The sequence below is a fragment of the Chelon labrosus genome (genome assembly GCF_963514085.1).
Source record: "Chelon labrosus genome assembly, chromosome: 17".
Classification (NCBI taxonomy): domain Eukaryota; kingdom Metazoa; phylum Chordata; class Actinopteri; order Mugiliformes; family Mugilidae; genus Chelon; species Chelon labrosus.
In genome coordinates, this window is record NC_140350.1 from 9,553,801 (window position 1) to 9,625,199 (window position 71,399).

General features: G+C 40.6%; 7 protein-coding genes across 7 annotated transcripts in view; 2 read left to right on the forward strand and 5 right to left on the reverse strand.

Moving 5' to 3' along the window:
* The window catches only part of LOC311501967 (spectrin beta chain, erythrocytic-like), a 2,132-nt gene extending 1,888 nt beyond the window's left edge, over nt 1–244 (forward strand). The window contains exon 3 of the mRNA XM_084564042.1: nt 1–244. This exon is cut by the window's left edge and continues 182 nt beyond it. The gene's annotated coding sequence lies outside the window, so the exon portion shown is untranslated.
* Nucleotides 245–10,453: 10,209 nt separating this feature from the next.
* micu2 (mitochondrial calcium uptake 2) lies at nt 10,454–17,901 on the forward strand. Its single transcript, XM_084564791.1, has 12 exons — nt 10,454–10,826; nt 11,100–11,229; nt 12,741–12,772; nt 12,860–12,935; nt 13,070–13,117; nt 13,320–13,402; nt 14,256–14,309; nt 14,397–14,494; nt 15,325–15,496; nt 15,582–15,690; nt 15,787–15,944; nt 17,016–17,901. Exons 1-12 carry the CDS (start codon nt 10,629–10,631, stop codon nt 17,115–17,117), a joined length of 1,260 nt encoding a protein of 419 aa, XP_084420917.1. The 5' UTR covers nt 10,454–10,628; the 3' UTR covers nt 17,118–17,901.
* Nucleotides 17,902–18,083: 182 nt separating this feature from the next.
* LOC311502524 (interferon regulatory factor 2-binding protein 1-like) lies at nt 18,084–21,740 on the reverse strand. The gene is made up of 2 exons (XM_084564790.1): nt 19,699–21,740; nt 18,084–18,848 (listed from the first exon to the last, which is right to left on the reverse strand). The coding sequence occupies exon 1, from the start codon at nt 21,500–21,502 to the stop codon at nt 19,721–19,723; it is 1,782 nt and encodes a 593-aa protein (XP_084420916.1). The 5' UTR covers nt 21,503–21,740; the 3' UTR covers nt 18,084–18,848; nt 19,699–19,720.
* A 1,511-nt stretch (nt 21,741–23,251) lies between these two features.
* On the reverse strand, nt 23,252–33,719 carry LOC311502654 (heterogeneous nuclear ribonucleoprotein L-like). Its single transcript, XM_084564981.1, has 14 exons — nt 33,600–33,719; nt 33,055–33,173; nt 31,637–31,874; nt 30,988–31,075; nt 30,746–30,840; nt 30,571–30,643; nt 26,461–26,496; nt 26,115–26,183; nt 25,771–26,021; nt 25,423–25,544; nt 25,118–25,319; nt 24,974–25,031; nt 24,573–24,668; nt 23,252–24,356 (listed from the first exon to the last, which is right to left on the reverse strand). The coding sequence occupies exons 1-14, from the start codon at nt 33,681–33,683 to the stop codon at nt 24,298–24,300; spliced, it is 1,590 nt and encodes a 529-aa protein (XP_084421107.1). The 5' UTR covers nt 33,684–33,719; the 3' UTR covers nt 23,252–24,297.
* A 1,799-nt stretch (nt 33,720–35,518) lies between these two features.
* slc8a2a (solute carrier family 8 member 2a) lies at nt 35,519–44,609 on the reverse strand (the record flags this gene model as incomplete). Its single annotated transcript, XM_084565210.1, has 11 exons — nt 35,519–36,105; nt 36,285–36,557; nt 37,402–37,501; nt 38,303–38,415; nt 39,461–39,564; nt 40,825–41,186; nt 41,317–41,751; nt 42,406–42,684; nt 42,949–43,176; nt 43,499–43,636; nt 44,262–44,609. The coding sequence occupies 11 exons, from the start codon at nt 44,607–44,609 to the stop codon at nt 35,729–35,731; spliced, it is 2,757 nt and encodes a 918-aa protein (XP_084421336.1). The 3' UTR covers nt 35,519–35,728.
* Nucleotides 44,610–54,712: 10,103 nt separating this feature from the next.
* LOC311501968 (F-box only protein 50-like) lies at nt 54,713–59,566 on the reverse strand. The gene is made up of 6 exons (XM_084564043.1): nt 59,213–59,566; nt 58,015–58,095; nt 57,845–57,941; nt 57,559–57,654; nt 56,525–56,663; nt 54,713–56,442 (listed from the first exon to the last, which is right to left on the reverse strand). The coding sequence occupies exons 1-6, from the start codon at nt 59,352–59,354 to the stop codon at nt 56,296–56,298; spliced, it is 702 nt and encodes a 233-aa protein (XP_084420169.1). The 5' UTR covers nt 59,355–59,566; the 3' UTR covers nt 54,713–56,295.
* A 7,247-nt stretch (nt 59,567–66,813) lies between these two features.
* The window catches only part of LOC311502987 (F-box only protein 50-like), a 6,853-nt gene continuing 2,267 nt past the window's right edge, over nt 66,814–71,399 (reverse strand). The window contains exons 5-6 of the mRNA XM_084565470.1: nt 67,338–67,476; nt 66,814–67,255 (exon numbers count right to left, since the gene is read on the reverse strand). Coding sequence (XP_084421596.1) covers nt 67,109–67,255; nt 67,338–67,476 — 286 coding nt within the window. The 3' untranslated portion in view covers nt 66,814–67,108. The remainder of the gene's footprint in view (nt 67,256–67,337; nt 67,477–71,399) is intronic.

Genomic DNA, 71,399 nt, shown 5'->3' on the forward strand with positions numbered 1-71,399 from the left:
TTCCACTTCGTCCTGTTACGTGCAGTTGATGTATCATGAATCATGTATGAATCGTACTGTTCTTGTTTGAGTTAACATTACACATCCACTCTGAGCAGGGTATAAAACATCCCACATAATGCACACACAAACATGTAAATGACTGATTTTGACTGGAGCATACATATGGGCTGAGATGGCAATCATGCTGTTGGTGTGCTGTCACCTCCAGAGCAGGAAAAGTTCCAGTTTGCCCAAGAGACGGTAAAGGCGGAAGCCTGGCTGAAGGCCAAGGAACCGCTGATTGCCTCCAAGCAGCAAGAGGGAGGAGAGGCCCAAGCCCAAACCGACGAGGTCGAACAGCTCATCCTACGCCATGAGGCGTTCCGGAAGGCTGCTGTAACCTGGAAAGAGCGCTTCAGCTCCCTTCGCCAGCTTTCCGCAGTAAGCTTGACTGTAGATAAATGTTTAATCAGTTTTGTTAGAGTTACAAATTAATGCTGCTACAGGAAAAAAAATTTAACTTGGGATGCTGCGTTTGTTTATGGGCCCATGTCATGAGTTTGCATCATTATGGCATGACATTTACTGCACCCCATGTGCCTTTCGTGCTACATTATTTAGTAAAAGAGTTGTAATGAATGCATCTTTTCATATTATTTGTATTACCTGTATTTTATTGGATGGTCAGTTCATTTGGGTTTTATGTAGTACAAGAAGTCATTTAGCTAACTCTCTCTTCAGGCCGAGAAGAAAAAAGAGGAGGAGAAAAAGTCAACCCCACTCTCCAGTCGAAGGATGTTCCCATTATCTTGTCTGACACCCTGTGTTCCATCAACCAGCGCTACCTCTCCCTTCTTGAGGCAAACGGTACAGGCTCATCTAGAACCCAAACCCTTACAGAGCAGTTTTGATCTGGGTGCCACCCCTATAACCCAGAGATTGTCTTCAACGCTAGCCAGCTATAACCCAGTTATCAATGGATCAGGCTACCACGGACTGGAGCAACAGTGCAGTGGAAAGTTGGCAAGCTCCTCATACCTTGGGATGAACCACCAGGCAGCTGGAAGTGGAAGTGACTCTATTTTCTCAGCGATAACCTCCCAGAGTGGTGGAGGAGACACCTCTACTTACCTTGGAATAAACCATCAAACTACTGGTAGCGCAGAGAGTTCCGGGTACTATGGACTCAATACTGGGTGTGTAGGTGGTATGCAGAACCATTTAGGCACTGGCAGGTTAGGAAGTTCAGGAAACCTAGCTCAGCAGCCAAGCAGTGTAGGTATGGGAAGCACTGGCTTTCAGCCTCAACAGAATATGGGTAGTTCTGGGTATTTGGCGCAATCACAAAATATGGGAAGTTCTGGATATTTGGGACAGCAGACTAATTTAGGGAGTTCAGGATATTTGGCTCAACAGCCTAATATGGGGAGCTCTGGGTATTTGGCACAACAGCTCAATATGGGGAGTTCTGGGTATTTGGCACAACAGCCTAATATGGGGAGCTCTGGGTATTTGGCACAACAGCCTAATATGGGGAGCTCTGGGTATTTGGCACAACAGCCTAATTTGGGGAGTTCGGGGTATTTGGCACAACAGCCTAATTTGGGGAGTTCTGGATACCTGGCTCAGAACTATCAGGGCAGCGGCGGAATGGGTAGCTCAAGCTATCTGGCACAAAATCATTACAGCAGTGGAAGTCTGGGAAGTTCTGGTTTCCTGGCGCAGAGTGGTGGCATCATGGACCCTAAAATGGCGTACGCATGGCAGCACCTGAAAGCCGACTTCATGCAGCCCAGGATCAACCATATCCACAAGGCTGTAAACCCCCTCCTAGAAGCCAGCAGAGTACAGCGGGAACAATTTGGAGACATCCCAATGGCAGACACGGTGGGACCCGAGTCGGGGCTTGAGCTCCTCCACGGCCGTCTCCAGAGGGATCCACGTGGCAGCCGCTCTGACCCTCAGATGGACCATCTGAGGCGAGAGAGGGAGTACAAGCTGGGTAGACAAACCTCCAGCGAACAGGAAATCCAAGCCAGGCTGAACGAGCTGCCACTGATTGTGCGGCAGGAGCGCTACCGGAGGCGCCTGGAGAGGCAATCATCTAGTGAACAGGAGGGGAATGGCAAGCCAAGGATCCAGAGACAGGACTCGAGTGACCTGGAGGGCTCCGTTAAGGAGGGCTCTGACAAACGCTCAGGGTATGTCAATGTGTGGGGTTTGTGAAAGTGACATTCAAAATGTAAAGCTTTAAAGTGTGCCTAAATAGCACTGTCCATCATGTTCTTAATGATTTTTAAGGTTACATAATGGTTATGTTTGCTGTTTGGGTGACTCATGTGTGTCGCCCCTGCAGGGAGAAGAGATCCACCATGGCAGAGATTGTAGAACAGGTCCAGGAGAGAGAGGCAGCACAGGTGAGTTAGCTTACATGCGGCCAATCACAGTGGCGTCTTGTTTTTCATTATGTCTTGGTGTCACACTATCTTTTTTTACCGTCCCTCTCAGGCACGAGGAGAGCCTTATCGACCTCCTAGCAGCCTCTCAGCACCTGTGACCCGCTTTGACGGCCGGCCTCGCGCACGAGACCGCCCCAAGCCGAGGAGGAGGCCCCGTCCAAAGGAGCCTGAAGAAACTCGACGTTCTCGCTCAGCCCCTGCAACTGGGGCCCCAACAACACCCCAGCCGCCTTCACACACTGCCCATAACGAAGGCTTCCTCTACCGCAAAAAGGCCACCAGCTCTGACCTTGAAGCTCAGCAGAGGAGCCCCAACAGGTACGACCGTTGCTGACGAAACATGCAAAAGACACACCGTTAGGCAACAGCATGTGTAATTGACTAGCCCACAACCCTACAAACAGGCCAAGGAGCACATCGTGAACAACCCAGCGATATGTAGTGTTGCTTCTTGTTAAAAAACATGACCCACTCAGAAACCAGCAGATCCGGTGCAGTGTCTGTCCACAGTCTGCTCTGGAATTTAGGCTAGTGTTAGCAGCTCTGTCACATTCTAGAAATTCCATTGCAGGAAGCTGTCAGCCTAAAAATCTCCTCTTTGGTCATGTTAAAAGTGAATAGTGATGTTGCTAGTCCTCAAATTTCCTACCTCTATACCACAATACACAAACACTTCTACGTGGGTTATAAACTTGGTTGCTGGCTTTTCAGTCATCAAATGAGGCTTTGATGACTTGACATACTGACCTACTGAAAGCTCGGAATGCAGACCACCGCTAAATAAGAGTGTTTAAGGTCATCAGGTTAAGGTCGGTCAACTTAAATACATTTCTAAATGTAATATCTTTGTAATGACAGTTGTAGATAATACTTAGGTGTGAGGCTCATATTAAAACATGTACTGACAAGAGCAAAGAAACTAAATTTGAGAAAAAGGTACATTAAAGTGGCCCATGTTACCGACACATACAGTACATATATTCCATTTTCAGTCTGTTAACATTTATGTGTCTTTTTGATTTTACAGCAAGTCCTGGGTGAACGTATATTGTGTGCTGAAAGAGGGAACATTGACCTTCTATAAAGATGCTAGGAACCTGAGCACAACGTACAATGGAGAGCCTCCTGTTGACCTTAGTACCTGCTCATTTGACCCTTCATTGGGATACAAGAAGAAGAAAAACGTCTTCATTCTTAAGTAAGACCCGTTATATGTGTCAGAAATAATGATATGTATTGTTATTTTATACTTTAAACTGAAACTTTAAACTGATAATCCTAATTAGTTTCCTCTGCACCAGAGTCAACGATGGAAACAACTTCGTGTTCCATGCAAAAGATGAGGTAAGATCATTTAATATACACTTACACATATGTATTTATGTATCATATGTTCAAGAGGCTCAGAAAATGGGACAGAAACTAATGTCTCTGTGAACTAATAGTAACTATTTTGCATATTAAGCAATTTATCTTAAATTTAGATCTTTAGATCTGCCTGAGGAACATGTGTTGAGAGATGATGATGTCTGGGGATAGACACTACTTTGCTTGATGCCAACAAGTACTACTCAGTATATGTCCTCCGTCTGTGCCATAGAGCTGACAGTGAGCCACACTGTGTCACTGTGTTCATCTTGACCCAGTCCTGCATCACAGTTCGGTTTCCAGAAAGACTTATTAATTCACCAAATGTACAGAAAACAGTTCCCTGCAACAATTTTTCAAAATATATTTTACTGGAAATACATGTCAGAGATTACATTATACATCATTGTGTCTATTTTTCTATTTTCAATTTTGTGTATTTTTGTAATCCTCCATTTGCTTACTAAAATAACACAAGATAGCAGGAAATATACCACCTGCATGGCACACCAAGATAAACTTAACACTAACCCTTTACCCCAGGGAACTTAAGGTCAGTCCATACATGGACTCATCTCATTGTGTTGAGGTGTTAAAGAGGCTAAATAGCCTTCATTGGAGGGACCTTGTGCTTTTGTTTTTAAAGATTCAACAAGCCACTTCACATATTTTTACATTTTAAATTTCACGCACTGGCAGGAAATCATGTAATATTCCAAGATACAAAGTATCTGAGCAGATGTGTGTAAGAAGTTTAATGGTAAGGTACAAACTGATTTGAGAACATACCTACACATTTATGTGTCACTTTATTATTTTATTCCATAGTGAATCAATTCCAGAGTGAATCAATTGTTTATTTTTTATTGAAGCTATATATATTTGACATACTGTATATAGTTCATAAAATGATGTTATAAATTCTGTCCCAACCATTTGGGCAGGTCACGCCCTGCAAAGCATTAATGTGTGGTGGTAATTAATGTGAGCCCCACTTTAGTTCACCAAAGAGACATTTCTTATTTGAACTCTGACAATTTGATGTAATAAAATAATGTTATGGATAAATATGCCTATTCCGAAAAAATCTAAAAATTGTAAAAGTCCCCAATGAATACAGATTTGTTTATTATAATCTCTAGAGATTTCTTTGTTCCTGCCACATTATTGTTTATCTAGAAAGCTTCAGTATTCACAATCGAATGTTACATATAATAAAAAAGAACACATATAATGAATTCACAGATAATATGGATTACAAAGCTGTCAGTTTACATACAATGGAGTATTTTTACACTGTTGTAAAGGGACTTTGACTTATGTAAAGAACCTGAATAATTCCAGACATGTGGTAGAGGTTCAGCCTGATATAATAAAGGTAATAGAGGCACAATGCAAATTCAGTTAAATTATTGCTTTGTGTGGAAGACACTTCCCAGTAGTTTCCACCTACCACTTTGTACTGATACCAGAAGTGAGTTTGTTTAAATGAAGGAAACACAGGCTCAGATTGTGAAACGATAGAGATCTGTAATCCCAAACCACAATATGAAAAACATTCAAAAAAGGTAATACATTATAAGGAGGCTTCTTATAAAAGCTGCTCGTCTTATGCTGGTCTCTGCAGGAGGACCTGAAGGCTTGGACTTCAACTATCATCACCTGTATAGATGAGCATGAGGCCATGGCCAAGTGGGACAAACCAGGCACCTCGTCCATGGACCCCGACCGCTCGGAGAGGAAGGAGAAGTCGGAGGGGGACGCAGATGCCAGGTCAGAGAGGTCCGAGCTCGCAGAGGGGGAGGAGAGATCTGAGAAGGAGAGGTCAGAGAAAGGCGACGGCTCTGAGAAGTTAGACACGTCTGAAATTGCCGACAAGCTGGAGGGCGGGGCGGGGGGCTCCAGCACGTCTGGAAAGAGCAAATGAGGAGCCCTTTTGTGTTTTAATTTACTCACTGACAAAAAAAAAAAATCATAGGAGGCAGTGGGTGGGAGGGATGGATGGAGAGCATGTGCAGTTAAGTTTGCAGATCCTCAGTCACAGAGCTGGAACACACTGAGGCCACAGTCCTTGGACTGACTATTGTAACTGTGACAGACTGATCTCTCAGCCCCTCCCCTTCACCCAGGCAATACATCAGTGCTTGCATTGTGCCACCTGCTGGTAGATCGGAGGTTGGCCGAGACAGACAGACAAGACAGACAGACTCCAACAAATGGTCCCAGGAATTAGTCACTGTCACGTCCCATCGTTGATCGTTTAATCTCTTGGATTCACAGCATCTTTCTGTATGTATCTTTGACTGATAATGTAATGCTCTGTCTCTCTAGACAAACCAGAGAAGTGGTGAATGAAATGTTTCACAATATTAAAAAAACAAAACAAAAAAAAAAACAGTTTTTTGAAGCAATATACTTTTTTATTTTTTCTCTTTGTTAGAGAGAGAACGGGGGGCAAGGAAACAAGAAATAATGTAAGAAACAAATGTAAACTCTATGATTTGTCACATCCATGTGAGCTTACTCCAGGCAGTTGTGCACCTTAGACACTTGACACATCTGTATACTAATCATAACGACATTTAATCCAATCACATGGCTAGCTTTGAATCATGTTAATATATGGAATGCTGGTGTTTCCACCTGACCTCATTCTCGTCAACAAATACACATTTCTACAGTTTATTTTCAGTTACTGTTATTATTATTATTATTACTATTATTTGTCCACAATGATCCACGTCAAGAAAAAATCTAATCCATTGACCCAAGGTGTGTTCAAAGTGGCGATGCTCAAAGTAACACTAAAACTATGTGACACAATGCCTTTGTATACATGACAAAAATCAGAACATTGCATGAAATAGTCTATTAGTGCGCCTGTTAAACTTGCCTTTATTTTATGTTCTTGACATACGTTGGGCAGGATTGGAAATGCAATAATTTAATGTGTGAATGTGTGTGTGTGGTGGTGGTGGTGGTGGGGGTGTTTTGCTCCCATGGTCCACTTCTGAAAATGCAGAGGTAAGTCTGACAAAGGGAAGTTGTCTTGTCCCCACAGTAAGCATGAGAAGAAGGGAGGGTTTGTACCAGATAAACGACTACTCCTTCATCTGTAACATGAGCTAAGAAGCCAAGTGGCCCCTCTGCTGTCCGTGCTGTATTACTGCAATTTACTTTCCACAGAATGTACTGATTTCAGCTGTGAAATGTTCAAACGCCACCAGGCTCGTGGTGCCCTAAATTGTAAAACCTTGGAGCGGTTCTCCGAGAGTTAAACCCCTCCGTCTAAACCCGTTGTCTTTCATTTGAAGCTCAAGCCAATTGGAATCTCTCTATCAAAGGCAAGTTAAATGTAAAACCGTCATGAGTCAAATCATGAACTGTAAATACCTATCTTTGTATGTATACCAATAAATCCTGTGCTCTAATAAAACAATACTGAAAATGGGTAAAATTAAAACATTTGTATTAATCCACAAATAAAAAACAATCATCACTCAGATATATAAATGTCTATCACATTTAAATGAAAAATATGCAAATTAGGAATCACTATCAATTATCATAGTGTATATATAAGTACACGGTATCTAGTTGTATTAAACACCTTTTACCAGGGAAGAGCAGCAGGACATACTGTAGGTATGCTTGTTGTATTTTTATATGCCTATATTTATTCATATAAGATCCAGGAGTTGCCCCGCAGCCCCATAAGAACTTGTAATAATAGCTGATTGAGTAGTCAGTGTGTCTGTGGGAGGTGTGCTAAATTTATGTATTACACACATAACAAAATAAACTAGCCTGGGCAGTTCAGTACATACTGCAGTGGATAATCAAATTATTGGTGACTAAAGTAAAGTTCATTATGCTGTGATCACAACGTTGAACAGGCACTGGTCCACTTATTTATTTTTATTTTTTTTCCTGTATGTCAGTTATTTTCCCATGTGTCAGAGGAACTAAAATATCCGTAATGTCACGAAAGTGGAGGAAATAACAGTGAATCACATGCAGCAGCTGAGGCTGTCTTCAAATCTGGGTGTTACAGTGTATTTTTCCATTTTCAACCCTGTTGAATTGCACCTCAAATGTGTAAAAATGACTTCTTTACAGTCTTCCTTTCTAAAAAAAAAAACAAAACAAAACACCAAAAGTCTATCTCAGATGCAGCAGCACCATTTGAATTTACTGACTTGAGGATTGTAGTGACAGTGTGCTGTATCTGTCTGCATTGCTCCAGCCTTCGGATTAGTGTAACAAGAACAGATAAGCTGTGTTATGATGTGAATGTTTTTATTTATTTTATTTACTTATCTGTCAGTCACTTTGTTTTTACATAAGTGCCATGTCATGCGGTTTGCTGGAACAGTTGTTCAGAAAAGAAAAAGATTGGTTCTTTGAACGCGAACAGCGGTTCATTTGACTCGTCTGACAGTACGCCTGTCATTGCAATACATATTTTTATCATCGAAATAGGAGCTATAGTATTTTCATGTGGCTGTAATTGTTCTGATTCATGGCAGATATTTAGCCCGCACCACCATGTGCATTTTAAGTGTTTGCTTCCCATCACTTTTATGAAACACACAGGGGATATTTTCCACTATGTTATAACAGTAACAGTCGAAATTAAATAGGCAGCATAAACCGTGACTGAAGACAAAAATATTGTGCAAACTTTGTTTCCTTGGTCTTACAAGTGTGTATGTCTTTGTTACTTTACATTACAACTTGCTGCTATGACATTAAATAAACCTCCAAACTTGCTGACGCAAACTTGACTTGGAGTGGATGTGGACACACACGCTGGTCACACACACACACACACAAGAGTTTGTTTCTCACATTGATTCCCACTACAAGATAAATGGTTTTCTGTTCAGTTGCACATTCTTGAAACTAGCAGTCAGTTGTGACAACAACATTTGATTATGAGATAGCAGCACGGGTCATGATCAGCTCCAAAATTGGGGAATTGCACAATTAGATACAATAGAAACTAACACTGAAGGATGTATGATGTTGATATGCAGACACACTAAGATGAAACACCAATTAAAAATGTTAAAATATATTTCCTAGAACAATCAGAGTGTGTGCATGTGCACCCCTTGGAGAGAGAGCTGAAATAGGTTTCACACTAACATGTTGCTGCAGGACTGAATCACTGCTGGAGCTCGACTGAAGGGCTGATATTCTGCAAAATGTGTCCAAGTCGGAGGGGTTATCAAAACGCTTCAGATCTGTCCCATTTGCTTCTGTACATACGATAATACAGTGGTGAAACACAAACATTTTTGTGGTGTATTTGTGGCTTTTTGCCTAGCAACCAATGAAAATGCTCTCATCCAGGCTATGTATGTGCAGTTTAAAGAAAAAAAAAAATTGCAAAGCACATGTGAATAATTTATATGAGAAAATAAATAAATAAATAAATAAAGGTTCATGAAACTTTTGTTTTGCACTAGCACAGCCCCATGCACAGTGTGAAAGAGTAGTGGTGATGCTGGGTCTGTTCTGAACATAATCATGTATACGGCATTGCACAAATAAATTCTGCACAACTCGATGTATGTTTTGAGAATGTACATTTAAATTATGACTTGTTTTTTGAATTAAATAACATCTTCCAACGTCTGTCCGTGGAAATATGAAACAGAACTGTCTCATAAAATCTGTCCATCATTTTTGTCTGCTGTTGTCTTTTTTCCCCTCTAGTTCTGCAGCATGTGCCGGTGACAGCGTGTTCTGAGGTGCTAAATAAATATCGACTCCTTTTTCTAGCAGTACTCCCACAGAAACACGGTGTTCTGTAAATGTGGTGGTATCCTGATCTTTTCACTTTGTCCTCCACCAGATACTACAAATATCCATCAGGTCAGAACAAGACCACCTTGACCTTTGCCGCTCTCCTTCACAGCCTGTCTGCAGGAGAGCCTGCAGGTCCTGTGTGACATTCACTTTGTTGCAGGAGGAGTCGAGTTCACAGAGATCAGCCTGCATCTGGCAGCCCTCGGCCCTCGGACGCTACACTGATGAAGTTGCTGTGATATATGAGAGAGTGGGGTGACCCAGGAAGAAAAACACCGGTGGATGGTGTCTGAGGAATACTGGAAAGCTTGATGTGTGATGCAGTTCTGAGGAGCTGCTTCTCTGTGCCTACCTGTGTATTACTTACCTCTCAGTGTCGCCATTTGTGCACAGGCTAGGCTCGTTGCACGTAGTGTTTCCTTCACAGCCTCTCTTATTTTTTTATATGGTATTTTTTGACTTGTTTGGAAAGTTATGTTTGATGAGGCCCTCTAGCTAATTAGACTTGCACTGATGAGTGCCGCATGAGCCACAGATGTAAAATGTATGTTTAACTCACCGCTCTGCTCCATCACTTGAATGTTGTGCAGAATGATGTATTTTACAAATTCATCTGTTAAAGTCATGGTCCAATATGTAGTTTATACAGGTGGGATTTGAATTTCTGACGTATTAACCTGAAACGGAGCAGTTTAAGTTCTGAACTAGCTAATTTAAATGATTTTGTAATGACGTTATCACAAATTAAATAAAAAATAATACATACAATAGAGTTTTTAATGTCTGCATGGGATTTCTGAACGATGTGAGAACAGAAAGAAAAATATATCATAATCCCATCTCAAATTAATTTTTGTTTTAATGGACATCCACTGGACTCTCCGAGTGAGGGCGTCACGTGACCTGCATTCCAGCCTGTTTAAGGGGGCGTGTCTCTGCTGAGGTACGGAAACTACGGAAGCCGTGCGGACGTCACACAACTGGCGAGCTAGCTTCCTGAAAATGGCCAGCTGGGGAAAGGTCGCCGCTGTCTTGAGGAATGTTTTGAGGAGCCCTCGGCCCCTGAAAAGTCTCGCACTGCGCCGTGCGGTCGGCCCCGGCGTTTTGGGCTCTGTAATTGGAACTGGGCTTATATGTTATTATCAGTATCATGCAAAAAACAGGACTCTGCCCTTCGCCGTTCATGCTGAGGAACAAAAAGTAAGTAAATACCTCACAAAGTTTCTGTCAGCAACACGGACTCGACTACAATATATTTATATGCCTCTGTCAGTTTCCATTTATATTATATTTGTTGCTAAATGCAAGTAACAGCGACACACTAATGTTATTTTAATATTTACCAAAACGGGCGTAGATACTCAACCAAGTGTTTGTATCAACTAACGCCCCCTAGCGGTCACTCGCAGCACCCAAAGTTTTATCTCTTGATAGATAGATGATAGGTGATTATATTATATCCTGATGTTGCAGGAAGCTGCAGCTCCTCATCGGTCTGCCAGAAAGAACCGTTTCATCCTTTTCGCCTCTGTGATCTACGACGAGGAGCCCTACATGACCCCGAGAGACTTCCTGTACTCTGTGATGCTGGAGAACGTAGATCGTAAGCTGCACGACTGTACCATACACTTTTAATTTCCACTGTATGCAGTCATAGCTTCCTAGGTTGCTCTACATATGATTTTATACAGGGCTATACAAGGGCTTAGTGAATGCCTCGATGACAGTGATGTGAATCATATATTCTACACCTAGCTAAGAGCCTTCACAGTGGAGGAATATTCTGTAAGTTTTAAAAGACATACCATCTGTGTCAAAGAACAATGCCGCTGTTTTAGAGTCGTGTAAGGGTCCACCACCAGTCAGATTACTTTAATCTGTCACGCATTTGTACACACACAGGACAGGACACACCTCTTCTAGGCATTTGAGATAAGTGAAGTAGCCCAACAACGCCCAAGAAATGCAGAAACGTGATAAAAAGAGATGCATGAATGAGGAAGACAGAGTACGGTCAGGTTTGTTATAACCTCGATCGAATAAATGAGATAAACGTCCATTCTTACTTCATACTGGGAAACAAAGTAGTCAGTAGTCTTTGGCCTCCAATGAAGCTGGAGCTGTGTGTGTAGCTGCCATACTACACACAAGGCGAGAGTAGTTCATTGGTTAACAAGCATGTGCTGTGGAAGCTTTTAATAATAATAACAAGCACAGATAACCTGACCAGCTGGTCCTCTATAGCCTTGATCATTTGTATATACTTAATATATAAAATGAATTTAGTTACTTGCTTTACTGATTTAGATTCGTACTACAAAATTAATAAAAGTGTATCTTAATGCATTACTCTTGGTTGTGGTCATGAAGTGACAGTGACTCCTAAAAATGTTTCCAACTGCCATGTAAAAACAAAATACTATATTGTACATACACTGATCAAGCATAACATTATGAACACCTTGCTAATATTGCGTTGGTCTCCCTTGTGCCTTCAAAACAGTTGTGACTCCTCAGAGAATAGACATGTCTGGCAACAGGATGTTGTTAGTGGGGGCCTTTGGGTCCTGTGGGTTGAGGGGAGGGGCCTCTGTGGATCATCCCACAGATACTTGATCAGTTTGGGATCTAGGGAATTTGGAGGCCAGGTCAACACCTTGTGCTGTTCTTCATGTTTTTTTTTGAGTTGTTCCAAAACCATTTTTGTGTGTGTGCCTGCCTGTCTAAGTAACATCCACATGAATGCCAGGTCCAAAAGAACACTGTCACAAGATGGTCAATGTTGTTTACTTCCCCTGTCAGTGGTTTTAATGTTGTGGCTGAAAATGTAATTTTGCATTTTAACTACATTTTGAGCTACGTTTCCAATCAGGCTTTTATTGTGTCTCATCACTGTGAAAGTATTCATTTTGCTTGAGTAAATGATCTTGGTACATAGTACCACCCCTCTAGAGCAGTTTCCACTGAGTGTACATTCATTATGTTAGGAACACATTGTGTTGTTTGTCATTTTTCTGCTACAGATGAACGCTCTGCATCAGTGCTCTAATTTAGCGTTTCCTGTTTTAATCTCGTCGCGTTATTAACATATATTTTCTGTTTCCTCTCATGTAGGAAAGCTACAGAAGAGAAATTTGACACCACAGGTACGTTAACGTCCTCAAGAAGTGTAACCTGCACACGTAGGGTACAGTTGTTAGTTTGAGCTAATGATGCTGTTTTTATCCTGGCAGGAAGTGAACGATATGTTGATGGCTGCCTCTAAAGCTCGGCCCGGTAATGATCTGTTCAGAACCTTAGGAGACAACGGTGAGTCCTTGTGTCCGTTCAGAGGACCTTCAGACCTGATATCCAGATCCAGTTATGTGACATAAACAGTAAAAATCCTGTGTGGCTCAGTATATTTATTTCTAAATCACAATGTATTCCTTTGTGTCATGCAGGTTTGATATCCTACACAGAGTATCTGTTCCTTCTGACCATCCTGACCAGTAAGTCGCTGCTAGATTCCCAACATTGCATGAGCTGCATACTGAGGTCTCCCTGACTCTGTGACATCCTGCTGAGTGGATATGCTTGTGATTATGTGACTTTTTATCAAAACATAATTAGTTTGACTCGGTTTCCCGACACTAACCAAGTTTGCAGACTCAGCTGAAATTCCAGGTAACTGACGATGTGTTGCTATTGCAGAGCCGCGCACAGGATTTCATATTGCCTTCAAAATGCTCGACGTTGACGGGAACGAACATGTCGACAAAAAGGAGTTTCTCAAGGTAAGACGAGCATAGCTAAAACAGAAACAATAGATTATCATAACACAGATTGTTTCTCATGTGAGCACACATTGTGGGATGACACTTAAGAGAGATTTGTTGTGTTTGTTCAAATATCTGCGTGCACTTAATTTGAAAATATTGCCACCTTTTAATGCTGCCTCAAGCGCTGATGCGGCCGCAGCTGTAAGTATGAACACAGACGCCATGTGAAGGTGAGGAAGAGCTGCACTGTAGCTGCCCGAGTCTGCTTTTCATCTGTCGTTTGTTTGCCTGAGTAAGCCCTGGACTTAGGTTGGTTTGACATTTTTGTGTCCGTTCCAGCGAGGCTTGTCCTCTCTGAGAACAAGACGAGACTTCTGTGTGCTCAGTCGGGCTCAAGCAGAGGCTAGTTTTCTTTCCGGTAGACTGCATGTTGGCACGTTCTGCACCTTGTGTCAGATTTTCATGTTGGGACTTGGTGCACAAACCTAAAGCATACAGTTAAAAAAAAAAAAAAAAAAAAAAAAGGTGAAGGTGCATGGATTCTCATCTGCTCTCGTTTGAGTCATGTCTGATGATAAGATGACGATCACATCTCTGGTGTGATCAGGGGACTGTTATAGCTCAACAAAGGAGGAGACAGTTGTAGGTAGCTGTGCAAAATAGCACATTTTGTTGATTTTTTTTAATTTAAATTAAGTAAATACAGCCTATTTTTTCAGTTTTTTTTACAGTTTGAGATAAAAAGTAAACAAGTGAATTGTCAGTGGCTATTTGCTGCAGGGGTTGTTGTTTACACTTCATTCTTTCACTGGTTAAATATTAACAGTGTGACATTTTCTCTTTTTTTTTTTTTTGAAAACTGCTGAAGCTCAAGAAGATCATTGGGAAAAGTAAAATGAGACTTCCTAAGGACATTGCAGAGGTGGGTGTTTCTAGTGTAATGCCAGCGCCTTCAGTTTGAATGGTAACAATACCTGACATTGTTCTACGTTCCCTGGATGCCACACAGACACCAGCAGAGGAGGCTGAGGGTGTGAATACCACGCTGCAGGCCTACTTCTTCGGGAAGAAAGGAGGAAACAAGCTGCAGTATCAGGAGTTCCTCAGGTAAGGAAATGTCCTTGTGCTGCTCTCTTCTAATCATAGTCCACAAGATAAAGTCTGTCTGGTGGTCAGATGTTTTCACTGCAGTTTAAACCAGTGATGAGCTTTTTATAAAGGACCTTGGTTTTAAATATTTTGAGGGAAACTGTTCACTATAACTGATTAAAGCTAAATTCTCACACATAAATATGTCATTCTGTCCTGATACAAAGCAAAACATATTACTTCAGATGCTCAGACCTACACCGATCAGGCATAACATTATGACCAACTTCCTTATATTGTGTAGGTCTCCCTCGTGCCTCCAAAACAGTTGTGACTCATCAGAGAATGGACATGAACCTTCTGAGGGTGTCCTGTGGTGTCTGGCAACAGAATGTTGTTCTTTGGGTCCTATGGGTTGAGGGGAGGGGCCTCTGTGGATCATCCCACAGATACTTTATCAGTTTGGGATGTAGCGAATTTGGAGGCCAGGTCAACACCTTGTGCCGTTTTTCATGTTTTTTTGAGTTGTTCAGTTTTAGTGTGTGTGTCTGTGTCAGGCTGCATCCTGCTGGGGATGGCTGCTGCCTGATCTGGTCTAGGTGGGTGCTACATGTCTAAGTAACATCCATATGAATGCCAGGTCCAAAAGTTTCCCAGCAGAACGTTGAATTGTCACAAGATGGTCAATGCTATTTACTTCTCTGGTCATAATGTTGTGGCTGATTGGTGTATATCACATCTTCCCTCCCTTTGCTATGACTTTCTGATTTTGTATATCATTGTTGGGATGTCACCAGTGTATCTCACAAACCTCTGCAGCGTTCCAGTAACCAGATGTTGTTGTTCAGGTTCATGGAGGACCTGCAGGCTGAAGTCCAGGAGATGGAGTTCATGCAGTTCTCCAAAGGCATGGACACCATGCGGAGAGAAGACTTTGCAGAGTGGCTGCTACACTACACCAACGAAGAAGACAACGAAGTGTACTGGGAAAACATGAGGAAGAAGATCCCTGCCGGACAGGTACAAGCCCTCCTCCACATCCACTCCTGTCAGATTCACATTTAACGTGGGCTAAAAGTGAAGTGGTTTCATCTTTCCTTTGTAGAGCATCACCTTCGATGAGTTCAAAGTCTTCTGCCTGTTCACCAACAACCTGGAGGATTTTGCCTTTTCAATGAAAATGGTCACTGAAGCAAACCGTCCTGTGGGAATGGGTAACGCCTCTCACCTAGTTGGAACTGACTGGTTTTCTGTGATCACTAGAAACATTACATGACCGTAGTTTTTTTTTCTCCTTTTCCTAAACGCAGCCCAGTTCAAGCGTGCCGTGAAGATCGCCACAGGCCACGATCTGTCTGAGAATGTGCTGGACACTGTATTTAAACTCTTCGACATGGACGGAGACAACTGCCTGAGCCATAAAGAATTCATTGGCGTGATGAAAGACAGAGTACTGCGGGGTCTGAAGGTCAGTTCATCCAACTTCACCTTTTGTATTGCACTTCAGTTTGCCTACGCTTCTTTACTTTCTTGGTAAAAGAGAAGACGAATACCATCCACATCAAAAATATTGTTTTTAACCAGACTGTAAATTATGAGTAGCAGCCTCGGCCAATCATACATTTGCAACCGTTGTCTTTCTGCTATCACACAAACACACATTGGTTTGGTTTCCCCTCTTAACTAAGAAACATCAGTCAATCCCGTGTAATTTCTCGTCTGACTGGAGTGACATAACACGGTCACACTTAGAGTTTAGTATTTTTGACAGTCAGGACCTTAATGTCTCAGACAGAGATGTAGCACATTACTCGATGATTGTCAACTTGGTTTGGTTTAAAGATGACAGCTCCCAAGAAGTGTAGCAGAAAACCTCAACTAGAGTCTGTGCAGGAGTGACGGGTAGAGATGTAGTAAAATCATCTATATGGGAGAAAGTAATTGATATGTAACTTGCTAGCTAGACAACAGTTACTAGTTGACATTTCAAAGGGTAATGTTCAAGACATGGTGGCAGTGGCTAGGCTACATGAAGCTCAAAGGATTTATGGTAGTATTTGAGGACCTTAATACCATATCTACATCGCTGGTATCTACAGTTCTTATTTCCAAAATGTTTGACTGTCATCCATCTAGGACTGGGTACCAACTATAGATTCAAGTGGTGATTGTCTATTTTAACCCAGCTGTTTGGTTGTGTTTCCTGTATTTGTGCTAAGTAATGCTAGCAGCTAATGGCCCAAGCTTTATATTAGGCAGACACAGCGTTTCCCAATACTAGTGCTTAAATCTGATAGAAAATGTAGAAAAACAGTGCCCATGCTGCTCAGATAGAGGGGTTTGCATTATTCATTAAGTCTTATATCTTGGTTCTTATCATTGTAAATCGTTCACACTAAGATTATATTTTTTTTTTTGTTCAAAAATAACAATGTAAAATCCTCCCACTATTAGAGGCAGTAGATACATTGCATACAGGTCCCATTTGAACTTTACCTCCACTGTTGTAATGATGAACACTGTCCTGTCCTGTCCTCAGGTTCAGCCTCAGTACGGCATCTCTGGCTACTGGAAGTGTGTGAAGCGAGAGACCCTGAAAGGAGCCAAGGAGGCCTTGGGAGATGGCGGGTGCCCCATCTGAACCACGGCACGTCTGACAGAAGATACACTGGTGTCTTCTAATCAATTAAGGGGTGTGAACAGCACTATATAAGAAACCACGTGTAAAGATATATAGGATCCACTGCACTATCCTGATACAAATACTGTATGTTGTTTACAGATATATATTGTTTGACGTTGGCTAATGACTTGTAGAGCTGGCTGTGGTGTTTACAATACTTTTTTTTTTTACTGTTTGCTCATTTTAAAATGCAATTATTTTTGTAATCTATGCAAATTCACATGCACTTAAGTAACCAGGCTGCAGGATTAGAAATCCCAGAGATCACAGATTTATTTCCTCCGTGTAAACTGACATTTTCTGATCTGCTGTTCGCACTGATCATCAGTATGGCAAGCCTTCTGTTTCTGGCTTGTTTACTGTGATTCACGGGCAGCTGATTTGCAGGACAATCACAAAAAACAACAACAACATGGTCCATCTTTTGCAGCATCTGGTCTTCCAGCTGCATTTCAGCAAAGCAGTTTCACTTTTCAGTAGAGAGGAATCAGATTAGCGCTCATATGAGCTCACATTTCTAAATAAACAAAAACACTGCTGTGATATCTTCCCAGTAATCAGGTCACTTAAGTGCATGTAAACCCTGTCATTGTTTGTCAGTGTGTCTCTGGTTAACTGTGGTTTGAGGGAGAGATGCTAGCTAATTCTGTGCAGGCTGACACATTACCTGGTGTGAGGTTTTTCCACGTTCTTGTCACAATATTTATCAAATAAAGTCTTATAAAAAAAATAAAAATATGCCCAGCTGAGTTTCTGATCTGTAGCAAAAGAGCAAAGCAGCTATAACTAATAACTATTTTGGAATTTATTGTAGAATTGACCTGTTTAGGACACATGAGTATGTGGGTTAACCATTGAAGATCGTGGCGCTAATAATTATCATACATAGAAGTCCAAAAAGTAAATAGACAAAACAAGCTTACGTCTGTGATAAATGAACTAATTAGTGACTGATGCCAAGGTTATCAGTGAATACAGCATACACAGCTACAATACAATAAAATTACATTGAGCATGAAGCCATCTTTGGTCTTCTTATCACTATAAACAAGTACATAGAAATTTGTATTGTATCAAAAATAGAAATTACATAGCCATATTGAAAGTAAATTCACATTTTTGACATAATATAAGGAGAATACCTAAGAGACATTGTGGGATTACATTTTTTCACTCCTTGGCTTTAAGGATCCAATGGTTTTCTTTATTTTGGAACATTCGTTTGTTTTTGTTTTTTTTGAAGAAATGTACGATTCTCTCAAAACCATCTATCGCTATCGCTGTCCTGAATATTTATAGGACAGGACGCAACGTTTATAACAAAAAAAACAAAAAAAAAAACCACAAAAAAAAAACAAATTAAGATTGTCATTCTTAAAAACAAGCATGTGCTTTCAATCCTGGGATTTTTTTTGAAATGCGGCCTCTGCCGTGCGGGAACAAAAGAGGAGGGAGAGGTTGGGCTCAGACTCAACATTCGGTCGAGATGTAGCAGCTGAGCTGAGCCCTGACACACAGACGTGTCCCTCTTCTCATGAGTCCTGTTGTGTCTTTAGTTACCAGTCTTTGTGTAGTTGTCCTCCTGGTGGTTCAGAGTTATTCTGTCCTCGGAGGCTCACGCGATGAACTGCAGCCAAAGTGGACCTCTGCTTGAGATAATAGGGAAGTGCTTTCAAAGTGTTTGATCCACTGTGGAGAGAGACGAGAAACATTTAAGGAATTTTCCAACGTAGTACAGAAACAATAGGCTGCTAAATGCAGTTCCCTGAAGAGCATTTCCTTCAGTCACACAAGGGTTTTCGGCTCTTTTAGTTTCGATTCTTAACCATCATTCAGCCCCATTAGACATGGGATTGGTCCAAATTCATTTTGTAGCTGAACAATGAGCTGAAACTTCAGCCTCAAGAAACACAACAGGTCCAGCAACAGATAGTGTGATAACAGAAGATTACTTGGTTCTATTTCATGGGTTAGGCAGGTTGATCAAGAGTCAGATAATAGTAACAGTTAACGTCATAATTCCCTGAACCCCATGTTGTTTTGTACCGCTTAAAGGTATTTAGTGATGATGTCTTGGAAAAAGTAATCCTCCCATTTAAGCAGCCGGAACTAGGTACAATCTGCTCTGAAACATGACTGAATATTTATCTAATCATTTTTATTAACTAATTCATTCTGACTATTTTCTGTCGTTTAAAATGTGTGGTGTCCAATGTAGCCAGTGTTTTACTCTACACACGAAGAGCTGAAGTTAGAAGATTCATTTTTTTTAAAGCCAAATGAAGAATAGATTTGAATATTTATTTAGGAGACTAAGCCTCAAGTCTGTAATGCTTTTACTCCGATCAGTGTAGGATTGATTTCAACAAAATTCAGAGCTAGAAAAAGAAAAGACTTTTCCTCTTTGTCTTTCAGATCGTTAGGCTGTGTACTTTGTTTGCTTTTACTGATCACTGTTGGCTCCAGCTGTTTTGCTAGCGTAAACCAAAGCTGCTTGTCGGTCTGGTACACAGAAAGACGTGTTTCGTCACCGTCTTACCATTCACAACAGGGTGGAGACGTCAAGGGTCGTTCTCCTTCTTCACCGTCACGTCTCCGTCTCCAGCCAGGATGGTCGAGATCTCCCCCTGCATGAAGGCCCAAGGCACGGTGGATCCAGCCAGGGGGCAGCGCTCTCCGCTGGGGCAGTACACCTCCCCTCCTTGACCTTGGCTGCGGATGAATCCTCTGGTACAGGGAAAGCAGAACTTGTGGTGCGGGACAGAGGGACACTGGACGAAGTGAGTGTCCTCCAGGCGCTCTCTGCAAAGTGTGCAGCAGAGCAGAGTGCCCTGAGTGCTGCTTGTAGACTCCCCAGTGTTGGTGTTGCTGCTTGGCCCCACCGCACTCATGCCTTGCCCAATGGCTGCCTGGGAGACTGAGGTGGAGGAAGTGGAGGGGCTGCTGCTGGTAGGACGTCCAGCTGAGGACGAGTGGGCTGTGGACATGCTGGGGCTATCTCTGGACATCTGGCTGGAGCTCAGGCTGTCTGCGACTCCCATGAGAGCTGAGATTGGCGAAGGCTGGCTGTGTAAACGAGGTGGGCCTTCTTGAGGGGCGGCCATGCCAGGAAGAGGTTCCATGCCAGAGTAGGCACCTCGGGGCCAGGGCTCCCTCCCCGAGTGATCGGGCCTCCCTTCGCTCTCTCCATTCTCCGAGCCTGGAGAAGCCTTGCGGCGCCTGGTTGTGCCCTTCGGTGGTCCAGGACGTCCAGCAGCTGACAAAGGCATCACTGAATCTGGCTGTGGCAGGACCTCTGGAATAGGGGGCTCTTTAAACATGCGCACGCCGTCATTCAGCAGCTCAGACAGCCCACGCCAGTCTCCCGTCCCTTGCCGCTTCTCATATTCCACATAGCGGAGCCCGGAGTTCACTGCTTTACCTGCGTCTTTGGCCGAGTCGCGGAACATCTGCCTGACCAAGTCTGGAACACCTGAGAAGATCATCCCAGAGCCGGCGGGATATTCCACAAACACCTTCAGCTCAAACTCTGGAGTTGTGTTGGCATCGAAGGCCAGAACGCGGCCCATCAGATTATGGTCTTTCCTGAAGCGCACGTTAAAGGGCACGCAGCTGCTGAGCGCTAACAGCACATCCCGGACCACCTTGGGACGGTTTGGCCAGCCTTCCACCCTGCTGCGAGCCACCTCATTCAGTTCAGCCATAACTTCATTGTTCCTCCACACTGCAGGGTCTATACCCACCAGAGGAGAGGTGCCAGCTCCCACGCCCAGGGACACAGCCTGTCTTCTGCCCCCATCAACCATTATGGGTCCAGCTGAAACTGCGATAGGTGTGGCCCCAGCTCTGGAGGCTGATAGTGAGGTTAAAAGCCCATGAGGGGCTGCTACTAGCCCCTGAGCTATCAAGGTATGGGGTATGGTGCCATGCAGGCTGGGGACTGCCCCAGTTATAGCCCGACGGGTGTTTGGGCTCTGTCGGCTGCCCTCTGACAAGGCCACATCTTCTGCCCTGTGCAAACCATTGGGGAGGCGAGAAGATACCCCATACTCACCCCTCCCCCTGTCTACGCGCTCTCCATGCTGCCGCCCCATTTCAATGGGCCCAGCCGAGCTGGGTTTGCTCTGCTGTGGACCGGGAGACCTGCCGTCTAAAACTCCGTGCGTGCTCTTTAGCTGCCTGGCAGTTTCAATGAGGAGCTCTATTCGGTCTGCCCCGTCGTAGTTGACACAACCCCGGCACACAGCTTCACTGAACTCCCACAGCATGGCCCAGGGCATCTTGGGCAGATCGCAGAGGTAGCACCATTGCCGTCTGGAGGAAGACTGCGAGGCGGAGGACATGTTGTTTACAGGCCCTCGACCAAACTTTCTTCGGAGGCCTACACGTTACGGTCTGCGTTTTCCAACAATACTTCAGTCCTCAGACACCACTGGCCACATGCCGCGGATTTTACGATAAAAGATAATTAAAAACCAACCTCAAAACGCGACAGCTGGCGGCAACATTTAAAACTTAGCGATGTCTTCTTTCTCGGTTTGTTCGTGTCGGTCTGTGTGGAAGGAAGTAAAATGTTATAAGACACCGGAAACACCTACGCGGCTGCAGCGCGTTGCTTTATGGGAGTTGTAGTTTTGTGACCCGGGTCATTGTTTGTCGCTTTTCTCGAGAAGTACTGAAGAATAATTAGGAAATACAGGCACACAGAAAAATGCAACACGTGTAAACAGCGATTAAAGCAAAAGGTCGAGAGCATATATACAGTACCAGTCAAAAATCTGAACGCATCTTCTCTTTCCACCATTTTTCTTTACTTTTAATATTGGCCGCAAAGCTATTGAGACACATACAGTGCCAATTTTAGTATTTGCACCAATTTTCCACATTTCTACATAAAAATGACTTAAAATATCAGTGGATTTTCCACTCAAGTCCTGAAAGTAGACAAAGCCGTATTGGATGTGACCCCCCCCCCCCCCCCCCCCCAAACTAGATGTTTCCAGTAACTGCTGATCAGTCATCTGCAGCAACTTGCCCATTGCTCACTACAGAACCACTTCAGTTCTGAGATGCTGGTGGGTTTCCTCACTTAGCTTCAGGTCCTTTCTATTGGATTAAGGTCAGGAATTTGACTTGGCCATTCCAAAACATTAATTGTATTGTTCTCCTTTTAATTCTACTTTGGTCTCATCTGTCCACAAAACATGTTCTCAAAAGTCTTTGGCTTGTCCACATGATGTTTATGATGTGTTTAAAGCATACAACAATGTTTTATATGTGAGATTCTTCGAAGGACCACCTTTAGCTATGATGACAGCTTTCATGACAGGTGTTGAGCACTTGTTATCTGCTCTGCCTTCACTCAATGGTCCAACTCATGGGTTTAGGCCAGGTCATCTGATGCAACACTTCATCCCTCTCCATCTAGTCCTTACATAGCCTGGACATGTGTTTGGGATCAATGACCTGTTGAAAAGCAAATGATGGTCCCACAATGTACAAAAACCAGATGGGATGGCATGTTGCTGCACAACACAATGGTAGCCTTGCTGGTTAAGTGTGGCTTCAGTTTTGAATAAATCACCAACAGTGTTACTTGTAAAACCCCTCCACAGTGGAACCAAAGATGTCATCAGATTAAAATGCAGATTTCCACTAGTCTAATGTCTGTTCCTTGTGTTTCTTGGCCAAAGTAATTCTCTTCTTCTTGTTGTTCTTCCTCAGTAGTGGCTTCTTTGCAGAAATCTGACCATGACTGCTTGATTCTCCTTTGAACAGGTGATGTTGAGATGTGTCTGCCACTTGAACTTTGTAAAGCAGATATGTGGGCTCTAGTCTGAGATGCTGTTAATCTGCCGTTTCTGAGGACAGCAGTTCTAATGAACCTGTGTAGAAAAGATAACTCTTAGTCTTTCTTGGGGCGGTCTTCATGAGAGCCCGTTTGTTGGGCTCCACGACAGCACTAAGTTTTTGAATTTTTCTGCACTGACTGAGCTTTGTGTGTTAAAGTAATGATGGACTGTTGATTTTCTTTACCTCCCTGAGTGGTTCTTAAAATAATCCTTTATTTATCCCCACTGTGGCATAAATAAAGGATCAGAACAGAAGTCAAATAAGGCTATTCGCTGTAGGGAACAGTGTACCAAGCCTACCTCTATACAACAACTGATGGTGTTAAACACATTAAGAAGCCAAGAAATTCCACAAATTCACCCTTATCAAGCTGAGAGAATTCCAAGAGTGTTCAAAGCTGTCATCAAATCAAAAGAATCACAAATATAAAACATATTCTGGTTTGTTAAACACTTTTTTGGTTACTATTTAAAAGTGCTAGAGGAGCAGGTAAAAAAGTTCACTTCACTTGCATGAATATGGCTTGTGATATAGGACTGTTCATCTGGTGATGAAAGGCCATGAGATGCAGCTGAAGGTGCCACTAGAAATGTAATCCTTTGAGATACTGTACTACTGTAGGCACATGTGCAAACTGAAAACTATAATAAAAAAAAAACCAACTAATTATTGAGGTGAGCAATAAAAGGTTCAGTTCATCTGATGCCTGTGAATGAAACCACTAACACGTGTAGGTTTGAGGGTCTCTCCAGGCTGGGGTCTTATGTGAACTTCTAATTCTAGCCAAAGTAATATTATAATACACTGCTTACAGATAACTAATCCTTGAGCACCACTGCAGTGGAAGCACATGATTCAGTGTGATTTATTTTTCCTTCTAATAATCACATATTTTATTTCCATGAATGGACCTTAGTTTTTATCTGAACAAGAGAGAAGCAATGATAAAACACAACCAGTCTTTTAGTGTGTGAACACTGGTAAAAACAGTACTCACATTATTGTTACGGTTTAGTTTATTTAAAAACTGAAAAGGAAGATGGGTCAAATCTAGTGTTGTGAACATACAAAATAAACAACTGATTAAAAAAAAGCATAATGAAAGAAAAACAAATCATTAAAATAAAATTTAAAAAAAAAAGTATAATTTATGTAACATTTTCCTAATGCACATTAAACCTAATTTTTGTTAGTCAATACTGTTTCTCCTTTTTACTGTGACAACAGAACTGTAGTATACTCAATGCAAAGACAAAACATTACAAATAGTTTGAGGGGAGAGTATTTAGTTGGCATGGTGTGTGGTTGAAAAACACAGCTTCAGTGTGTAGGGGTAAGGCCCACCTGGGAAGAGAAAGAGAAAAAATTTAGAAAGATAAATGACCTTTCAAGGCTTTTTGTTTTTTTTAGTAGTAACTACAGTGCAAGGGAGGAATTTTTAGTTGGTTGCAATCTCGCCGCTGGATGTCCCTAAAGACTAGACAATATACCACACATTAAAAGCTTCTGCAGCTTTTAAAACCATGCTGGTATGCTAATGTTAACAAGATAAAGACTTACTGGGGTTTTTCATTTGATAATGGTTCATCATAGCCAGAGCTTCCATGGCATCATTGATGGATTCCCACTCCAGCAGTCCGGATGAACTCCGCTCACCTGTTGTGTCACAGAAAAATATAGATTACCATACTAGACAATACTTAAAGTGGTGTGTTGATGCAAGGGCAGCAATTAGCAGACATCATCCCGCAACTAGAAGAGGAGTTGGTCTTTAGAGTCTGTTTTATTGCAGTGTGTGCAGTCCTGTAACGTGTACACTGTGGCTCCTCTGTATCCAGGTATCCAGCACACAGTACGTCTAACAACCATTTAGCCCATGTAGTGTAAGTGTTATTACTTGACTGTACAGATCTAAACATAACCAGTTAATAATAGCGGCCAGGGTGAGACATTTTACTCACTCTTTCCAGTGAAAAGCTTCACACTTGTGGGGCTTTTAATTCCCAGTTCATCACAGACCTGGAAGGAGAGGCCAGTTAAAGTAAAAAATCTAAGGTGATGGTTTGTGGAAAATCTTTACCTCACAGACAGAACCAGACTCTTACCTGGTTGAAGATCTCTACAGAGATGTCGGGCTGTGCATTAAAGAAGTGTAGGACGTTGCTGGGGTGCTGGATTCGGTTTTTCGCCGCCTGCTCCGGGGAGGTGAAGCGGTTGTTTCGGGACCCGTGGAAATCTTTGAAGCTGCTGGTGTTGTCCTCTAACTGATAGCACTGTCCTGGCACGATAGCCTGCTGCTTGGACACGCTGCAGGAAAAGAAACCAGATTAGGTATTGTGTCTGAATCTGCAACACCGCACTCTGCAGACATCTCTAAAAACATTTGCAGAGATTGCAGAGATGCTCCTACCAAACATTGAGTTTCTGTCCAAACAGGAAGTTGTTGTTGAGGTGAGTGATGGCCCTGTCCACGGAGTAACAGTCTCCCATCTCCACCATTGCTGCTCCAGGCTTACTCTTCATGAACTTGACCTTAAGATGAAAACAAATTAGCCGACCACTCAAAAAAAATTAACATGAATATTTGTAGGTGAACTGCTAGCTTAGCATATTTCAGTTTACAGTGTGTAGACCACTTAACAAATCATTATCAGACAAATGAATCCATTAAATCTGACTTCATGGAGGTAAAGGAAGATGTCATCAGCAGGAAGTAGGAGTGATTAAGAGTGATGCTCCAAAGCTTCATTTCACTCACCCGCTCTACATTTCCATAGAGGCAGAAGATGTTGAAAACCTTGTCAGCGTTAATCTTAGAGGGCTCCAGGCCATACACCATAAGAACTGGGGAGTCAGCATGAGGACCATATTCAGGTGGTGGTGGTCCATATCCTGGGCCGTATCGTTGACTACCCCGACCACGGCCGCCCATACCTGGCCCCATGCGATGGGGAGGAGGTGGACCATAGCTGTCGTCATTGTAACCATGGTAACCTCCTTGCGGGCCACCTGAATTCAAAAGAGAGAAAAACATTTGGGTTTCACATACAGGTCTGGAATGAGATCCATTGTACTACACAAATGTCTTTATGGGACGTTTACCATAATCAGGTGGGTGGTCTCCGAGAAGAGCTGGCTGTCTCTGCCGTTTGTTGGGATTTGCATTGGGATCTAAAAATGGTAAAATAAAAGTTATCCATCAAACGGATACCTTACGTAGTCTAGTTCATGCTAAGGGGCAAGCTTGTGGTTGGCATGCAACAGAGGGGCCTGACAACTTGTTAAAGTGTTTAAAAAGTCTGCAGCAGACTTTTTAACTAATCTAATAGGGGACATAATGGAGATTTTTTAAAACAGTTATTTTTGAAAGATAGCTTTCAAACATTTATTTATTTATTTTTTAAAGACCTCCTCCCATCCTAGTAGAAACACACACACACTCACACACCTTGTGAATTGTTCCAATTGCCTTCACCATCAGCATCTGTGCAGGTACACATATACACATGTCAAATCCAAATTAACATGACCAGTTTGCAACAAACACATTTCTGAGCACCCATGGCAATTATCTGGAATAGACATTCAAGTAGAGCATGAAAGAATATGCATCGGTGCTGTGAACCTGCTGCAGCACCTGCTGCTTTATTTACTTCATAGTTATTACATGCCAGGATAAGACAGAGGTATAACACCAGGAGTGAAAAGATGAAGCACTGGAAATAATTACATTGTGTATGACAAAAATCAAATCAAAACTGTAGACTGCCTTAAATTTGTCAACATAAAAGAATGTTAGTAAGTAAACCTGTAGTAAAGAAACTTTCCGGCCATCTCCAACCAGATCAACATTACAGCAGTCTAGCAGGCCAACAACACTCTTAGAAATTAATTATTAAAACTGCATGTGTTGTTCTCATTATGGACACTGTGACCATAGTTGACAGTTACAATAAAGCTAGATGTCAATGTGGACTTTCTACTTCATGGCCATCAATACTTGATATTGTGAAAATTCAGAATTGTTATCTAGACTGATTATTCAAGACAGACAGAATATGCTGTACACCTATCAAAATAGTTTATGATAAGATTATAATATATCAACTTATTCACCAGTGTAGTTTCAAGAACAGATTCACACAACTACACTATTTGCAATCTTGCATGGCTACAGCAGTCTGTCAGCAAACCTAACTTTACCCAACACCCAACTTTATGTTCACATCTGTTAAGTGAAACCGATTTATTATGTTTGTTATGGCCAGCTAATCACATTTTATATCTGTTATATAAAATAAATAAACTGAAATGCATTCTTAACTGTAACCAAAATAATGATATGTATGGATGTATGAACACTGGGAACTTGTACTCAATGTCATGACATGTGCAATGTATCACACTAAAGCAGGTATGAAGTTCATGAAATACACCTTTGGCTGTTTACAATGTGCCTTGAAAAACAGATTACAAGTTAAATATCTCAATAGAGACAGAGACACAGCAATAGGTTGTACAAGTGGACACGACCAAATGGGGATTACTAGCACCACTTGTACAATCTATTCTACAGGCGCGTACAATCTGAATACAATAAATTCTCCGATGTCAGTTCAACACAAAGTGGAGAAAACACTATTCCTTGATCTAACAAAACACCTGTTTCATCTGCTGATTGCCCCACAGATTTCCTTGGACACTAATTTACTTGATAAATCAACACAAGGTAGTAAAACCAGATCCACAAATGCAGCAAACTCTTTCACAAAAAGAAAGTTGTCAACAGTGCAGAGTGACTGATTGTCAAACTCCATTACACGACTGAAGTGTCAGCAAAATATATATAAATATAAAAAAAAGCAACAGCTGTCAAGCTGTTGTAGTTTCACAATAACTTTGAATTATAACCATCAAGTCAGATTATTCATTCATTTCAGTACTTACAGCACCACACATGGAGCATGGGACACAGTGGGCAGCTAGGGGGCAGTCTTCAGCAAGGGTGCTACCCGTCAACCTCTGACTCCAGCCTCAACTCATTCTCCCTCTTCAGTCTTGTCTTTCTTCTTTCCTTCCTTGCATCCCCACCACCAGAGAGAAAAGTACATCCACACGTCCATACTTGGTTTTGACTTGCTGTCGGTCTGTTTTGAAAGTCGCTATTAGAGGCTCATTTCCAGCTTACCGTGCTCTGACCACAAAGCAGGATATTTGCACCGTTTGAGAGTGGGCTGTCAGTCCACAGACACACTGAGCCAAACCTGCATCACACGGGAGGCGTTAAAGGCATCACTAAGGGCCAGTGCAAAAAAGGGAAAATGAAACAACGCAGAAACAACACATGAACAGCAGAGAGAGGGAGGGAAATGGGAAAGATACAGAGAACAACAGAGTCCATAAATGTAGAAAGCTTTGGGGAAAGGATTTGTAATCTGTTTGCCTCTGTGCTTGTATGCTTGATAGGTGTCTGATGCTTGTGTCTTCATAGGCCCCCCCGTGGATATTTCTTCTCGTGTAAAAATGGGCTCTCACATGATGCTTGTTTATTTGCTTTAATAGCTGTCAGTCACTTGCAAAGTGAAAAGGCGTCTAGTGCTTGACAATAAGTCATCTGGAATATCTGCATGACGATGTGAGGTCATGGCGGTGTTGCCTTGGATATTCAGTTCGTTGTATGGTCATGTTGTGTTCGGCGCAGGAAGGTGGAGACGAGGAGTATTTGCGTCTGAGAGAGCGAGAATGGCCTCTTTTTTTGTTTACTGCCCCAGTATGTGGTGTCATCTGTCCCCTGGTCGGGCTGAGTGTGTCTGAAAATTCCTCTGTTGCTCCCTGTGGTTGTGTTATGGCAGGCACATCCCGAGAGCTAGGAGGTGTGGCCGCAATGACCACACACCTGACTCCCGCCCTCATCAATGTGTTGTGTCAAAGAGGTGCGTCCTCGGGCTCTGGAGATGAGATGTGCTGTACTGGTAAAGAGGTGGCGGTAGACGCTTAGCAATTTATCAAGGTCAGTCTGTGGTGGGATATGCGAGGTGTCTGTTCACGCGGCCTTGGAGTATTTCTGTCTTTCAAACTGAAATGATGGCTACTGTCCATCACCAGAAATAAAATGGATTCCCATGTCAGGTGGTAGAGATAGGGGTGATGATGAGCTTGGAATAAGGAAGTACTGAGTTGAGGTTGTGTTCCAGTATTTGATGCCCCACTGTGTCCGATGTATGCCACAGAGCAGATTTACATTAGTTGTGGCTGTGGTTGCTGTTATACTGTAGCTGTAGAAGCCGCTGTGTCTGCTTAGAAGTTGAGGTAAGCCTGTATGAGTTTGCACAGTGAGGACACAAGGAGTACCTCTGGGTCGTAAGGCAGCACAAGCCATAGAATAACAAGAAACCTCTCGGAAGAACATGATGGCAAACAACTGTATGAAACCTGCAATGTACATGTTGTGGTCATGGTTGTTACGAAAAGAATTAACTACACCGTCTACTGAAGGGTAAAGTGGTACAAACATCCTGTATTTTGGAATCTCAATAAGACATGTCAAATGGTTGCGGTTCTTTTCCTGATTTTTTTTATACATGCAATGCTATGTTAAAACATTATGTTTTAGCATTATATTTTTACGTTGTTTTAAAGCTAAAAATGATTGAATGTTGTATACAGTAGATACTGTCAAGTATATCTATAATTTGTTTTATACTAAAGGTCCCATGAAATGCAGAATCGTCTTGGATCCCAGATCTGTGGTTCCACAGATTTAAACTAAAATCACACCTCTTTCCCATGTGTCCTATTTTTATTAATTTATCTAATCATATCTTTTAGATAAAGACAAACCATCCAGGTGTGATTAGACTGAAAGTCTCTGGGTTAGGTCACAGCTACGGTTCTAACAGTGGTCATTCTGCAGTTTATACAGTTACAAACCAACAAACCCAGGCCCTCCTATTGTTAAGTCAAACCTACATACAGGAGTATATGGACTGTACAGTTCTCTAAAGACTGACGACTCATTTCATGGGACCCTTAACCAGAGGTGTATTTTGTGGTTTCATGAAGCCACTCGGCTGAGTAGTGTGATGTCAAATTGAAGCTACGATAAAATCTCCACTATGTCTGGAAAAAAGCCTAGAGGTGCGCTCCGGTGTATCTACTGGATTAGTGTCGGCAGGGATGTGACATTGTGCAGCTGTGGCATGCTCTATAGGGAATGTGAACCTATGTGAAGAATGGTGCGCCTGCATTTGCTAGTGTGATTGGTTTGTGATTTGTATGTTCACATGCATGAGCCTGTAACTGAGGTTGGCTGCCCTCCAGGTTGCTCCTCGTGCCCTTACTTTGTGCCTGCTATGTGGCAAGAAAAATGCATGACTGTGAAGGCATCACGGGGATACTGCCTCTTAACACTGGGTTGAGGTGCACGGTGAAAGGAACCGTGCACATGTGATCAAAGGCAATACCCCCGGAGGCAGAGAACCCTAACCATCCCATACAGTGGCATGAGAGGAAAAGAGGAAGAAAAACGGGGAGGGAAGGGTCGGGGACTGCATGTTACCTTGGCCACTTAGATTGGGGTTTGTGTAGTCCCACGTGTCCTGGTCGTTCTTAAAGACATTAAGGCGTGCTGGCTGTGGAAGGTGTAACATTACAAAAATGACAATTAGCTTCCTCTCACTATCATCTCATGCAAATTCTCCAGGTACAAAGGTTGAACACTGCCATATACTCACTTTGGCATATTCAATCTTCAGAGTGCAACAGCCTGAATAGATGTCTGCCCCATTCAGAGATGCTTTAGCCCTCTGGGCACTTTGGACTGAATCAAATGTGGGAACAATGGGTTAAGGGGAGGTCTGATTATCTGAACATTTTTTTTTTTTTTTTTTTTTTTTTTTGTAGAGCTCAAGTATAATTAAACATCAACATGTTATACAATCGTAGCAGGTCCAAACAGGCAATTACTGAAAAGGATATTCAACCATGGCCTGTACACCATTCTTTCTGAAGATGACAATCCTCTGCACAGGACCACAGTTGTTACAAATGGTGTAGAGCACATCCTGTAGAGGCACACATGTAAGTTTTTATCATAATAGTGCTGATACACACTGCACACATGCTACCTGTAAAATCACCACACATGACCAAACAGAAAACAGTCAAATTGCTAAATGTTTTTTTTTTTTCTCAGTTATTATAAAATCACTGACGTAACTAAAGGAGAGAAAAATCAGATGCTGTGAAAGGTCTGTGAAAGGAAAGACAAGAGAGTATTTGCATTTTAAAGCCGATATGAATATGAATCCAGATGATGCAGCTCAATCTCCTTCAACATTTGTTTCAATCTGAAGACCTAATAAAACATGCAGTGAGAAAAATGTTTGATGGCTGTAGTACCTGTAGTAAATGGGAGTTTTTCAGCATTTTGTGAAAACAGAAACAAATCATTCCCTTTATATATATCATGAAGAAAGTTTTGATCATGGCTCATACCTAACACTGAAAATAAGTGTGCAGTGATCTAATGAATAATTCACTCTGAATATGTAACCATACAGTAATGCACCCAGTTAGATATCACTTGATAAGTTATGACAAGACGAGAACACTGTGCACGTTACCGTGGTGATAGGATAGATGGGGTTGATGATCGTGAGCAGTAGCACGTTGTTGACGCTCCGGGTGTCATCCGAGTCTCCTGGTCGGGAGATCTTTTGACTAGTGGAATAATTGATGAAGGCAGGGTGACCTCCAATGTAAACCTGGTTCTCTGCTGCGTATGTTACAGCATTGCAGGACCCATTCATGTCTTCATATTCCACCAAGGCCTGACGCTTCTTAGGCATCATAACCACAAAACTGTAAATAAAATAAGAAAAATGTAATGACCCATATGCATGATTACTGAACCACATTTCATTAAGAATAACACGAGTCAAATGCATTTTTAAAATCATTGTCAACTTGGTTGAGCTTGCAAGTATGCAGACTTTGATCATAAGTCAGTATTATGAGACAGTTTCCATGTTCGCATTGAAGCACAGAATTCCTTGTAATATGACAGCATTGAAACGTATTATCTTTAAAATCTGCAGCGCTACACTGCTTTTAGACAACTGCTGAGATTGTCTGGCTCACACATCATATGTACAGTTGAGGCTTCACCACATGTAGCTTCACCACATCCTCATAAACAGGCAGCAGACAAGATCAGATAAATCCTGTGTACGCTCTGTCCCTAGTAGGAAACAACACAGATAAAAAGTCCACTAATGGCCAGTGAAAAAGCCAATGGTATAAAAAATTAATGATCAAAACTGTGTACCCAAGGATTTGTAAAAAGAACCTCGAGCTAACACGCAAACGGATTTGTTTTTCTGCTGAACCTGTTAAGATGTGTAGACTTTTTTTTTTTAAAACTGTGACCGCTGATAATACAACAGTATGTAAGACTGCGCTAGCCGAGTACATTTATGAGGTTAATACAAACGTTGCCATTAACCTGAACAACGAGAATCACACAAATGAAAAATACTGTGACTACTGTCAGCATGCTAGAGATACGCCGATCAGCCACAACAATAAAACCACTAACAGGTGGTAGGTGGTAGATACAGTGTTCTACTGGGACATTTTTGGACCTGGCATTCACGTGGATGTTACTTAGACACGTACCACCCACCTAGACCAGACCAGGCACCCCCACCCCATAGCAATGACTCTCCTTGATGGCAGCAGTCATACCCAGCAGGATGTTGACCTGGCCTCCAAATTCCCTAGCTCCCAAACTGATCAAGTATCTGTGGGATGATCCACAGGGGCCCCTCCCCTCAACCCATAGGACCCAAAGGCCCCCACTAACAACATTTTGTTGCCAGACACCACAGGACTAGCACAGGACACCCTCAGAAGGATCATGTCCATTCTCTGATTAGTCAGAACTGTTTTGGAGGCACAAGGGAGACCTGCACAATATTAAGAAGGTGGTCATAATGTTACGCCTGATCTGTGTGCGTTGCATTAAAAGCTCTATTATTACCTAATGGCACCAAACTCCTGCAGGGCCTCCACCAGGTCAGCCTCCATGACACCGTCCACCAAGCCCCTGATGTGCACCACCGGGGACGGTAGCGGTTTATGGGGGTCATCGTAGTTCTCCTGAAAACGAGATTATGTAGTGAAAAGATAAAGGAGATAAGCAACTAGCAGCGTTAATAACATGATGTTATTAGGAACTTTAAACGCCTCCCTGAAGAAACAATCGCTTCTTTGTGCCATTTTGCAAAACTGCTAGTCAACTAAAACATGTCTCCTACCCAAACACAAAACTGAATTATGTGTCAGCGTCTGTCTCTTTATTATATTTTCACAAAACTCATGCTAACGCCGTTAAAGCTAGACCTCACCAGCCCACTGGTTTGCTTGGGTTAGCTAGGGCTGGTTAGCTTCTTCATTTTGACCAGCAGCGAAAAAAAAAAAAAAGCACTGTCTTTATTCAAACTGAATTTCTTTCTCGGACGAGCGAAAGTGAGCACACGTTCACACAATAAACACTAGCAACAAGGACAATAAGGAAGCGCTCACCGTTGTCATTCCTCCGTCTTCAGTTTTCTGTCTTTTCGTTGCTCGGCCGCCTTCTCCGTAGTATCGGCCCGCAGCAGCAGCCATGTTGTCCTGTCCCCTGTGCCGGGCTACTGCTGCATTCCAGTTGCATGGGAAAAACTCAATACTTTTCTCCACAGTTGCGATGTTTTAAGATAAGCCTCAAAATAAACACTTCCCCCGCCGTAAAATCACATTTTATTCTACACAAGGGGCGAATATTAAAAAAAAAATTCAATATGTGACTGTTCATCTGGCTGTAGTCAAATGCAGTCATACAGGGCGTTTTAAGGTACATCATTTTTTATTTTATTTTTTTAATTATTATTATTATTCCTGAAAAAGTAAACCTTACAACAATTTAGACCGGGGTGCTCAAATGTTTTATTTCCCGTGATGGACGCTGAATGCAGCGTCACATGGTACACGTTAATATTGGTCATTTTCTTTAATATCATCGTATTTATCATAAAGTCTCTGAAAAAACCTTGAGCTAATCAATGTGAATCGGTTTGAGCAGCAGATAAACACAGAACATTTCTATATTTGAGAGGAAGCTAATTGTCAAACTATGGAAACATTACCCTACAGTAAAACTTTCGCATGATTTGAATGGCATTTCTAAACCCTGTGCAGTTCAAGTTCAGTCTAGACTAAGGCCATGTACCAATTATTTTAACTTTTTTTTTATCCATTTGTATAGCTGACTAGTGCATTACACTAAAACACAAACTCTGAAACCAACTTCTTTTAATATCATTTTTGAGCCCTCAAGCCAATTTCCACATCACTGTTTTGGGTGCAATATATCTTGTACTTAACATGGAATACATCATATAATATGTTACATTACCTTCTGAACAAATGTGAATATAGGTCTGAAACAATGAGCGTGGGAAATGGATCCAATGGAAACACAATCAAAATTTCACTGTAATTATGACAACTTTTACAATAAAGGACAATATGCATTTGTCAATATCAGCTCAAATACCATAAATTAGAAATACATTTAATTACACCATTGATAAATAATAAACAGATAAGACTTCAGGGGTGAATGAATCATCACTTTAAAACAGTCACACTAAATGGCAAATACCAGGTGCTTATCAAAAATTCGTTGTCTGTGTAAATCTTTATCAATTTCACATTTCAATCTTGGGTCCATGTAGTGCATTTACAATCGTTATTATTATTATTATTATTATTATCAATACTTATACTAAATAAGCAAGTTCAAATTCAGTAGGTGCAGTGCATGATCAACAATACTTTGTGTCACAACAGACAAAACACAGTTTAGCAGTGCAACATATTTCACAACAGTAGTTTATTCCTCAAACTGCAAATTGTAACCAAACTGTGCACAACTGTGATATACTATACAATGGCTGCAGAAAATACTTGCTTCTGATTGGCTGGCAGGGTTCCATTCAAAATTGACATAAGGACAACAAACTAATTTTAACAGAATGGGTGATTTAAAGCTTCTATTTTTGCTTGGGATAAGTGGCCATGGTATAAGCTTGATGACAAACTAAGAGGTGTCCTGATTATACAAGTACAACCGGCTCGACTGCTGTAGCGCAAAGTGGTGTTCTTCAGTTGTTATTTTTATACAGAATAGCTTATTGTGTAATATCACTTACTCATATTAGCAAGAGCAGGTGTCATTGATTTTCTAATTTATTCGTTCGGTTAGGTAATCTATTCTGGCCGCGTCTTTATAAGCGGGAGAAGAAAAATACCAAACTTAAAATCCAGGTTAAGAGCCGTCAGGTTTCAAGAAAAATCCAGTGACATCATAAATTACATGTTGACCATTTGTCTTTATCAAAACAGTTTCTGCATTTTATTCATGAGTAAATAAATCACTATTATCACAATGGAGTCTATTGACTGGAAATGTCCTGCAGTTTATGTGACATACAGATTTGTATGTGTTAGTCTGTAGTGTGTATACATTTCTTTATGAACCATGGCAGCAGCTGTCAAGTGGTGACATTGGTTGATTCTGGTAGTTACTGTAACAGTACTTTCCAGGTGAATGTCCTGGTAATGTGTGTGTTTGTTAGCATGTAGTCATGACTTTCCCCAGCTGTGGTCTCTCAGAAGCCCTTTATATGGCAATAGGCCTCCAAGCTGGAGAAGAGGATGTAGAGGAACCAGAGTCCAAGGAAAAGTAGGGAAGTGCAGACCTTAGTGATCCGTGGCCCTCCCAGTTCTCCACCAATGGACGGCCTTCGGCGTAGCATCAACACTCCCATACTGAAGAAGGCAAAAATGGTAAAGAGCGTGACGGAGAAGGCCAGTGAACCGGGGTCCACACGGAAGACCTTCCCTTTCACTTCCCAGTATATGGCAGCCACGGACCAGGCCACCCCAATGCCTAAGAACACATTAACTGCGTTGCTTCCTGTCACATTTCCAATAGATGCGTCTGCATACTGGTCCTGCGTGGCAGCCACTTTACTTGCAAAGGTGTCTGGGAAGAAAGAATAACGTTTGAAAATTAGGTTGTTAAGTAGTTCAGTTTATTCTGGCAGTCATTTTTCTGGCTAAAGTTTCTATAGTACGAGATTCGACTTAAACATCAAGTTTAATGTGCGTTTAGTGTGCAGTTGTTTTAACGGTTTAAAAGCAAAAAATAAAATCCCCACTAACCAGGAACTGATGTCCCCAGCGCTACAAAGACCACAGCAGTGACACTGTCTCTCAGGCCTACAGTGCAGCCAAAATGGGAAGCTATGTCTCCAATAACGGCTGTTAAAAGACCAATGACACAGATTGACACAATGAAGCAAGCCCATCCATTCCAGTACTCGGTGGGCGGGACACAAGCAAACAGAATCTTCCAGAAAATGCACAGTATGTGCATGAAATAGTCGAAGCAGTTCGGCATTCGTTGCTCATGTCCCTCCTCCTCATCTCCATCACCTGAAGACAGACACATGAAGTAAATCAAAAAGAGCAACAGAAAATATACCAACCATCATCTACAATTAATGCAATCACAGTTTGTCAAATTAAGCTATAAATAAAAAACAGGTAAGCTGTAACCGGGTGCAGTCTCGTCATCAATGGTTGAATCAAGGGGATTTATTGTGTTTATCATTGTATTTATGTCCCTTTGCATTTCACCATCAGGACCAGTATTCTCACTCTACATGTTAAACTTGTTTTAAAATGAATGGTGCTCATAGGTTAGAAAAAAAGCTATCGACAGACTGAAGTCATGTGATAATGATGGTGATACACCTGACCTGGGTTGCATTAACTACGCATATATTCACAGTAGTTCAAGTTTCAACATAAAGCCTTCCTAAGCTCTTACTAAATACTAGTCAGATACAAACTATTGATTTACTAAACCAGGCTGAACAACCACAAAAGCAAAGTCTGAAACCAGCTCCCAAGTTAATTTTATCAAGGCACATTATGGAGAACAATTGGCTGCTGTCATAACAGCAGTAAAGCTACAGAGCAGGACTTCTGTCTCATCCTGCTGCGAGTAAGCAAGGGCTGAAAACGATGAACCTCATGTATTATGAAAAACATAATCAACATGAATTAAAACTAAATCCCTTCTGACAACTTCTATTTAAATGCAAAATTGACTATTAACTATAACTAACATATAATAACTTATATTAGGGTGGCAGAGGTCTTTCTGTGTGGAGTTTGCATGTTATCCCTGTGTGAGTTTTCGCCAGATGCTCCGGCTTCCTCCTGCAGTCAAAAGACATGCTTGTTAGGTTAATTGGTGATTCTAGCCACTTACCTGCACTGACTGTCACTGCTTCAATAAACTGCTCTCTCCACGAGTGTGTGCCAACCACCACAGCCAGATTTGTGTCTTTAAGGAGTTTGTCCACAGTGTTCTGTTAAGAGAAATTAAACAAGTCAGTAATGAATCAGAAAAATGATTGCTCACATGAATGTGCACACAACAGATAGGTTCACATTTCATCCTTTTCAGGATTTTTTTCCTCAAAACCTCACGAGGTCTGTTGTTTTAATTTGTTTCACAGGCTAGGTGAAACAAACTAGGCCAGTGCAATAAAACAAATAAAACAAAAAGTTCTTATTTATTATTAATTATAATGAATTACACATATTCACAAAATACGCACAAACCTACTGGCTGCTGCAGAGGAAACGAATGAAATTTAGAATGAACTGACCCAGACGTTGCTCACTCAACACACACTGATACACACATTGAATCTGAGTGTATCTCAACTTAAGATGCATGTAATTCATAAGGAAAGTTGTTCAATAAGAAAACAAGATGAGAAAAGTTTTATAATTCTCAGCAGACATAACATGCTGGTTGAAACTGTACCTGATCTAGCACTCCATTGGGAATCTGATGTGTAATGACACAATGAAAGGATAAATAAAACACATAGTTTTCCACATTCAATCAATGAAAAATTATGTGTGCAACAAACCACACCTTTGTGGTGTTTTTATTTGTTAAAGCTTTTCAAGAAAATATAACTCATATTCAGAGTTTACACAGATATGTTTACTCTTTTTCCAAATGTTAAAGCATCCAAACTATTTCAAGTTCACATTTTCAACTGAACATAGCTTAATATACTTGCCTGTCCATTGCAATAACTTATCTAGTGCAGGCTTACTAGTAGTGTAATGCCTTCTATCACTCACACACACACCTTAAACTCACAGGACTCCTCTATGATGACCTCTAGCCTGCTGTGCTCTCCTAAAATAGGTTTGCCCATCTCTGAGATCCTCCTGGCTTCTTCCTCCTCGGGGGTGGGATTGCCTGTCAGGGAGCACAGACATTGAAGTACTATGTCCGTAATTTCTCATGTCATTTACAAAATGCACACACCCCTAAACTTCAATCAAGGCTATGGGCCTAAGCGTAAAAGAAAATACACACCAGCAGAGTGTAGCATCTTTTAAACCTGTTGTGTGTATAATATACTGAGTTGTATTACAGCCCTAGCCAAATAAAAGCAAATTTGGAGCAAAGTTCTGACAGTGGCAAGGAGTGGAATTGATGACAGACCACATCGATGCTGGTGGTTTAGAAAGAGTGAAAGACGATCAGTTAACTTAAAATCCTCTGCTACAGGGAAAAAACGCCACAAGATTCACAGTTGATCGTTTGAGAATAAGATTTCAAATCGTTTTTCCAGTCAAATTTCCAGCCTTGGTTTTGCAACTTCACAATAATATGTTGGTATTTTAAAATGCTACACAGTGCACCAACACTCAAAGCTACACCCAAATTATCTTACCCTGGTTAAGAAGCAATGCTGTGAAAAAAAAACAGATAATGATTCAATATGATTAATCACAACCTAATATGTTGGGGAGCTAGGGAGACTAAAATGCAACAGGAAAAGACAGTGTGACCTCACTCTTAACCTTTATTAGCATTCTGACCAACAGAAATAAATTATTATTCATTACAAACTTGTTTAACAGTCTTCTGACCTGCAATAACAAGCTCATATCCTATTCCCACATCGTCCTTTTGACACATTAATGTTACAGAAGCAACTCAAGAATATTCAGTTCACAATTGGCTGTCGCACCTGTGCTATAGTGAAACAGATACAACAGTGAGTAGCATTTTGTAATCCTTACTGCCTCTGATGCATGTGAGCAGCAGTCAGCTTCTTGTATTGCTCTTGTTATTGTTTGGAAACTTGATCTTGGATATTGCCACAGTCCACTTGGTGTATGCTGTTTTCTATTTCTACGGCAATCATCTCATACTACTTTCTTCATTTCCATAACCACAAAAACACGGACCACTTCTACATTATTGACGAAATTTAAAATGCCTACACACTCACCAGAGATTCCACGCTTCAGCCATTTGGGGTCCTCAAGCACGATGAAGAAGTTTTCCTGCTTCTCGTACTCCTCCACATTTATAATGCGAACTTGTAACGTCTGACTGGAGATATGGAAGAATGCACACACACACACACCGACGCACACACAGACACAACAATGTACACACAGACACACAAACTTTTATTTCTATGACTGAAAAATCCTATACTTTTAAATATGATGAGGGATAAGTTTCAACAATACAGAATACTCCCACATCTTAAACATTTTCACCTTCCATCTAAATCACATCACAAATTGAAGTGACTTAAATAATTAATCACAATGCATCTTTAAATAATTCAGGACTAAACATAGAGTTCTTGCTCCTTAGTGTGCCAAAGAGAGAACTAAATGATACAATATCTTGGTTAATCAGTGTCTGCACAGTGTTTATTTGTGGAATCCTTTGAAGACTTACTGACAACTCAGAAGTAACGTACACAGAAAGACAGCAGGGGAAAAAATAGGGCTCACCACTCTAGATTTCCCAATTAACTATGGTCTTGAAATGGTTGTGCCCTTTACTTTGAAGTGATGGTCCATGTCACATAAGAGTCTTTCACTAAGTGTAAAATTAGTCCATGTGCAAACACAGGTTATACAACCTGAAAATTTAATGGGAAAAGGATCTGTCACTTTACATGGGGTGACTGGAGGTTCCCACACCTGATCAGGGATGGGATTATCTTGTGGGTGTGGGTGTCACGTCCTCTGGTAATTCTGTCTAAAAGACCTCCTCCACCTAGAGTGGGTAACGGATCACACATCTTTCTGTGAGGTTCTGTGGCCCTTTCCTAAGAGCAGTGACCAAATGTACGGGCCAAAGAATTATCAATATAAAAACATTAAGGTTGCAGCAGTAAATAGTGCATTTGTGAGACTTACTTTGTGGATTTGATGCACAAGTGATTATTTGCTACAGCAGGACAGAGGGCTGCATGTAAACTCTACCTAAAATAGACTACACTGCATTTGTCCATAACAGTGAATGAGCACGCAGTGGGGTCTATTTAAGTGTTTTTGATCTACAAAACTTTGTTTTATGGTCCAGTGATCAAGTACAACAACAAAGAGAACAGTAGTGGACCATAAAAAAATTCTGAATAAATGCAATATGTATCTCTGTTTCATGAGCATTTGTTACTTTCAGCAATTTTTGAAATGATTCAGTACCTTGTGATTTATTTTCAAAACATACGTATGTCTTCATTGGCTTGAGGCTATCTTATATGAAATAATCTTCTAAACATGCACATCCATCAGACTTGTACACTGTCCTAATACTTCCCAGTCAGCCTGACTGTGGACTCTGCCTCACCTGGTCTGTTCATTGGTGAATTCCAGCTCGCCTTTGGTGTCCTCGTAATCCACTCCAGCCTTGCCACTGCCATCCTCCGTATGGTAAGGGACAGCAACTGTGCCCCTGGAGCCTGAGTTCCTCACCACCGTCACTGTAAGCATGCCTGTGCTCTCACTCACCCGCAGGACCCGCTGTCCAAAGGTGAAGATGCCAGCATGGTCATCATCCAAGATAGTGACAGTGGCAACCAGCGGCTCCACTAGTCTACCCTTTGGTGGAGTTCCTGTCCCTTCATTTCCACCCTCCTCTAACCTCAGGTTCTGAAGACGCACAAAGAAATGCTCGTCCTCCTCAAAGACGTCATCATCTAAGATGCCCACCTGGAGAGTGAAGAGTATTGTACAATCAATCTCCTCATGTATAAGGCCATAATAGTTTTAATGTAGACACTCACGACAATACAGTTTTCACAGTGACTGAATGTTAACTCTGTCGTTTTTCCTTTCTCACCTTGATTTCTTTGCGGACATCTCCTGGTTCAAAGACTAGGGTTCCCTTAGTGAATTCATAGTCTGCTCCAGCATTAGCAGAGCCATTTTCTGTACAGTAGTCCACATAGAAAGTGTTCTGGCCTGTGCCACCGTCAAGGATCACACCCAGGGACAAAAAACCACAGTTCTCGGTACACTGGTACTGGGCATTTTCAAAGCAAATATGTGAGCATGTGGCCTTGTCAGCGTCTTGTCCTTCTGAGGGGCGTGTGCGCTCGGCAGCATGTTTCTTTAATATGTTGCCTGCACCGATCATCATGCGTGTTGCCTGTACGCGGTAGAAGGCGCGGCTCTTCTTCTGATGAACCAGGGCAGAGTAGTTAGCCATCTCAATTAGCTGGTCCAGGTCTTTGTCGGGATGTTTCTCCTTCAAGTCCTTCAAGATGCGGACCACCTATCCAAAAAAAATAAACAATTTACTGTAGTTGTAAGATATTACACTTTATGTGTTAGTGTTACAGAGATGGGCAAATTACTACATGTTCTGTAAAATGCTCTTTAAAACACAAATTGCTCAGTAGCTTCTTTAAGAACATGTTTTAGTTGTGACTACACAAACTGGGTATGCAGTGGGGTCCTGCAAAGGGTTTGGTGGGTGTTCCCAGCGGGTGAAGAAGAAATATCTTTATGATGACAAAAATAATGTTTGTTTCTTAGGACAAAACTTTACCAAGAAAAACTGTGGGCACTTCGGCTGCTCCGTTTCCTGCTGTTCAGACTCCTGCTGTTTACAGTTCTGCCATTCAGACTCCAGCTGGGATTGAATCTTACTAACCTCAGAAAAGCTAATATTCCCTTCAAATTTCCACTATGTAGCTTCAAAGCTGATTATTACATATCAGTGGGCTTGACAGGGTAGGTCCCCTGGTGATTTTAGCTTTCTTTGTTTCTTCTTTACCTTTTTAAAAATACTGCATTAATGTTCTCTTTAAGATAAATCATACCAACATTGGAGTAAAAGTTCTATGAGATCAGAATGTTCAGTACAAAGGAGAGTTCACACTATTCAATCTACAACAACATTTATCCTGGAAACACCAAATCTCACCTCTTCCTTGTTCTGCTCTAGTTCATTGCCTGTCTGCACAGAGACTGTCACACTGGAGGAGTTTCCAGGGCACGAAGCACCATCAGACAACTTTCCATCCATAATAACATCAATCCCTTTGGGTTCAAGGTCTCCTTCCATTTCCACCACAATTCCATGCCTCTTGTCAGCCCGGTAACGTCTGTGCATGTATTTGTAAAAGAGTAGGCGACGGTCAGCGATCCAAGCCAAGATCACACAAACCGGAAAATAAAGAAGTGTCACTATGGCCTCCCACACCTGCAATATGACAATTATAATATTTAAACACGATATTAGAAATACAGTAAAAAAAAAAAAAGAATTACAATTAAAACAATTTACATGCATTTTACAAAACACAACCAGTACAGCAAACAATACAGTTGCATTCTCTAGGAAAGATAAGAAAGTTTCCTTTTTACTGTCTGTACTTTCTGTTTTCTGCAGAAGGTTGTATTCATGGTAAAATATGCGAATTTGTCCACGAGTGTCCACATTTTATATTCAGCATCAGAAACGCACCTCTACAATCCCAGGTGAGATGACAGCCAGTATGAGGTAGAGCCAAATGTAGGCAAAAATACTCCAGAAAGCCGTGATAAAAAACACTCGCAGGTGTTTGATCTTGCGACTCTCTCCATCAGGGATCACCCACACACACAGACTAATTATCACAAACATATTGAAGGCAGCGCTGCCCACTATGGTGCCCGGACCAAGCTCCCCTGCGTTGAAGTTGTGACCACACACCTGTCAAAATGAAACAGTTCAGCAACAAAATGTCAAAGCAAAGAACCTAATTTGACAGTTAAGGAGTCGTCAAATGTCAAAAGAAATACAGAAAATTACCTATCTGAGTGTACCACAGATAATTTATACTATATCAACCTTTCAGTCCACATTTTTGAATTTTTTAAATTGACAGTCTGTACTCTTAATTCATATGCATAAATATGATTGTAAATATGGTTGTTCACATTGGTGGTTGACATTGACCAACACACGTCTTTTTTCGAGATAAGATAAAAGGTAAGAGTTTCTGCATAAGTCAAAAGCAAATGAAATGAACTACCTCAATAACAGAAAGCAGGATCTCAGGTGCAGAGGAGCCTAGGGCCATGAGAGTGAGATTGGATACTGTCTCGTTCCAGATTCGTACTGTTGTTACTGTTGTTTCGCCATTGGGTTTGGTGATGGTCACTTCTTTCTCCTGCAGGGAAAGAAGTTTGTGAAAATGTCAAGGATGCTCTTTCCACTGAACAATTTCAATAACTTCTGAATGAATTACAGTTAGAGTTTCTCCAAGACTTGAATAAAAAATGACCAAAAGTGTTTCAAACACAGTCAGCTGAAGCATGACACTGAGATTACATGGGTCATGGTGATACGGTACAAGTGATGTACGTTTAAACCAGTATTTACGAGGATCCACTATAACATCCTGATAATGTTCTTCTAAGGAATTACAGTGCGTCACTCTAAGGGGCTTCAAAGAGAAATTTAATTTATAATAAATTAATTTATTATTAATTTCACATGAATCTATTTTTAAAATCTAGAGTGGGTAATCTTACATTATAAACTTATATATTTTGTACTTATAGTTTGTTTTGAATTGTCATCATCTTATTTTCTCGAACAATGTTTCCTGTTATTGTTACGCAGCAAACACAAGACAAATTTATTTTATGTGTACTTGGCAATACAGTTGATTCTGATTCAGTAACTTTTCAGCGGGATAAGGACACACTGACATCTGCAATGTGAGTGTAGAACATGATCATAAGAATGTCAGTTTACTTTAATAACTTCATAAATATTAAGCTCAATAATACCTGAGAGGTAATGACTTCTATGGATGCCATGAAACGGTCCGCAACGATGGACACACCCAGGAACAAGTAGATAAGACACAGGAAGTAGACGACTGCCCTCCCTGCCTGCTCGCCAAGTGGAGGGTTGAGTGGTAGCCACACTGGCAGCAGAATGCCAGGTTTACACACCACTTCTCCTGCACACGTTCGCTTTCCAGATCCTGACGTGTTACCAGAGGACTGAGGCGGCTCGGGGCCAGACGCTCGCTCCACAACCTGAGGCTTAAAGGTGGTGCAGGGATGGCACAGGACGAGGAGGAGGAGGGAGAGGAAGAGGAGTGGGGAAAGATGAACGGGAAGGGGTCCCATGGTATCCCTGAGTCAGGGGGTTGAGGTTCACAGGGGGTGCCACTGGGTCAGAAGACTCTCCTGGAAAAGCAGAGAAAAGCACATTATGCTAAGAAAGAGATACATCAGGGTGAAACACCCCTATAGTTTGGGGTACCTTGTTTCTCAAATATAAAAAAAAATCTTTACAGTACAGTTACCAGAGCAAACAGTATATTGCTTAATATTCGGCATGTGGCACTGATTGATTGATCGGCCCGACAGATCTTGAATGAGTCTATGCAAAAGGCCTACATAATGTCACGTTTCATCTTTTAAAGTCACTATAAGGCCATAATACCTACAAGACCTAATACCAAAAGAAAACAATTTTTAATCTTGTGCCTTTTTTGTAAAACAAAACCACTGCATAGTGTCTCAGTTACCGTTGTCATTACTATTAATATTAAATATAAATTTACTCCCTCCACAGGCACCAGTATAAAGGCTTGTAATTAGCAGTTAAATGTAAACTGACCCAACTGAGTCATCTTGACAGCCATCGAGATCCCACGGTCATCATTCTCTGGGACTAATCACTGGACCCTGGTGGTAAGAATGACTAAGCTCTAAATTACAGCTCTGTCAGTGTTTCTTCGCGTGCAGCACTGTGTCAACATATCTGTGTGAGCGCTACTTAACAGTAAATTTCAAGTATATTTGAAACTTATGAAAAGTCATAAAAGAGAAAGGTTTTGCGGAATCATTTAATATTAGGTATCATCTATCATTAGATATTCCATATCATATCTGGAATGTGTTTGGTAATCATTCTAATGTGCCATATAATGCCCATACAAAGACTGAAATCCTGATCAAATTGAATCATTTATTTTTTGCTATTAATCATCTCCTTTATTTATGATCTAAATCATTACCACTTTGTCTAACCTTAATCCGTCACTCAACTGTGTCACGCATCACAGGTAAGCTGCATGAGTAAACCTTTCTCTGCGCTACCATGACTTATTTATTGACATTTTGGACAGTGCTCATATTAACTTAGCATAACATGTGTTTTTGTGCGTGTTACCTTTTTAAATGAATGAATATGTTTGAACATATCCAGTGTGTAGGCAGATTCAGGGAAATCATGTCTGAGGATGTATGGGTGTGAGTGCAGCATGGTGATAAAAAGCTTTCTGTCTCTGAGTGATTGTTCTGGGCCCACCGCCTCCACTCCCCTTGCACAGGTGACACTGCACTATTGTGCACTGTGAGCTGAAACAGATACTGGGGTGCTGCATCTTTGATGCAGCCAGAGCTCTGCCAGCTCATTATGGAGTTGTGATTCAGAAACACAGCCCAGAGGTCCCGCCGCATCGCATTTCACTTTCCAGGGCCTGCTATGGTTACCACGACCTCAGACAGAGGGCCACCTTACACCCAATTCCTGGGTTAGGTGGGCGAGTGTCACCAAAAATAACTTTCTCAACATTCATGTTTACACAACAACAGCACACAGAACAAAGTTATACGGCAAAGACTGGGATGGAGAATAAGTGTTGATCAAATGCTTCAATAACACTTCTCTAATAGCTTGCTTAAGGTTCATTTGTACATTTTTACTATATGATATTTTTTCTTTGCTGATGTTTAGTAGTATGCAACTGAGTCTCAGTGGGTAAAGAGTGCTAGCTGATCAAGAAGCTGGTACTGGAAGAGGTGGATGCATTATTGATTAAGGCATTCACCTAAATATAGCAGGGTATCTCTTCCTTTCATGTCACCTACAAGCAGCATGTAAACATCATTCAGATGAAGAGCATGGTAGATTTATCAGTCAGACATAAAGGGAGTGCTTCATAGTCTTTCCACTTGAGAGATTAAGTAAATAGGGCGGTAAATTGGCTGCTTGACTACTGCTCCTTCCCTCTCACCTACGCAGACCAGAGCAGTTCTCTGTAGTGGCACTGACAGGGGGTCCTCTTTTTGATTTGATCAAAGAGTGACACTGACTCAGACCTTTAAAGTCTGACTGTTAAAACTTAAAAAAAACCAAAAACACAATATAAAGTGCAAACAAATCTCACACTCTTCTCACAAGTTTTTTCTCATGCCTGAGGGGATGGGGTCGCAGGCTGAGGACAGGTGGTCTCCTTGTCCTCTTTGCGAACATGAACAGCGAGCTGATGATAGCTCATCTCCCGTTACTGCCTCCGACATGGCCGCTATCTGTCACCACCACTGATAAGTGATTGCCACGGGTTATATTACACTGATAGGAGTGCCATCAGAAAAGGGAGTTAGCACCTTTAACAGTGTAATATTCCCTGCCTGTGCCCTGGTGGTGAGGTAGTGTCAGATAAGAGATGCTCCTTCTGACATACAGAGCACTCAGGTGTGAAAATGAGGCAAAGATTAATAATTCAAGCATCAATAATAGGAAATCAATGCAATGACTTACAATAAAAAGTCCTTGGGTCCCCGAAGCCACTAGTAATTCCACTTTAGCAATAAACCAATGGATGACATCCCTTCCTGATATAGCTTTGAGCCTAACTGTTAGAGAAGCAGTGAGGTGGTGCAGAGATGGACTTCTTGCCTCAAGCAGTAGCAATTCCTGTTCCCCAATGGATGAACCATTACTCTCAAGTAACTAACAGATACCGTGCAGTGAATATTCACTCCAAAAATAAACCAGTGTTAGTTTCACCTGGGTATAATTATCTGATTTGATCCACACAGTATGTACTGTATTTGCAACAGTACATCAACCAATAAGCACTGCATTTTTTCGCTAAATTAGAATAATCCAAACACACTTCATGAAGTTGGTCCAATCACACTGACCTGAAACATGCACCTGTTGACACATAAACACCCTCAATTACCAATCCATCACTGACAGGAAAAAACACTGCATTGCCTGAGAAGCTTGAACATTAACCTGTATGTAGATTGACAAAGATCACCTTTCCAGGATGTAAGCTCTGTGTACAGGTAAACCAATAACACACCATGTATCAGTTTCACAGGCAGCCAATCAAAGCCTGGGTCTCCACAAAGAGCACATGGTTACACTCACCTATATAGCGTGACCGCAGCTTTCGAACAACACACACAAATAAATCACACAACTCACTCATCCACCATTCAAGAAGTTATCTGATGATAACCACTGTAAAAATAGCAATCACAGTCGATGCCTCTGATCAGTTCGCCATCAAAAGTGACTTTGTGAGGACAGTCTGATGGTACCCAGATGGTAAAGGCACAAATCACTTGGGCTAAAATATCAGGATCTTTACTGCATATTATTCCCCAACTTTCTGTCCACCTTTCCTGTCCATGTTTACTGTGTTTGCCACAACATTGACTTTGAAGATGATAGCCCGTTCAGTACAATAATTTCTGAGCAGAAGATGAGCGTAGTTGGTAGCTACTAGTATAGCTTAACCACAAATACAAACATCTTGTAAATACATTCTAAACCAAATTGTGTTTACCTGTGGAGTTATAACTATAACTAAATTTATTAATGTTAGACAATTTACTCACACTATAGACTGACAAGGATAATGAGATGTTCAGATCAAGATAGCCCTAGTTGTTCGGGTTCCCCCAGAGACATCAAATATGATCCAAATGCACGATTAACTAGATTAACAAGAAATGCTCAAAACCCTTTGATTGTACAACCCTTAAAAAGCCTTGTTGTGGCAATCAATTTATCTTCTGTTTTGCAGTGACTTTGAGGTAAATAATGCACAGTTCAAGTAACAAAGGGAGCCAGTAGGAATGTGTGCTTGCTCATACTGGCTGGACACTGCAGTGCCTTGTTGGATGATGTCACTCTGTGGTTCAGCAAACTTTTTTTTGGACGCCTCTGCACACAGTATTCAGCCAGAGCCCCCTGCATTGTCACTCCTGCTGTGCCGTACGGTCTGTTTTTCATGCAGCGGTGAAGTCAGTCTGAACAGGCTTTATTTTAATTCCCGGGAGTTTCCTAATCCCTAATCCCTGCTGGAGCTGTAAACATATGTAGCTGAATGTATTTTTACATATTGAAAGTTTCTTTTGCAACAAACACAGCTTCAGATCTTATAAAATAGGTAAGTTTATAGGGTGGCTGTCTACACTAAGGGCTGGCTCTTGCACTATTTTACAAAATGCACGAGAGCCCAAATCAGAATTAGTAAGGGAACTGATCTAATACTTTTTTTTTTTCCTCATTTGAATCTCATAGAAACCTCCATCCTTGCATATGATTCAGTCTTGGACTTGCGCAGCATAACTACAGCATAATAACATCTGTTCGAGTTACATGCAAATTAAGACGGTTAGACAGTCTCAATGTTTTATTGTCTCTGTGTTTGCCATTGAGGTAAAGGAGGAAAGGGATATGTCCCTTTAATAAGTAACACAGGGCCTTGGCCTGCTGCTATGGGTCTGTCAATGAACCAGATGAATCAAAGTGTAAGATAATCCATCTGGCTACAAAGACACACAGACAGACAGACAGACAGACAGATAAAGACTGAGCCAAACCACTAAGGTGGCATTAAAAGTCTCTTGTGGAGGCAAAACTGGGTTTAGTTTGTGTTCCACATTTCACGCTTTTTACCAGTTAAATTGGTGCCAGATCTTGACTTGAGTCTTTTAAATTTATAAGTAAAGCTTCTTTATTTAGTCAAACGGGAACATCTGCCTCTTATTGCACTGTAAAACATTTTTTGGGTGACTTTTCAACATTTAAAATATGTACGTGTGTAATATGTGTGTAAACCAGAGGGTGTAGCTTTTCAAATGTGGCTATACAACATTTTTGAGAGTTTTGTAGCCTTACTCCTTAACAGAGTGCCTATGCAAATCAGGTTTGTTAAAGAGTTATCTAGTTAAGCTGTTTCCATTGCATTAAATTTTCCAGAGCAGCTTCTACAAATGTTTAAACAAGTTTAAAACATGTCACACACTGGTTCAGTTATATTAGTCATTGAATGAAAGAATGCACCTACATTACTGTCAAAGCAAAGAAGCAGAGCCTTTTGAAACCTATCAAAATATACATTAAGCAAGTGGATCACATGCAAAGTTCTTATGACTGTGTTGATAAAACAATAAAATGAGATCAGAGCTGCTTTATTCTTTGTGGTTTTCTCTGCAATACTGCCCTTTCTTGGGCAGCAACTATCATCATTCATTTCCTGTTGTAAAATGCTTCTTTTCTCTATTCAGGCTGGCTTTAACAGTATAACGTGACAATGAAAACCGTGTGTTTACAACAATAAAGACAAAATTAAACTTCTAGACTACTTCAACACATCTCTGCAGTGTGGGTAGTCAGTGAGTGTACAAATTAACTGGAGAGACTCAATGAGTACCCCAGAGGAATCAACTGGTTTTTGAGTAGTCCCAGTCCATACATAGCAGAAGAAAGATAGGCCAAGCAGTGAACCGCCTCTGTTCCCTCCATGTCCACTGGGTCAAAATTACCATCAATCTGGACAGCAGCAGTGCAAGCTTGGCTGAGCACAAGGTTTAGTTTACAGCACGGCGGGCACAGTGCCACATGCTGTTTAGTTTCTCAAGTATGGAGATCTACTTTCAGCCACCACTGTTCGGCTCAGTTTCTTTGACCTGAATTTTTAATAATAAATACATGGTCTTAAAATATTTTTAAGCAAATTTTACTTTGGAAATATTTGCATTTTGTCCAAGTTACTCTGTCCTGTGACTTCAATCACTGAACTAATATTTCTGGCTTATGAGCTTGGTGTCAACTGATTTCCAGTGAAGTAAAAACAGCATAAAAATGTATTATTTATTATTTTAATAGTGCTTGTCCTTTGTGGCTTTCAACAGCTTTGAAAACAGCTCTTTTTTTTAATTCCCAACTGAATGCCATTTGTGTCTTTAATTTCAACCCAGAACTGTTCGACCCTGACTTTAGAATGTGCAAAATCTTTTTCTGAGAGGCTCCCAATGCCTCACTAACAACTTGAATCATCAGTGATTGAGCTATGGGGCAAGCCATTGGATTTGAGCAGTTCCATAGTCTGATTACCTGTATGACTGCAGACAATACATAGACATTCTGGAGTTGATTCCATGTATGGCATAAACATTTGGAAACTCCTATTTTGAATCTATATCATGCACTCCAAGGTGTGGTCACAAAGCAGGTGAAACAAGCTGCAAAAACTATAACAAATGCATAGAAAGTTAACAAGAACCATAGTAGTGGCCATATCAACCACCAGTCGAGTTGACTCCAGATGATATGCCAATCATTACCCAAGTCTACCAAAGAAAGAACACTTCACAAGAGCAAATACAGTGGGTTCACCACATGGTGCAGACTATTCAAAAGCATCGAGAATAGAAAACCAGACCAGAAACTGCCAAAACAACACCTAAAAAAACAACAGAGGAGTTGTGGAATCACATTTTGTTTAAACAAGGCAGAAAGAGCTCATCATTCAAAGCAAACAACATTATCCGTTAAACACATAGGTGGCAATATGCCATTGGCAAGACCAAACCAGGATGAATTGTGAAAAACAAATGGACAAACTGTGTGCTCTGATTTGGTCAAATGAAGCAAATGTGATTAAATGCACAGTACAAATCAACAATGACCCAAAACATACAGTGAAAGCAACTTGAGATTTTTGATGGCAAAGAAGTTGAATATTCAACAATGGCCTTGTCAGTTGTGTGCTGTCAGCCAAATGAAGCATTCATTTCACTTCCTGAACACACAACTAAAGGCAGAAAGACACACAACTGAAGGCAGCTGCAATAAAGGCCTGGTAAAGCATCAAAAAGTAGCAGTCTCATTATTTGATGATTTCTAGCAGTCAATGAAAGTAACAGAACTCCTGAAAAGGTGTTAAAAATGAACATTTTAAGTTTTAGGTTAATTCATCCAGTCACACTTCAGTCCCTGAAAATGGTGGATTGATTAAAAGATGGTTGGAAGTTGTGAAAGACACTCTACTAGTCCACATAAACATATGTAGTTCTCTCAGTAGCTTTCGAGTCAAATTGAAAAATCTCAAAGCTAACCACTGACTATGCTTGCTTTGCTTGGTAAACAAGTATACTTAATACACTTATTGACAGTCCTAGTTTTGTCTAATCCAGCAAAATAGTGAATGACAAACCAAACTGCGTCTTCTCATTGTAAAATAAATCCATTGCCATGAAGCAATACTGTTAATTAGTACTTTTGATGTATAGGTTTATGGAAAAATCTTTCTTAATGTAAACTTCCTCTCCTGCTGTGTTGACACAGCAGCCTGCCATAGCCTGCTATAGCCAACACCCTGATACATGCCAGGTGATATCAGGTTAAGCACTGGTTATGTACTGTGAGGATGGAGTCCCTTGAGACCTCAGGGGTGGTTGGGACGTTCAATGTTTCTCTTCTTTTCTAATCATTTAGACTGAAGCAAACAATCTATTTAAGATCTCTATGACATTCTCCTCTCTCGTTTCTCCCCTTTTAGTCATTCTCTCTCTGCTACAAATGTTAGTTTGTTTTCTGGAGACTTCTCAACATGTAGGATACCTCAGTGTAAAAGGAAGAAGCAGGTATACAAAGAGAAGCCGCATGGGGCCAGAGGTGAGACGGACGGAAAGCAGTCGGTAGACAAGCAGCTGACAGCCAGCAGACAGCAGTTCTTGAGGTTTCCATTACCTGAGACACCCTCTCCAGCCTCTGGCGGCCCTGTCACCTTAGAAGGAACAGCATTCTCAACTTCAGCATGAACCCAGACAGGGACACCTTGTTATGCAATATTCAGGATACTGACAAAAACATAAACAATATCACACAAACACGCTTGCACTTGGCTGGAACGTATGACAGTCGTTTCTTGACCCCTGTGAGTAAACGCTAACCTTTCAAATAGACTTTTTTCACGCTGTGACTCATTATTGAGAAAATCTCTACTTATTACCCAGTTTTAGTGAACCTGTCTCTTCTAATGTTCATTAACTGGGTGACATCCAATGGAGGGCAAACATAAAGAGCAAAATAGCGGGAATGGACAGCCAACGAATAACTAATATTTGTGTTTGAAACATGCCTTTTATCTTTCACTGTGACCTCTTCAGTTCAGGCCAACAATCTCGTTTAGACCAAACAAATGTTAACAAAATGTGCAGAGGCAGCCAGCAGCCTGGGACACACAATAGACTAGGGAGTCAGTAAAATAAAGCAAACCCCCACAAGCATTAATGCTCCTCTCCCAGTCGCTCACATACACATGCACTGACTGGTAAAGACTGGTAAATACTATGCATTACAGCACAAACACTGCTGTAATCTATCTATGTAAAGACTTTTAAACAAGCTAAATTATTCAGAAGTTAAACATCTCTAACTGATGTCCATTACACAGAGACATTATTTCTCTTATCTAAGTTTGTGTGTTTAGGTTTCATTATTATTGTACAACTATGCATTAATAAGTAAATAAAGTGGGGCAATCTAATTTGTTCACTAAAGGTAACGGCAACCTATCCATAGGTCTTTATATCCCTAAACCAGGGAGATGAAAAGGTTTCAGTGGGAGAGTGGTCATCTATGCAGTTTTACTGATTGATCGTAGGGGAAATGTGAGAGAAACGTGAGGTGTAGCATGGCCCTTTGTCCCCGTGGCACCTGCACATGGCGCGTATATCGATGCCTGCGTACAATGCTGCAGCATTGGTTTACTTGAGCAGTCACATACGTGTGGGGGGGAAGGGTTGCATTTCAGGATAAGTGTCAGCTTCGGTGGTGGACTGCTTGGATTTAACTCCTGAACACCAACTTTCTTCGATGCGCTTCAATGTCACACAAAAAAAAAGAGCACAAGAAAATGTCTGGCTTCTGGAAAACAGCATGTAAATAGGGCGGCAACAGATTATTTTTAATATGCATTAGTTAATTAATTTAACTATGAAGTTAAATTTAAAAAACGTGTAAAATTCTTTATCACAATTTAATTTAATTTATTATAAAATAAACAAGTCTTAACTGTCTAATTAGACATTAAATTGAATTGAATAAATTGCACAAATATACATGCTAGAACAAAACATGGCTGGACGGACCAAATGTTTGGCATTCCTTCGTGAAAAATTAATCAGTTACCAACATAGTATAACTACAGCACAATCAGTCTAATACCTCTATACCAGTAAAACGCATATAACAACATACTCTTTTGATTTGTTGTAATCAAAGGCAACTGCTTTGCCATCATTATGTATAATATTCTCGATTACAGTCTAAGTGCATCACCAACAGAATCATTCCTATGATTCTAAACACTTCAAATGTATGACTCTAAGTACATAATATATATAAATATATATAAATATATATATATATATATAATACGAGAAGAAGAGACCACAAGGGTATAAGTTTAAAAAAAAGACTAAAAGAATAATCATAGTGCTTTTTTTGGATGTTTTTCTGAAAAGTGATCTAAGCGATATCATCTGTAATAATATACATAATGGACCCGGGGGGCGGGTTGCAATCAACACCTCCTGTCTCACACATCAGCAGCTCTCAACACACCTGTGGGAAGCCAGTTATGCAGCCCCAATCTGCTAAGTGAACTATATTTTTCTATGAGTTAAATGTCAGCCCTGAAGTTCAGCCCCTATAAGGAAATGTCAGGGCAAAAAAACAAGGTGATAAAATGAATGGGAACCTTCTAAGTGAACCTACAGTTTGCAAAAGACAACATGAACAACCTACAACAAAGCTGAGCGCTGTTAAGTAGAAGTGAGTTAAGTTGATGTTCATGTGCACATGTGGTATACCTGATACATAAACTGTACAGGCATGTTGAAAAAAAGGGAAAATACTGTACACTATGTACAGCATAATAATAGCAGTTTTCTTTTGCACATTTTGTATTTATTTTTTTGTCTTCTTTTACTGACTTATCATCTAGATACTACTATATGCATAACTATTTGAACCGGTACAAACTATTCAACTCCTCTTGGGCCGGATTCTGTAAAGGAGAGGACAGTCTACCTATTAATGTTAGCAATCAAAACTACAGATGGGTCACGAGGGCGTAGCCTTTAGCAGTCTTCCACAAACGCCCCAACTGTTCCTCTGTCCTTACCTTATCTCCGTCTCTTACCTTCTGCTTTATGGCACGGTTCCGCCAACAGCTGTCATTTCTTCTGAAAGTCTGAAAACGCCAGGCAAAGCTATCTCTGTGCTATCTCAGCACGCAGCTAAACTCACGGAGCTGACTCTACCGTTAACTCACATTGTCGTTTACTAACGAGCGACGGTGATGCTGCTACTAGCGCACGCGGCGGATGGCGTGCTGCCTTCAGGGTCTCCTCCCCTTGAGAGTTCCCGTTGTGGTCTTTGTCAAGTTAGAAAGACGAAGAAAGGCGAAGTGTTGGTGGTCCGAAATAATAACAACAAACAAGTGACCCGTGTGTACTGAGTATTATTTGAGAGCTAAGGTCAAAGCGTTACTTCTTCTTTTCCTTTTCTTTTTCTTTTTTTTCCAGCAGCAAGTACAAATGGTACATCTTATAGTTTATGAGATAGATGGTGAGAGCTCGTGAAGGCAACACAGACAGGGGAAAGTGCGCAACTGCAAAGCTTTTTTTTTTGTAGGTGGAATATACTACTACAACACAATACTACAATAAGGCTATTGACACAATTCATTTTGTTTATTATTACCCCTAACACGTTCAGATATATATGTATGCAGTTTTTGAGGGGTGTTGAGTAACCATGTCCAACATATTTACAGTATATTATGTCCAATCATCTATAAAATAATACAATGTTCTCACGCTTTATATTTAACTTGTCAAAGTATGTAAAGAACATGCATTTCTAAATGTTATGGATGAACAAATGCTCATTTGTATACTTTTTAATAAGCAACTCAACTTGGAGGCTATCAATGTTTATTGTTACGGGGTTATAATGGTCATCAAGCCTGTAGTTGTTAATGAGTGTCATTTTTACAAAATGATTTTAAACAAATTGCAGTTGTTCTGCTTTAGATATCAGTTGATGAACAGTCATACCAATCCAGGTTGTTTTTTATGACACTGAAATCCTAAAAAAAGGTTATGGTAAGCATTAATAAAATCATTTGTTACTAATTAAAGCATCTTTAACGGATGTTCTCCATAAAAACTATTCTTTTGTGTGTGTGTGCTGTTGTAGAGTTTGAGTTTTAGACCAGATCAGATAGATGACATTTTGACAAATGTAGACATTTCGACCCGTTGTCTCTTTTTCAAAGGCTGGTTTGAGAGTTAAGACTTGCATTAGGGTAAATGTTACAATTCTGGTTAGGGTTAGGTTTAGGCATGAAGTCGAGATGGTTAGGGTTATGGTAATGGAATATGGAATGCATTACATCAATGAATGTTGTCACAGAGATAGCATCCAAACGTATGTGTGTATTGTATATTCATACATATACATTATGTCTTACTATTGCACCACATCAGTGTGTAATTTCTTCAGAACAACACACCTTTATTCGTTCCCACGTTTTATTTGAAAAATAACTCCAAATCCATTCATAAAGATTGATGATTGCATCAGTTGTTATATTCCTTCAACAACCAGTTTAAATGCAAATACCTGTTAATCCCACTTGTAGGACTGAGTGCAATAGCAACTACTGAATACACATCCAACACTTTTGAGGAGGATTTCAGACTATGGGCTGGTTTTGACTGGTTTAACAATCACTGAGCTGCCAGAAAACTTTGTGGGGAAGAAGTCATTCAGGAAACTGTTCTTCACCCGGTGCTGAAAGTGGACATATCTCACCCCAGGTCCGTATCCAGAGAACACATGCGACACCTGCAGGCCAACCCACACAAATACAGTTACAAGTTTGAATACGGGCAGATCATTACAAGTCTCAGGGGACACAATAACTCACCTCCTTCCATGTGTGTGAGTAAGTGCTGCGGTCCTCTTTGGGGCTAACACTGTGCTCTGAGATCACCTTGCTTTTGTCCGAACCTAGTAACTTTACATGCAGCTGGTAGATGGACTCATGCAGCTGACTCTCCTCATACCTGATAAAATGACATGTCATTTGTTTTTGCCTTATAATTATTAAAAAATTACATCCAATTCAGAACAATGCAATTTGTGCTGATTTACACTGACCTACAAAGGCAGAGTGCAGTAACTACAAGCGAAGTAAATACAGGATTCTAGGCTGTGATTTGCTATATGTATGCCCATCTGTGGTGTTATTTCTACTGAAATCCATTTAATAAATAACATTTTTTGTAATATACCTTATTTTGGAAGAACACACCGAATCATGTAAACTACACTAGAGTAAATGTCTGAGATGGCATTTACAGCTATTCTGTGTAGCTAGTTTCACTAAAAGTAATCATAAAGGACAAATTAAGTTTAGTTCTGATGAACAACTTATTTTACCAATTAATAATAAACAGAGCTAGTGTAAAATCGGAATATTAAAAAAAAAAAAAAGAAGGAAGTTTTTATATCACCATTATGGAAAGAAAATTTGCTTCTATTCTATTATTATTTTTATGTCCTGTTTGCTAGTTGTCAATTTTATGGTTAAACAGACAGCAACAATTCCAGTCTGTTCTCACTTTTACCAAATATACTGTATACAGATTTGTACGCCATGAAGAAGTATAGTACACAGTAATGAATAAAGTTGAAATATCTGTTTCCATTAGCTCGTTGACTTTCTCATAGACCTCTCAGTGAATCCAACAATTATTTTCCTATTTGACTATATACAACCTTTGGGTTCAAATAAACATGAAATGGTCATTGCTAGTGATTTTTCTTGTGTATTCTCTCGATAGCCCATCAGTGCAAATCACATGACTGCGAAACATGTACTGTACATTGTGTAATCAACGCTTGTTCCAATGGAGCTGATAAGGCCACGGTTACAATGCAATCTGCTCGTAAACCTACCAGTCCTGGATGACTATTTCAGGCTGAAAAGCATCCAGCAGCTCATCCCACAGTCCCTCTGCCTTCAGGTCCACAACCTGCTCCGTGATGAACCAGCTGAGGAGAAGAGAGCAGGCAAGAGGTGAATCTACCACATACTCAACCTGACCTCACTGTAGTAATACATTGCAGCTGTGTGATTGTTGGTTTAAGTAATCTTAAAGGTCCCCTTTTATAAGTAATTTTCTATTGGTTTTAAGTTAAATACAAGCTGTAAGGTGAATGTTTAATTGCAGGTAACACCTACCTGTACTGGGGTAATCCACAGACTACAACACCTTGTGGGATGCCACTGGTATCATCAGGCAGGACTTCTGTGCTTTTGGTCCAACCAGTGAAGTCACCTAGGGATTAAGAGTTAACTTTAACAAAACATTTTTTGGGGGCTGTCAGTCATACTGGTTACTCATGTCTCACCATCAGGCTCAAAACGTGGAGGTCCACCTGGGGGAAATTCAGGAAGCTCAGGTTCAGGTGGAGGGTTATCCTTACTCAGTCCTGTGTAAAGAAAAAACACAGTGCTGTTGAGGTCACTCTAATCCCACTGTAAATATGACAAAGTAGAAGATTTTGTCTTTGTGACAGTCGCTGGGTGTGGCTGTGTGAAAAAACACAAACTTTATATATTAGTCAACCATCTCTTTGAGACACACCTCAGCTAGTATTTAGTGACAATTGCCGGGTTTTGACTCAATCTTTAAAGCCAACAGTGGCCATTTTAGTACAAAAGTGTGCTTTCATTATTCCTCGACGTGAGTTGTTTTAATGCCAAAGTGATTTAAATGCAGATCTTAAACTGAACATGTCTATTATATGCATTGCAGACCCAAGAACTGAAATTTAAACGAGAATAAATTTCACTTTGTTGGTCTTGTTGTTTCAATAACCTCAAGTTTGCGCAAGTAACCACTTCCCATTGAGCGTTAAAATTGCGAGAAGTACAAGAAAAGCTTGTCATTTAACCTAAGTAACCAAGTCATTTCTTTTTCTGTTTTTCAAATGCAATTTTCCTAAATTCCTTTGACACCACAACCATCAAAAATGATCAGTACCTATATGATGTTATATTTGATTAGGTGGTTGCTACTTAAGTCATCTGATGCAATTAAAAAAAAATAAAATCCCACCCTTACACTAATAGGAACATGTACTTTTCAGAGATGACTATTTAACAACACCAGGGTGTCGGTTCGCCTTACACATCTTTTTGTGATATTGCTCAAAGGTGCAGACTGACGTGTTCAAAGGAGTCGAAGAGGAAGTATGTTCCCATGGTCCTCTTTTGAACATATTTTCCACGCATTCTGGTTGCAGGTTCAAGAAGTCATACACATTAAGACACAAGGATCAGTTTACGGACATTTACGGGATTGCTAGTGAAATAACAGAACTGTCGAAACAAGTTGTACTGTGGAACAAGTAGACTAAACTGCAGACAATTACTGAACTCTAAACTCTTTTCTGGTCCAGTTTCCTTGTCTAATAACTGCCCCTGGATTGTCTGTTCACGTTAAACTTACTGTGGATCAGTCAAATACTCTCCCAATAAGTCCAGTGAGTTAAAACATGGTGAGGATCAACAGCATGAGTCATACTTGTTGCAGAATTGTTTTACCGTATGGCATAGGGTTCTTCAGCAAATTTCTTCCCAGCGGCTTGGATTCGTACACGGACTTCCAGTCCAGGCTGTCGGGCATCGGTGCGCCCTGCAGGCTCCACTCAGCCTCACACTTCTTCTTCCACTCAGCGGCAGACATGGTGCGTGTAAACAGTGCGTGGTCTATCACACTGGATCGACAAGGAAGTCCTCAGCGATATTTATCGTGGCTTGTAGTCCATGCCACACCCCGGTGTTGGAGTGGAAGCAAAGAAATGCACGCTGCTCCCTCGCCTCTTAAAGTCACAGTAGTTTGAGAGTGTTTCCAACAGAAGCAGCAGCAATGTAGGATTTAATATGAACAGCAGAGCTTAAGTTTTTGGGGGCTCCACGTCTTGGTAAAAGAGAAAGAAAAACTGTTTTAGAAGAAGTAAATTCTCCGTTGACTAAACTGGAATGAAGAACAGTTTCAAATTTGAAAGACGTATAAATTCATAAATAAGTAAAATAAATCTAATACGCTTGACACTATTTAACTTGTAGTTTACTTGTATATTAACGTGTGTTTCAATTCTCTATTTAAATACATTAATTAATCATGTATAAATAATGACTGAAAATCTAGAATTATTCACAGAACACAAATTTGTCCAATAAATCATAGTTTAATCAGTGAGAGCTCTAATTGTGTCTTTCCCAAGCCCTTAAGCCCTTTGCCCTGTACAATAACTCCATGGTTACAGGACTATTGCAGAGACACTGACCTTTGCACTCCTAAGATGTCTATATGCTGACTAGCCAGAGCTGAATTCTAGCCTGTGGTGCACTGACATGGACCAAAAGGCAAGATTAACATCTTAAATCTGAGAAATGGCTTCATGTGACATTAACAAATTTTGTGATTTGTTCAAAAACAAATTAATGAGGATTTTCATAAAATATGTTGCATGCAGAATAAGGTATGTATGCAAAGTTAAATTTACTGTTACTAATCTGTAATACTGCTAGAATCCACAAGAATGAGACATTTGCAAACTACACTGCCTGGTCCAAAACAAAATTGCCACCAAAGAAAAGGTCACACACTCTACTATTTCGTTGGACCACCTTTAGCTTTGATTACAGCATACATTTGCTGTGACATTTTTTCGATAAGCTTCTGCAATGTCACAAGATTCATTTCCATCCAGTGTTGCATTCATTTTTCACCAAGATCTTGTATTGATGATGGGAGAGTCTGACCACTGCACAAAGCCTTCTCCAGCACATCTCAAAGATTCTCAACGGGGTTAAGGTCTGGACTCTGTGGTGGCCAATCCATGTGTGAAAATGATGTCTCATGCTCCCTGAACCACTCCTACACAACTTGAGCTCCATGAATCCTGGCGTTGTCATCTTGGAATATGCCTGTGCCATCAGGGAAGAAAAAATCCATTGATAGAATAACCTGGTCATTCAGTATATTCAGGTAGTCAGCTGATCTCATTCTTTGGGCACATAATGTTGCTGAACCTAGACCTGACCAACTGCAGCAACCCCAGATCATAGCACTGCCCCCACAGGCTTGTACAGGAGACACTAGGTACGACAGGTGCATCACTTCATCTGCCTCTCTTCTTACCCTGATGCCTCCATCACTTTGGAACTGAGTAAATCTGGACTCATCAGACCACATGACCTTCTGACAGAGGTGTATAAAGTCCTTGAAAAAAATTACTAAGTAAAAGTACAAATACCATAACTGAAAATGACTTTGGTAAAAGTTGAAGTCGCCGATAAGAAAATCACTTGAGTAAAAGTCTTAAAGTAGCTCACATCAAATGCACTTAAGTATCAAAAGTATCCTGTGAAAAAATACACTCAAGTATTATAAGTACAAGTAAAGTACAAAGTATTTTTATAGTACGCATAAAAAGAAGCAAAACAACCAAAAATGGTTCTCCCCTTGTTCTCTTTATTTCACTCTCAGGTGAATGAAATAGATGTGGTATGATAAAACAAAAACCAAAAAAAACACTTGTAGAGTGAGTGAATCAATTTGACTTGTGCTTCTTTATAAACAAGTCTGGAATATTTCCCTTTCCTTTTCATTGTTATCTGTCCCTACACAAAATAAGACAGCCTGGTTAGACCTCAGTATTATGTTAGGTCGAATCTTAAACTATTTATCTCCATACTTGTGCTTTAACTTACTTTAAAATCAACTACCAGCCTCGCCACTATAAAATTAAACTAGATTATGTAGGTTAGTCATTGAGGTGAAGTAACTTGGCTAATGTTATACTTTTAGACCTTTACAATAACAAACAAGCTTCATGGACATTGATATAATCTCTGGGCATTTATTACAGTTTCATCTAACGTTACAGTCTAGTATGAAATTCTTATGACCTGGGTTGATTTTACACTTACTAACCAACAATGGCATGGTTTCCCCCCACATTATATCCATATACTGCTACATAGCTTTAGGCTAACATAACGTTAGCCTTTCATAACTTTTGCCTACTCGCACAGTGCAACAATTGGAAACAAAATCTCTTTTCTAAATGTTTCGTCATATTGTGAGTAGTTTAAAACAACGACTCGTTGGGAAATCACCTTACCTCAAAATTACTTGGAAGACGGGCGCATGTTTCAACGGGACGTGCAGTGACCTGTCAATCAACTGGAGTCGTACTGGCACCTGAGGTGTCCAAACAGGTTCCAGAGGTGGTCAGCGCATCCCCCGTCCTACTCTGCCTCTGATTGTCTCATTAGTCCTCGTGCCTAAAGTTAACCAGCGTAATCAGAGAAGGCCCTGGCACATCAGGGGGGATTTAGAAGTGGGTATACGCAATGCTGACTGAAAAATAAGTACGCCGTATACCTGCCTATACCCTGGACTACACCAGTGCTTACCTCTAAACCTCAGAGAGGACCGTACATTGTTCCTCTCGTCCTCTCAGACACGCCCATTCCAGATAATCCTTCCATGATTAATTATATTTCTATTTTAATTTGTAACGAGTAACGAGGTGGCAAATGTCACAGTAACAGAGTAATTAAATAAAAAAAAAACTCAAGTAAAGTACAGATCCTCAAAAAAAACTACTTAAGTAGTGTAACGAAGTACATCTACTTCGTTACTATACACCTCTGCAAACTGAAGCCTTTTTTTCCAGTTAGCCTCACTGATTAGTGGGTCTCTGAAGGCTACACAACTGTTCAGTCCCAGTCCCTTGAGTTCCCTTCACATTGTACGTGTGGAAATGCTCTTTCTCTATTAAACATAACCCTGAGTTCTATTGTCTTTTTCTTCGATTTGATTTCACCAAACGTTTAAGTGACCACATTGCTTCCTTGAAGACGATGGTTCCCCACTATCCTTCCAGTTTTTAATAATGCGTTAGACAACCCAATTTTAGTAGTTTCTGCTATCTCCTTAGATGTTTTCTCTGCTTGATGCATGCCACTGCATTTGACCCTTCCTAAACAGACTAACATCTTATTCACAACCACGGGATGAGTCTTTCGACATGGTTGTTTAAGAAATGAGAAGCGACTCATTGCGTCAGTTTGGGTTAAATAAATTGTCAGGTGAAAGATAATCAGATGACACGTTGTTCAGAGTCCAAAAAGACTGAGGCCACTCTGAAAATTTTTATAACCTGGAAGTATCATTAGGTCCGAGGCTTTAGAAAAATTTTAAAACAACTCTGTCAAATGAAGAAGAAGAAATGTTTCAGATTCTCTGTTATTTCAGGGTCACCAATCAAACTACTGTCAAGAAGTGATCTCTGAACAATAACCATTAGTAAATAACTGGTTGCGTAAGTATGATTTCGTCGTCTCAAGAAATTCTGAAGAAACCTATTGCAAAATCATTTATACAGAGGGTGTTTTTGTGTGACTAAACATTTACCAAAAGTTTATATCCACCCCACCCACCCCACCCTCCACTAAAGACATTTTCTCATGGTTCCAGCAGGTGCTTCCTGGAGCACAAATTGAACTCATCTGTTGTTGATGATTTCGAAATGTATGGAAGAATGATATCTCCCCATTTATAAAGCATTTTTTTATTCCCTAATCTTGTCCGTTGTTGCTTTTACATCTAATCTGTAGGTCTGTGAAGGTTCTCAGTCATCCAGGTCATGGTATATCCAACAGAGGTTCAAAAAAGGAAACTGGACTTGTAGAGTTTTTCAGAAGACGTTTCACCACTCATCCGAGTAGCTTCTTCAGTTCTAGGGGACTGGTGGGAAGTCTGAGGTTTAAATAGGAACTCCTCCTGAAAAAACTTGCTTGTTGTGCTAATAACAAGGTGCAGCTAATTTCCATTAACGACTGGGTATTTACCTGTTGTTGAGGGGGGACTGTTCTGTCCCTGTCCTCTTCCCTGTGAATGGTTCTCTAACGACTCTTGTCCGTCAGAGGCTCCAGTGTCAAGGTGTGAATGAGATTGAAACCTCTTGGGGACAGAAGTTAAAACTGTATTGTAAATAGATGGCAGATTAAATCTCAGTCCACCTCCTCGGTTTAGTGAAGGTTTTTCCAATCTGACATAGATGGCTTCCTTTACTCCTCTTTCAAACCATCGGTCTTCTCTGGCTAAGATTTGGACGTTGTTATCTTCAAAGGAGTGTCCTTTGTCCTTCAGGTGTAGTTTATTTCAAACCAGGAAACACACTTAGGTAAAGACTGGTCCACCCAAAAGACAAAACACCCAGGCAAAAACAGAGTAATGTGGTGTACGCTGTTCAGTGCAGTGAGGAGTGTACAGATTTATACATTGGGGAAACCAAACAACCCATCCATAAACACATGTACCAGCACAGGAGAGCCAGCTCATCAGGAAACGATTTAGCGGTCCACCTACACCTGAAGGACAAAGGACACTCCTTTGAAGATAACAACGTCCAAATCTTAGCCAGAGAAGACCGATGGTTTGAAAGAGGAGTAAAGGAAGCCATCTATGTCAGATTGGAAAAACCTTCACTAAACAGAGGAGGTGGACTGAGATTTAATCTGCCATCTATTTACAATACAGTTTTAACTTCTGTCCCCAAGAAGTTTCAGTCTCATTCACACCTTGACACTGGAGCCTCTGACGGACAAGAGTCGTTAGAGAAACATTCATAGGGAAGAGGACAGGGACAGAACAGTCCCCCCTCAACAACAGGTAAGTACCCAGTCGTTAATGGAAATTAGCTGCACCAGTTTCTGGTTATTAGCATAACAAGCAAGTTTTTTCAGGAGGAGTTCCTAAACCTCAGACTTCCCACCAGTCCCCTAGAACTGAAGAAGCTACTCGGATGAATGGTGAAACATCTTCTGAAAAAACTCTACATGTCCAGTTTCCTTTTCTGAACCTTTGTTGGATATAGCTAATCTGTAGGTGTATGCAACTCGTTTACAAAACTTTATGCATTCCCTAATCTAATGTGGAAACATCTCATCATACACAAATGTTTCTTTGACTATTTGTAGATCTCTATTACCTGCTACAAATCATCTGTGTAGTCACATGTATTTATTTTTACATCCCATCAATCTGAAGTGTAAGCTGTTAACTATGTACACGTTATTAGCGTTGCATTGTTTTCAGATCAATAATTTATTAAAAGTCCGGTTGACTGCTAATGTTATTATAACTTGACAAGCTTGACACACAAAATGCTGGTAAATTTAAATGTCGCATGGAACTAACTGTACAGTGGCAGACTCACAGAATGATCACAAACATGACAGGTAGGGAAGAAGCTGATCAAAGTTACAAGAGTTACAGAGAATCAAACCTGGCAAACAGCTGTACTTTGTATAATCCAAGTTTCTGGAACCTTTACACCATGAACCTCTCTCATACATGTTGATGATGATGATCTGTAATAATATACATAATGGACCCGGGGGGCGGGTTGCAATCAACACCGCCTGTCTCACACATCAGCAGCTCTCAACACACCTGTGGGAAGCCAGTTATGCAGCCCCAATCTGCTAAGTGAGTTAAATGTCAGCCCTGAAGTTCAGCCCCTATAAGGAAATGTCAGGGAGAAAACAAGGTGATAAAATGAATGGGAACCTTCTAAGTGAACCTACAGTTTGCAAAAGACAACATGAACAACCTACAACAAAGCTGAGCGCTGTTAAGTAGAAGTGAGTTAAGTTGATGTTCATGTGCACATGGTATACCTGATACATAAACTGTACAGGCATGTTGAAAAAAAGGGAAAATACTGTACACTATGTACAGCATAGTAATAGCAGTTTTCTTTTGCACATTTTGTATTTATTTTTTTGTCTTCTTTTACTGACTTATCATCTGGATACTACTATGCATAACTTTTTGAACCGGTACAAACTATTCAACTCCTCTTGGGCCGGATTCACTGAGACAAAGATGTTCAAATGGAGAGATTCAGCCAAGTTGAACTAAAAGTATTCACAGAGAAACTTTGAGTGCCAGCCAAACGCAAGGTCTGTAAAGGAGAGGACAGTCTACCTATTAATGTTAGCAATCAAAACTACAGATGGGTCACGAGGGCGTAGCCTTTAGCAGTCTTCCACAAACGCCCCAACTGTTCCTCTGTCCTTACCTTATCTCCGTCTCTTACCTTCTGCTTTATGGCACGGTTCCGCCAACAGCTGTCATTTCTTCTGAAAGTCTGAAAACGCCAGGCAAAGCTATCTCTGTGCTATCTCAGCACGCAGCTAAACTCACGGAGCTGACTCTACCGTTAACTCACATTGTCGTTTACTAACGGGCAACGGTGATGCTGCCAGAGCACGCGGCGGATGGCGTGCTACTTTAAAAAAAAATAAAAAATTTCCCCAGCAGCAGCAAGTACAAATGGTACATCTTTTATGAGATAGATGGTGAGATAGATGGTTACCTGTAGGCAACACCGACAGGGGAAAGTGCGCAACCGCACGTTTTTTTTTTGTAGGTGCACTATACTACTACTACTAGGCCTATACAATACTACAATAAGGCTATTGACACTTGACACACAATTAATTTTGTTTATTATTACCCCTAAGACGTTCATGTACTTTTTGAGGGGTGTTAAGTAACCATGTCCAACATATTTACAGTATATTTTGTTCAGTCATCTATAAAATAATACAGTGTTGTCACTTTATATTTAACTTGTCAAAGTATGTAAAGAATATGCATTTCTAAATGTTATGGATGAACAAATGCTCATTTGTATACTTTTTAATAAGCAACTCAACTTGGAGGCTATCAATGTTTATTGTTACGGGTTTATAATGGTCATCAAGCCTGTAGTTGTTAATGAGTGTCATTTTTACAAAATGATTTAAAACAAATTGCGGTTGTTCTGCTTTAGATATCAGTTGATGAACAGACATACCAATCCAGGTTGTTTTTTTAATGACATTGAAATCTTAAATCTTCTAATTAAAGCATCTTTAACAGACATTCTTCATAAAAACTATTCTTTTGTGGGTGTGTTGTGCTGTTGTACAGTTTGAGTTTTAGACCATCAGATAGAGGACATTTTGGCAAATGTAGACATTGTCTCTTTTTCAAAAACTGGTCTGAAAGTTAAGACTTGCATTAGGGTAAATTTTACAATTCTGGTTAGGTTTAGGCAATTAGTCAAGATGGTTAGGGTTATGGTAATGAGCTATAGAATGCATTACATCAGTGCATGTTGTCACAAAGATAGCATCCAAATGTATGTGTGTATTAACACACATTAATGATGTGTGTATTGTATACATATACACCTTGTAATTTCTTCAGAACAACAAACCTTTATTCGTTCCCATGTTTTATTTGAAAAATAACTCTTATATTCCTTCAACAACCAGTTTAAATGCAAATACCTGTTAATCCCACTTGTAGGACTGAGTGCAATAGCAACTACTGAATACACATCCAACACTTTTGAGGAGGATTTCAGACTATGGGCTGGTTTTGACTGGTTTAACAATCACTGAGCTGCCGGAAAACTTTGTGGGGTAGAGGACACTCATGAAACTGTTCTTCACCCGGTGCTGAAAGTGGACATATCTCACCCCAGGTCCGTATCCAGAGAACACATGCGACACCTGCAGGCCAACCCACACAAATACAGTTACAAGTTTGAATACGGGCAGATCATTATAAGTCTCAGGGGACACAATAACTCACCTCCTTCCATGTGTGTGAGTAAGTGCTGAGGTCCTCTTTGGGGCTAACGCTGTGCTCTGAGATCACCTTGCTTTTGTCCGAACCTAGTAACTTTACATGCAGCTGGTAGATGGACTCATGCAGCTGACTCTCCCCATACCTGATAAAAGGACATGTAATTTGTTTTTGCCTTATAATTATTAAAAAATTACATCCAATTCAGAACAATGCAATACTTGTGCTGATTTACGCTGACCTACAAAGGCAGAGTGCAGTAACTACAGGTGAAGTAAAAACAGGATTACAGGCTGTGTTCTACTGAAATCCAATTAAAATATATGTTTTAATAAATATTTTTTGTAATAATCCTTATTTTGGAAGAACACACCAAATCATGTATACTACACTAGAGTACATGCAGCTATACTGCGAATCATAAAGGACAAATTAAGTTAATTTAGGATGAACTACGTATTTTACCAATTAATAATAAACAGATCTAGTGTAAGATCAGAATATTAAAAAAAACAAAACAAAAAAAACCCCAGGAAGTTTCTATATCACCATTATGGATGCTTCTATCATTATTATTATTATTATTATTATTTGTGCCAAATTGTATATCCAGACGTGCGCCTTCATTGGGAATGGTGTGCTATGACTTTTCTAAGCGATTATTCCAACGGTGTGGGAATAATCGGCAAAAATACGGGCATTTTTTCCCATTGAAATGAATGGAGAAGGCCGAAAAAATCGCCAACATTCCAAAATGATCACCTTCGCTTTGCTGAGCGATAACTCGGCCATGCTTTGCAGTAGAAAAATGCTTGGAAGTTTGGACGAGGCACGGGAAGTGTAGATTTTTTTATTTATTTTTTTCCTGAAAACGGCGTTTCAATACCTTTTACGGTTTGGTCAGGGTCACAGTTTACGTTTCGGTGAAATTTTGGAAAAATATCAGAAAATATAATGGGTCCCTATGGCTGCACTCTAACTCTCACTCTAACTTCAGAGTTTCTTCAAAATTCTGAAAAAAAAAGTTTCTTAACTGTGGCCGTCTTATGGGGTGGCCACAGTTTTTGACGTACACAGATAGAAAATACAGGGCTCTTCAATTCAATTTTATTTATATAGCGTCAATAACAATACAAATCGTCTCAAGACGCTTTACAAAACCCGGCCTGAAAGTTCAGAGTGAGATTTTGGCGGCGACGGCCGGAATTTGGTTGGGGTGGGGACGGAGCTTTGATCTGATAAATGACACATAAATTCGCACAAACAAAAATATTTATTTAATTCAGCATTTCTTAGTGCAGGTGTGTGTGTCTGATAATGTCTGAGATGATCAATAATATGGTATTACATAATTTAGCCCCCTGGGAAAGATATTCCTGCAACTGAGTCAAATATGCAGCACTCATCAGCCTATCACGGAGCGAGGTGAATGCAATCTAGCTCCTGCATGAGCCTTCAAGCAAAGCAGAGCTTTTTTTTTTTTTTTTTAAATCTCATTTTACGTTGGTAATGTCCTTCCTAGAAATTGGTCTCAGCTGCTTTGTGAATAACTTTAAAGAAAAAACTAAGCGGTGGCCTAAGAGAAAAGCTATGTGAATAATGTGTCCTGAACTAAGACTAAAAAACAAGTGTCAGAATAGCTGCTGAAACTAGCCGGGATTCAACTGGCTAGCTAGGCTAGTTCACACACTGGTCAACTGTTAGCTAACATTAATGATTATCAGCTGCCTGGACACAATATTCTCCTGCAACAAAAATCTAATGATGAGATGACTTACAAATCCGTGTATCATTCGTTCTTTCCATTTTCAAGTGGCAATCAAGAATCAAAAAATGAAAAAGTGACTGATTCTTTAGTTTTTTGTCTTTTTGTTTTTTAATCTAACACGAATAACGAAAAAATGCCTGGTTTTTCATATTTCAATTTTAGGCGCAGATCAAAAATACGAAATGGAAAAATGGGACACAGGACTGAATTTGATTTTAATATTTAATTGGTCGGGTTTACATGACCCGGAAGTATTGTAAAGAACAAACATAGTTAGCTTGCTAGCCGCCCGAGTATACAGTCAATGTAGCCACCACGATCGATCGATCTGGATCTGGACTAGCACTTGCACTTTTTAAAGCACGAGCATCACCTGACGCCGGAATTCATGGTACGGCTGATGGAGCTCTCTCAGTGTTCTTCCAACCCGACCTTCTCCCGCATGCAGCCCCAGTGTAGACAAATAGCCGGTCATGAACTTCTGGCGTCAGGTGATGCTCGTGCTTTAAAAATTGCAAATTAAGCAGATAATGATAACCACGTGGATACCTCACACGTGGGACTAAATTAACAGCTGAGAAACAGACAAACAACATTAAATATTCTCCTGAGATTGTTATTGTGAGAAAGCAAATGTTTTGACAACAGCGGCCCCAACTGATAGGTTTATATGAGTGAGGATAACTGTCTGTCATTCATGTCAATCAAACCTTAACAGTTATCATTTTAATGATAGAATCTATGGTAATACAACTGTGTTATGTTGTGCTCGATTTTACAGGTTCAACTGTAAACGTACACATTGTAACGTATACGTTGTAACGTATGTTTGTTAACGCTCATTACTAAAGTTCCAGGTCACGTAAACCCGATCAATTAAATATTAAAATCAAATTCAGTCCTGTGCCCCATTTTTCCATTTCGTATTTTTGATCTGAGCCTAAAATTGAAATATGAAAAACCAGGCATTTTTTCGTTTTTTGTGTTAGATTAAAAAACAAATAACAAAATAACTTGTCACTTTTGGATTTTTTGATTTTTGATTGTCATTTGAAAATGGAAAGATCCTTACAAGTCGTTCTTTCCATTTTCAAATGGCAATCAAAAATCAAAAAATGAAAAAGTGACTGGTTATTTTGTTATTTGTTTTTTGACTTGAACGTTTTCATTTTGCAAAATAACCAACGGATAAATTGTTTCATTAATGGCAAAATCATTTTTACTTTTTACTTAAAGGAACAGTATGTAGGATTGTGGCCAAAACTGGCCAAAACTGGTACTGCAATCACTTTCAAAATACTGTAGAACGGTGTATCCCCTCAGCCTCCCCCCTGACTCGAGGTTGCCAGCTAAGCTGCAGGATCCAGCAGGAACGTAGGCTGCTACAAGGAGCTTCCAATGGCAAGTGACGAGTCCTACACAGTAAGTTTTTTTCCTGTTAATAAAGTTTATGCTTCATGAGAGATGTTTTGCGAAGTAATTATGTATCGCAAAAATTTACTAATGGCGATTAGCCAAATATTTCGTAAAGATGCAATACCACATTTCAGTCGGAACATAGATTGTTTTCATACCCTGCTAGTGGTGCGATATAAAGCTTTTTATGAACGCATTTAGCACGGGCGACCATGGAAAATAATCTACTGTTTATATGTACGGAAGCACGGGGCTTTTAGCCTATACCAACAAACATGGTAGAATATAGCATCCAAAAGTCGAGGGTCAATTCCATGCCATTCCGGACTTTGTCACGACGTATTTCGGATTCATAACGAGGTCTTTTAGGTTTAGTAACGGTATGTTTTATCCGACACGTTCGTAGCTGCAGCTGTGGTAACTAGAGCAGAGCTGGCAACCCGGAAGACGAAACTCTACTGACTTCGTGATTAGTAGAAAGCTTGAGGGTGGCGCCTCAGGCCAAAACACAACATGACAACATCAACATCAGTTGAGGGCTGCAACTTTCACTTTTAAATGACAATATCCTGGCCGGACCACTGTTGTCAGTGATATAAGTATTTGAAATGAACATGATTTCTTCATGTCTACTGACATATCAGGGCCATTTTATGATTAATTGAAATACATTTCTTACATACTGTACCTTTAAGTACATTTCAGAGCCTGTACTTTCTTACTTTTACTTGAGTAAAGGAGTTGAATCAGTACTTTTACTTTTACCAGAGTACTTTTTTACACAAGTGTCCGTACTTTTACTTAAGTACAGAATGTGAATACTTTTGCACATTTTGAACAGGACGGCAGCAGCATTGGCACAGTCAAAATTTCCGCAGGAATTT

Bases quoted from the DNA above. Each gene is read 5' to 3' on its own strand.
- micu2 (XM_084564791.1), top strand. From the start codon at position 10,629: ATGGCCAGCTGGGGAAAGGTCGCCGCTGTCTTGAGGAATGTTTTGAGG. The intron at 10,827-11,099 runs GTAAGTAAATAC...CTGATGTTGCAG, and splicing joins TTCATGCTGAGGAACAAAAA to GAAGCTGCAGCTCCTCATCG. The intron at 13,118-13,319 runs GTAAGTCGCTGC...TTGCTATTGCAG, and splicing joins CCTTCTGACCATCCTGACCA to AGCCGCGCACAGGATTTCAT.
- LOC311502524 (XM_084564790.1), bottom strand. From the start codon at position 21,502: ATGTCCTCCGCCTCGCAGTCTTCCTCCAGACGGCAATGGTGCTACCTC.
- LOC311502654 (XM_084564981.1), bottom strand. From the start codon at position 33,683: ATGGCTGCTGCTGCGGGCCGATACTACGGAGAAGGCGGCCGAGCAACG. The intron at 33,174-33,599 runs GTGAGCGCTTCC...TCTCGTTTTCAG, and splicing joins AAGACGGAGGAATGACAACG to GAGAACTACGATGACCCCCA. The intron at 25,032-25,117 runs GTAAGAGTCTGG...CTCTCCTTCCAG, and splicing joins CTGTAGAGATCTTCAACCAG to GTCTGTGATGAACTGGGAAT.
- LOC311501968 (XM_084564043.1), bottom strand. From the start codon at position 59,354: ATGTCTGCCGCTGAGTGGAAGAAGAAGTGTGAGGCTGAGTGGAGCCTG. The intron at 57,942-58,014 runs GTGAGACATGAG...CTTAATCCCTAG, and splicing joins TCCACGTTTTGAGCCTGATG to GTGACTTCACTGGTTGGACC. The intron at 56,443-56,524 runs GTGAGTTATTGT...GTTGGCCTGCAG, and splicing joins ACTCACACACATGGAAGGAG to GTGTCGCATGTGTTCTCTGG.